Raw genomic sequence first — 57,500 nt, forward strand, 5'->3', positions numbered from 1 at the left:
GTGTGTGTGTGTGTGTGTGTGTGTGTGTGTGTGTGTGTGTGTGTATGTGTATTGTTTTTTCTGTGTGTGTGTGTGTGTGTGTGTGTGTATTTATGTGTGTGTGTGAGTGTGTGTGTGTGTGTGTGTCTGTATGTGAGTGTGTGTGTATGTCTGTGTGTATGTGTGTGTCTGTGTGTATGTGCAAATGTGTGTGTGTATGTCTGTGTGTGTTTGTGTGTATGTCTGTGTGTGTGTGTGTGTGTCTGTGTGTGTGTGTGTGTGTGTGTCTGTGTGTGTGTGTGTGTGTCTGTGTGTATGTGCAAATGTGTGTGTGTATGTCTGTGTGTGTATGTCTGTGTGTGTGTGTATGTGTGTGTGTGTGTGTATATGTATGTCTGTATGTGTGTGTGTGTGTGTGTGTGTGTGTGTGTGTGTGTGTGTGTGTGTGTGTGTGTGTGTGTGTGTGTGTGTATATGTATGTCTGTATGTGTGTGTGTGTGTGTGTGTGTCCTCACCAGATCATGTCAGTCTGGTTGAACCATTGTACAGTCCAGATGTTTGCTAATAAAAATTATGACCACTATGATTAAACTTTAAATATTTTTTTTTCTACCATGAATATTTGTTTTCATATTTTTTATGTAATTCTTGAACCTATTTGTCAGTAATTTCGTACGTATTCTTAATTTATTTAAACATTTTGTTTCATTAACACGTTTTTAATTAATGTTTTCATTCTGTGTGTTCAATAAAGCTGCAACAGCTTCTTAGTTTCTATTTTTACAGATTTCAGAGCGTGTCTGTGAACGTCTCAGCGTGACCAATGAGGGTCCACATCTCGCGGGACTACACCGCCCCTGCGCTCGTGTTGTCTATGGTGTTGACCTCATCTTCGCGCAGATCTCGCGATGATTGTTCACTGACGGGGTTGGAAATGGAGTCGGAGGGGGCGGGGTGCAGCAGGAGGGAGCAGAGATGTTTGGAGGCTTTTTTTTAATATAAAATTATTTATTTAAATAAAAATGGCCGCCGTGGAGAGCGGAGAGGAGAGACTGTAAGTGGGCTTTTTTACATTTTATCGTCCGTTAGAAGCCGCCGTTGCCGTCGCCTCCGACCGTTTACTGTCGTGTGTTTTATTTAAGTAAAAGTGCGTTGATTTTTACTCCGGCCTGTCTCGGCGGAGCGGGGTTAGCGGGAATACGTCACCAACTTACTGCTAAGTCTGTACTTTAGCTGCTGCTGTAGCCCGGAGCGGAGCAACGGTCGTCGGCTTTAGCTTTAGCCCGCTCTCCGAGCGACGCCGGGCCGCCCTGACTTCCACACAACTCCCCGGGAAGTCAGGCCGGGACCCGGCGGCTGGGTGTCCGACCGGCGGACTGTCCAACCGCCCGCCTCCGTCAGACAGCCAGGCAGGTAGCTAACAGGCTGCTAGCTTGTTAGCAAACACCACAGTGTTTTCATCAGGCTGAGTGTTTAGACTGCTGTTCAATAACCCGGGTTAACCCTCCCCCCGTTACACACACACTTATACACTTATATATATATATACACGCACACGCACGCACACACACACGCACACACACACACACACCGTTATATGCCCCCTGTCAGATAACTTAATCAGATTATTACCCTCATTAGCAAGTAGCTGCCTCAGTGCCACTGAGCCAGGCAGCAGTGTTTGTGTGTGTGGGTGTGTGTGTGCGTGTGCGCGCGCGCGTCTGCGTGCTGTTCTTGCTGCTTCACCTGCAGCTTTATCACACACACACACACACACATACATACATACTGGGGTTCCCAACCTGAGGGTGGAGACTCCAACAGGGTCAGAGTATGGATCTCAGGGTCAGCAGGTGAACCAGACCGAAAACATGAACAGAATAATGTGGGGTTTTTTTGCGCTTTTTTAAAATGAATATTAATGTAGAAATACCGATTAAATTAAATATGGTTTCAACTTCACTACGGGCCAGACGTGTAGAGTTTATAGACGTGCTTTTATTTAAAAGAAAAAGGCGCCATATCTGTCAAAAAGGGGCAAAAACATTGAAAAAGCGCCAAAAATGTTGAAAAAAACATTAACAAAACGCATCATAAACGTAAAAAAAAGCGCCTAAAGCGTTGAAAAATATGTTTCTTAGCTATCATAGAAAAAAAAAGTGCCAAAAACGTCGGAGAAAAGCAACGAAATTGTCTAAAAAAGTTCCTAAATATTAGAAAATGTCGACAGAAGCGCCACAAACGCCGAAAAAAGGGGCAAAACATTAATAAAAAGCGCCAAAAACGTTGAGCGTGTGTTCGTCCGTGTGTGTGTCTGCGTGCTGTTCCTGCTAATTCACCTCCACCTGCAGCTTTATATATCACACACACACACACACACATACATACTGGGGTTCCCAACTTGAGGGTGGAGACCCCAGCAGGGTCAGAGTATGGATCTCAGGGTCAGCAGGTGAACCAGACCGAAAACATAAGCAGAATAATGTGGGGTTTTTTGCGCTTTTTAAAATTAATTTTTACGATTTACAATTCTTCTCATTCTCGATTAATCTGCAGATTATTTTTCTGGATTATTTATTTATTAGTGGTGCAAGATAAGTGATCAACAGGAAGACGCGTACGAGACAAGACGAGGCACGAGACCAGAGAACAGAAAGGATAGGATGGAAATACCGATTAAATAAAAATATGTTTTCAATTTCACTCCGAAAAAGGCGGCATGTATGTCAAAAAGGGGCAAAAACATTAACAAAACGCGTCATAAACGTAAAAATTAAAAAGCGCCTAAAAGCGTCGAAAAATAAGTTCCTCAGCCATCGTAGAAAAAAGCGCCAAAAACGTCGGAGAAAAGCAACGAAATGTTAAATATTAGAAAATATCAACAGTGCCGAAAACGTTGAGCGTGCGTTCGTCCGTGTGCGTGTGTGTGTTTGTGTGTGTGTGTGTTTGTGTGTGCTTCACTGTGTGTGTGTGTGTGTCTTTGTGTGTGTGTCTCTGTGTGTGTGTTTGTGTGTGTGTCTCCATGTTTGTTTGTGTGTGTGTGTGTGTGTGTGTGTGTGTGTATGTGTGTGTGTCTTTGTGTGTGTGTCTTTGTGTGTGTGTCTCTGTGTGTGTGTGTGTGTTTGTGTGTGTCTTTGTGTGTGTGTGTGTGTGTCTCTGTGTGTGTGTGTGTGTCTCTGTGTCTGTCTGTGTGTGTGTCTCTGTGTGTGTATGTGTGTGTGTCTTTGTGTGTGTGTCTTTGTGTGTGTGTCTCTGTGTGTGTGTGTGTGTGTGTTTGTGTGTGTCTCTGTGTGTGTGTGTGTGTCTCTGTGTGTGTCTCTGTGTGTGTATGTGTGTGTGTCTTTGTGTGTGTGTCTTTGTGTGTGTGTCTCTGTGTGTGTGTGTGTGTTTGTGTGTGTCTCTGTGTGTGTGTGTGTGTCTCTGTGTCTGTCTGTGTGTGTGTCTCTGTGTGAGTGTGTCTGTGTGTGTGTGTCTCTGTGTTTGTGTCTGTGTGTCTGTCTGTGGTGTGCGTCTTTGTGTGTGTCTGTATGTGTGTCTTTGTGTGTGTGTGTGTGTGTGTGTGTCTCTGTGTGTGTGTGTGTGTGTGTGTCTCTGTGTGTGTGTCTGTGTTTCTCTGTGTGAGTGTATGTGTGTGTCTGTGTGTCTCTGTGTGAGTGTATGTGTGTGTCTCTGTGTGTGTCTGTCTGTGTTTGTGTTTATGTGTGTGTGTCTGTCTGTGTGTTTGTGTGTATGTGTGTGTGTCTGTCTGTGTGTTTGTGTGTATGTGTGTGTGTCTGTGTGTGTCTGTGTGTGTGTGTGTCTGTCTGTGTGTTTGTGTGTATGTGTGTGTCTCTGTGTGTGTCTGTCTGTGTGTTTGTGTGTATGTGTGTGTCTCTGTGTGTGTCTGTCTGTGTGTTTGTGTGTATGTGTGTGTCTCTGTGTGTGTGTGTCTGTCTGTGTGTTTGTGTGTATGTGTGTGTCTCTGTGTGTGTCTGTCTGTGTGTTTGTGTGTATGTGTGTGTCTCTGTGTGTGTGTGTCTGTCTGTGTGTCTCTGTGTGTGTGTGTCTGTCTGTGTGTTTGTGTGTATGTGTGTGTGTCTGTGTCTCTCTGTGTGAGTGTGTTTTTTTTGGGGGGGGGGGAATTTTCATTTCATGCACTGAACGAAGAATTGAGTAATTGTGAAAATAATCAGATTGATGGACGATGACAATAAGCAGAATTCAGAAGAAATATGAGATTAAAACATAAGGCCCGCGGGCCGAACTCGGCCCCTCAAAGATTTTGATCCGGCCATCGTATCAATTCAGGCTCCCAAAACATTTGGGCTCGCCAGTTTTTCTCACTTATTCCATCTTTCTGGTCGCTTTTTTTCTATGATGGCTAAGAAAGGTTTTTGGGGCTTTATGATAGAGCCGTGCAATTAATCAAAATGTAATCGTGATTATGATTTTCGGCTCCCTATGATCACAAAAACCGAATAATCGAGAAAAACAATTATTTAGCTCATTACGTTTTGCAAGAAAACTCTTATTTCCTCTCGTGTTCTGAATGAAAAGATAAAGTTTAAAATAGGAAAAGTATTACGGCAAATTTCACAGTTGTATGTGTTGATTCATTTAACTTTTTCCACAGTTTTTTTTAAGTTCAATCATTGCAACATCTTTCCAGAAGTCAGCGAGTAATCGTGTTTAAATTATCGTGATTTCAATATTGACCGAAATAATCGTGATTTTATATTTTTTTCCCATAATGGAGCGGCCCTACTTTATGAAGACCAAACTATTTGACTTTTTCTCTTAAATAAAAGCCAGTCAGTAAACGCCACATGTCTGGCCCTGGTTACACTGATCGTACTTACAGGAAAGCCTGTTGGATGTTTTAATCGACGTCAACAGAGTTCAGAGACTTGAAACTTTGCAGAGAGAAAAATCTATCAACCACAGCGCACGATGCGTCAGCTCCGTAGGTTTTTTTTTTAATCTTCGTGGGGTGATGTGGTTCAAACAACTTCCTGTGGGTGCGTTCGGGGACACTGCCAGCGTCTGTAACTCCACACTTCCTGCAGTCGCTTCACACTAATAGCATCAGCCTGCCTCACACAAACTAGTCTCTCCACAGCGCTGCGGAGTAAAAACGTCTGGCTACACCACAGATGCATTCTGGGATAGGAGGAAAAAAAAAAAAACTCTGGGGGGGGTGATGGCGCAGTGGATATGACACGTGCCTTTGGTGTGGGAGATCTGGGTTCGATTCCCACTGTGATACATCAACCAATGTGTCCCTGAGCAAGACACTTAACCCCTAGTTGCTCCAGAGGTGTGCGACCTCTGATATATATATAGCAATTGTCTGTCGCTTTGGATAAAAGCGTCAGCTAAATGACATGTAATGTAATGTAATGTAATGTAATGTAATGTCTCTGGGTTGTTCGAATTTCTTATTAGTGCCCATATTGTGAAAAAAAAAAATCACTTTTTCTCGTGATTTGGGGTGTTATTTTGCATTTCTGGTGCTTCCACACGCATACAAACTTTGAATAAATTCATCCATGGTGTTGTGAGTGAGATCTGGTTTCTGAATGTGTCCTGCCTTCAGTCTCCTGGTGAGCTGGTCAACATCTGCACGGCTTACTACGTCACTAGCCGAGACGAAGGGCCTAGGGGGCTAACCGTTAGCATGCTAGCTCGTTCTCAATGGCAAAACACTGCTACAGCACACACTAGTTCACCCTAATCTACAAAATAAATTGTATAGAACTACTTCCATGTAACCTGTTCTGCAGGTGTTCCACACAAAGTGTGAAGTGAGCCCTCGTTTAGAAGAAGTCTCCCAGCTAATCCTGCCTTGTACAGGCCGAAGTTGGAGAAACAGCTAGCTAGCTCATGTAGTCCTTACCTAGCTACTGAGCATGTAGTCCTTGCCTAGCTACTGAGCATGTAGTCTTACCTAGCTACTGAGCATGTAGTCTTACCTAGCTACTGAGCATGTAGTCCTTACCTAGCTACTGAGCATGTAGTCCTTACCTAGCTACTGAGCATGTAGTCCTTACTTAGCTACTGAGCATGTAGTCTTACCTAGCTACTGAGCATGTAGTCCTTACCTAGCTACTGAGCATGTAGTCTTACCTAGCTACTGAGCATGTAGTCCTTACCTAGCTACTGAGCATGTAGTCTTACCTAGCTACTGAGCATGTAGTCCTTACCTAGCTACTGAGCATGTAGTCCTTACCTAGCTACTGAGCATGTAGTCTTACCTAGCTACTGAGCATGTAGTCCTTACCTAGCTACTGAGCATGTAGTCTTACCTAGCTACTGAGCATGTAGTCCTTACCTAGCTACTGAGCATGTAGTCTTACCTAGCTACTGAGCATGTAGTCCTTACCTAGCTACTGAGCATGTAGTCCTTACCTAGCTACTGAGCATGTAGTCTTACCTAGCTACTGAGCACGTAGTCCTTACCTAGCTACTGAGCATGTAGTCCTTACCTAGCTACTGGGCATGTAGTCTTACCTAGCTACTGAGCATGTAGTCTTACCTAGCTACTGAGCACGTAGTCTTACCTAGCTACTGAGCATGTAGTCCTTACCTAGCTACTGAGCATGTAGTCTTACCTAGCTACTGAGCATGTGCGACTGCCAACAAAGATGTTACAGAAGTTGAGATGTCTCACTCTGTAGCTAAAACAGAGACCTGAACACAGGGTGAAAAGAGGAGCTGCAGCAATGTGCAGTACAACAAAAATATGGTGTTTTTTTTTTTTTTTTTATTAAAAAAATTCTGGTACAACCTTAAAATACAATTACGAACCTGAAAATGAGCAGAATATGGGCGCTTTAAACCAATCACAACGGTCATGGGCGGTGCTAAGCTCAAGACGCAGCGACACTGGGGGCTCTGCTAAATAGTCTCGGCAAGGAACTGGTTTTAGAGGAACGTTTGCACCCCGCAGAAGAAAAGTCCACATCCAATATTAAAGGGATACTTCACCGATTAGCATTAAGCTTTATATTAGAGGTACGATGCTGCATCGATAATCGGCCGGCTCATAATCGATTATTTCTGTTTATAATGTAATGTAGGCCTAACAACATTTCTGTTTACATATTCTGGTATGTTTTCAGGAAGTGCCATGTGCTCAGTGCTGTATAGGTTTATGTATCCAATTTATTTAGTATTAGAGCACTGCAGAATGTTTGGTTTTTGAAGCTTGAAAAGCTCTGAATTAAATATCCTACGTGGCTTTAATAGAAACATGGATTTGACGCATCGTGATGCATCGAGATATCGAATCGAATCGCTGACATGATAATCGTAATCGACTCGGGAGATCAGTGAAGATTCACACCTGTGCTTTCTATCCGTAGTATATTCTAATGACCGAGCTTGTGACCGTGATGTAATGGTTGACAGGCATGATGTCATCTGTTTCCCCCCCAGAGAGGAGGGAGAGGAGGGGGCCGTTGACCCCCAGCCCCCCCCCAGGGAGAGAGACCGGTCCCACAGTAAGACCAAGAAGGCTCGTCGGCGCCATGGCGACCGAGGGGTGGAGCCCACCGCCGCCGTGCTGCAGCCACAGGCGGGCGCCGAGCCCCCGACCCAGGTAAGGGGACACCGGGAATCCATCGCCGCCCCAGTGCATGCTGGGTAGATTTGTGTCCGACTCGTTTCCCGACTCGCTCCAAAATTCGCTCGCGAGATCGAGGCGGCCGCGAGTTCGAGAGCCGGGCGCCGCAGTCGCTCTCCACCGAATGCAAGACCCAGGCGGACCCAGGGGCATGCTGGGAAAGCGCCCGGCTCTCAGCCGATCTAACAGCTGATTGGTTCAGAATCGACTCAGCACTATGACGTTTTATATCAACTTTTAATTAGCATTTGTCTGATTTAAAGGCTTAATAGGGCTGTGCAATTAATCAAAATGTAATCGTGATTATGATTTTTGGCTCCCAATGATCATAAAAACAGAATAATCAACAAAAAAACAATTATTTAGCTCATTACGTTTTGCAAAGTAAACTCTTATTTTCTCTCGTGTTCTGAATGAAAAAATAAAGTTTAAATAGGAAAAGTATTACGGCAAATTTCACAGTTGAATGTGTTTTTTCACTGTTGATTTATTTAACTTTTTCCACTGTTTTTTTTTAAGTTCAATAACTGCAACATCTCTCCAGAAGTCAACGAGTATTCGTGTTAAATTATCGTGATTTCAATATTGACCGAAATAATCGGGATTATATTTATTTCCATAATCGAGCGGCCCTGGTACAGAACACGTTGTGTGGTTGATGGGGACGTTTAGACGCTGCGTGGCGTGGTGTGAGCGTGGCGTTCCAGCTGCGTGGCGTTTTCTACGTCTTTCCACGGCAGAAAGGTGTCTGACGCTGTTGCCACTGCTACTACTGCTACTACTACTGCTGCTACTACTACTGCTGCTGCTACTACTACTGCTGCTACTACTACTGCTGCTGCTACTACTGCTGCTGCTACTACTACTGCTACTACTACTGCTGCTGCTACTACTACTGCTGCTGCCACTACTACCGCCGCTGCTACTACCTACCGGTTACTACCACTACTACTGCTGCCGCTACTACCACTGCCGCTACTACCGCTGCTACCGCTGCCGCTGCTAACTACCACTGCCGCTGCTACTACTACCGCTACTACTACTGCCGCTGCTGCTGCTAACTACCACTGCTGCCGCTGCTGCTACTACTACTACCGCTGCTGCCACTACTACCGCTACTGCTACTACTACTACTACCGGCTACTGCTACTACTCACTACCGCTGCTGCTACTACTACTACTGCTGCTGCTACCACTACTACTGCTGCTGCTACTACTACTACTACCGCTGCTGCTACTGCTGCTGCTGCATTACTCACTACTACTACTACTACTGCTACTCACTACTGCTACTGCTACCACTACCACTGCTACCACTACTGCTACCGCTACTCACTACCGCTGCTGCTAACTGCTGCCGCTGCTGCTGCTACACTGCTGCTGCTACTACTACTACTACTGCTGCTGCTACTACTGCTGCTGCTGCTACTACTACTACTACTACTGCTGCTGCTGCTGCTGCTACTACTACTGCTGCTGCTGCTACTACTACTAGCTGCCGCTGCTGCTGCTACTACTACTACCACTACTACTACTGCTGCTGCTGCTGCTGCTGCTGCGTACTACTACGCTCGCTGCCGCTACACACTACTACTGCTGCTACTACTACCGCTGCTACTTACTACTACTACTACTACTACTACTGCTGCTGCCGCCTGCTGCACTACTACTACTGCTGCTGCTGCTACTACTACTACTGCTGCTACTACTACTGCTGCTGCTACTACTGCTGCTGCTACTACTACTACTGCTGCTACTACTACTACTACTGCTGCTGCTACTACTACTACTACTGCTGCTACTACTGCTGCTGCTACTACTACTACTGCTGCTGCTGCTGCTGCTAGCCTCGTCTGGACACATGGATGTTTCTCATAAACATAAACATAAATATATTCTGATCTGATTACAGCAAAGACAAGGTCGGCAGTATTGACGGCAAAATAGGCTCCAGAATATTTCCTTCTGTATCGACAGGTGACATATTAGAAATGTTTAAAGAAAAAAATTGAGCCTTGGTTGAATGAGACTGTATTCAGTTTTAGACGGCTATGTAGACAGGCTGAACGAAGATGGAGAAAGCATAGACTTCAAGTTTATTATGTAGCACTGAGAGATGCTTTATCTAAATTTCAAAATGCAGTCAAGAAGGCAAAATGTCAATATTTTTCACAAATAACTGAAAAATATAGACAAAAGCCAAAATTACTATTTTCAACTATAAATTCTGCTCTAAATCCACCTACCAAAGCGTATCCAGTACCCTCCCACCTCTAAATGCGCATGACTTTCTTAGATTTTTTTCTAACAAAATTGAAAATCAAAGGCCAGGTACTGATGAATGTCAGAATAATAATGATATTGAAACCACCGTTTATGCTATCTTCATTCTCCACAGGTTTTTATGAATTTGAGGATGTTTCTATTTCCTATCTACAAGAAATAATCACTCATCTCAGGCCTACAATTTGCTCTTTGGACATTATCCCACCTAAAAGTTTAATAGAACTCTTTGATACACTAGGACACAGTTTACTTACTATTGTAAATAAATCTATTAGCCTAGGGATCTTTCCAGCTGCTCTCAAAAATGCCTTAGTATTTCCATCAATCAAGAAACCAGATCTCGATCCTTCTGATCTGAATAACTATAGGCCTATCTCTAATTTGCCTTTTATCTCAAAAAATTTTAGAGAAAGTTGTATTAAATCAATTACACTCCTATTTAAGTGTACATTCTATATATGAGAAGTTTCAACGGCTGGGCACTCCACAGTACTGAATCTGCACTGTTGAAGGTTTTAATGACATCTATCTGACAACAGATGTTGGAGATTCCATGATTTTAATGCTATTAGATCTTAGCTCTGCTTTTGATATGGTGGACCATGATATTCTTTTGTCTAGACTCGAGCCTCGATGTTGGTCTAAAGGGAACCGCTTTTGAATTGGTTTAGTTCATACTTGACTGATCGAAAATTTTCTGTTAGTTTTGGCTCTACTACATCCTCTGCTGCTCATCTTCGGGGGTCCCTCAGGGCTCAATTCTGGCCCCTACGCTTTTCTCTTTATTTGCTCCCTTTGGGATCCATATTTAAAAAAATACATGTGTCGTTTTTCATTGCTATGCAGATGACATTCAGATTTATGTTCCCATTAAACGGGTAGGAAAAAACTCACCTGAGCATCTGTCGGCTTGTCTAGACGAAATAAAGAAGTGGATGTCTACAAATTTCTTAAAATTAAATGATAATAAAACGGAACTTATACTTTTTGGTCCTCCTAAAAGTAGCCTAAATCATATCCCTGAAGCGTTTACACTCTCTATACCTACAAATACTTGTGTGAAAAATCTTGGTGTTTCAATAGATAGTTCTTTGAAATTGGATAAACAAATTAACTCTGTTGTTAGTTCGTGTTTCTTTCATTTACGTATGCTGACTAAAGTTAAGCCGTTTTTATGTCCTCAAGCTTTTGAATGGGTGATACATGCATTTTTATCATCCCGACTGGACTACTGTAATGCTTTATATTACGGAATAAATTCTACAACTTTAACACGTCTTCAAACAGTCCAGAATGCGGCAGCGAGACTTTTAAAAGGCATTCGTAAATACGAACACATCACTCCAATTTTAGCTTCCCTTCACTGGTTGCCGGTTCGTTTTAGGGTCGATTTTAAAAATTCTTTTTATTTGTTTATAAATGTCTTAACAATCAAGCTCCCCTCTATTTATCGGAGCTCCTAGAGCAATACACTCCTTCCAGGGATCTTAGGTCAGGTACACAGAAACTTTTATCCATACCACGGTACAGGTTAAAACACAGAGGTTATCGTGCCTTTGCCATTGCTGGCCCGACACTATGGAATAGCTTGCCCTCTCATATTCGTTCTGCTTCTGACTTGTCAGTTTTCAAGTCACTCTTGAAAACATACTTTTATTCAATTGCTTTTAATAGTGTTTAATTTGTTTTTAATTTTTCTTATTTTGTCTGTCGTGTGATATTCTATTGCTCTGTAAAGCACATTGGTCAGCTTGTCTGTATAAATAGTGCTGTATAAGTAAATTTTGACTTGACTTGACTAGAAAATCTATAATTATTTATTATTATTATTTTAAATTACATATATATATCTGCATTTATATCAAAACCTCGAGACTTTCAACCATCAACATGTCATTTATTAATACGTATTTGTGTCTAAATGACATATAAACATCTTTTCCTGTTCTATGTTGTCTGGAAACGGTTCCAACACGCTGGCGTGTGGCGTGATAAATAGGCGTCGGTCCTATTTCTAGCATGCACGAGTTTTTCGACGTGCGTCAGGCAGGCAGCGTGCACGCTCTAACCTGTTGCCATGGGAGACGAAATAAAAACGGACACGCCACGCAGCTGACACGCTCGCGCCACGCAGCCGGTGTGCAGGAGGCCTTAGAAGTCAGAGAGACTAAAGTCGCCTACGCATCATCACGAGGAAAAGAAATACAGGAAAAGTCTGTAAAATGCAACGGAATAATTTCGTGAAAATACCTTTTTCTTTTTTCTTTGTAACAACAGGAGTCAAAGGTCAGCCTGAAGGGACCGAGTTATAAAACAATACCATCCCATGAAATATATATATATATATATATATATATATATATATATATATATATATATATATATATATATATATATATACAGTACAGCCAAAAGTTTGGACACCTTCTCATTCAATGTGTTTCTTTATTTTCATGACTATTTACATTGTAGATTCTCACTGAAGGCATCAAAACTATGAATGAACACATGTGGAATTATGTACTTAACAAAAAAGTGTGAAATAACTGAAAACATGTCTTATATTTTAGATTCCTCAAAGTAGCCACCCTTTGCTTTTTTTATTAATAAGGGAAATAATTCCACTAATTAACCCTGACAAAGCACACCTGTGAAGGTAAAACCATTTCAGGTGACTACCTCATGAAGCTCATTGAGAGAACACAAAGGGTTTGCAGAGTTATCAAAAAAAGCTAAGGGTGGCTACTTTGAAGAATCTAAAATATAAGACATGTTTTCAGTTATTTCACACTTTTTTGTTAAGTACATAATTCCATATGTGTTCATTCATAGTTTTGATGCCTTCAGTGAGAATCTACAATGTAAATAGTCATGAAAATAAAAAGGAAACACATTGAATGAGAAGGTGTGTCCAAACTTTTGGCCTGTACTGTATATGTATATGTGTGTGTATGTATGTATGTATGTATATATATGTGTGTGTGTGTATATATATATATATATATATATATATATATATATATATATATATACACAATATGATCTGATGAGATAAAGGTGTTTCAGGAGATGAAGCCGGTCTCGTGTCCCTTCCTTCCTGCAGGCGTCGGAGCTGGCGGTGGCGGGCCCCTCGGAGCCGGGCTCGGAGTCGGCCGCGGGCAGCGAGTCGGCAGGTTCTCCCAGGCAGCGGCGCTCCGTCATCCGGGACCGCGGCCCGCTGTACGATGACCCGTCGCTACCCGAGGGCTGGACCCGCAAACTCAAACAGAGGAAGTCCGGACGCTCGGCGGGGAAGTTTGACGTCTATTTGATCAAGTAAGTCAAACTCCGCTCACGGGGGGCTAAAGACCGGCTCAGTTTGGGACGAGACGTTTTCAGGGATGCAGTAGAGCAGGGGTCTTCAACGTTTTTTTAGCCAAGGACCCCTCAACTGAAAGAGAGATGGATTAGGGTCCCCCTACTACACATATTGTCTAAAATGAAGTAGCATATTAAACTGGGCCTACAATAACGTGTAGGGCGGCCTAACACCTTTATACATACCCTTTTTTTGCATAGAATACTAAGCGTTTACAGTAAAGTAGGCTAATAATTGTTGGCATTATTTTAAGTGGCACAGTGAATCCTTAGGATTAACTGTATCTGTGGATGGCTGCCTTAGTGACTACCTTACATAGAGGCCAGTAAGCAGTGGAGATTCATATTTGCTAATAATATGTTGGATTCATGTTAAGACTTTTTAATTTTTGAAAAAACTTATAAAAATTGACAATAATTTGGAGGCCCCCCTGCATTGACTCTGAGGACCCCCTAGGGGTCCCGGACCCCCTGTTGAAGATCCCTGCAGTAGAGCACATGTGTCTACATGTGGGCAACTGGCGGCGCCAGGATTTTGATTTGTAGGTGGGCCTCCAGAAAACTGGATGGGCCAATTAAAATAAGCCAAAAAACAAAAACGGCTTTCCCCTGCATACAGACAGCCAGACACTAACTGTTAGCCTAACTGTTAGCCTACTTGCCTTGCTGGTGTGAGGGGGGGGGGGGCTACGGGAGGACTTGATGGGGAGAGGGCGGCCGAGCAGGATGGTAACTCCTCACTTGTAAGCGCGTTACTTAAAATGGCGGGAGTTTCCTCCTCCTGCTCCTCTGGGGGGTTTCTTGCTGAATTTAAATGAAAACGAGCTGATATTAGCTGATATTAGCTGATATTAGCTAACAGCTACGGTCTGGGTCTGTCTCATCGAGCTAGCTTGAAAAGCTTGCGCGCAAACGTCCTTCATTTCATTGGATCACTTGCTGGTGACGATGCAGCCTGTGGGCGGGGCTTAACAGTCCACAGTGGGGTAGAAGTCGCTGATTGGCTGAGAAGCTTTCACTCAAAGCTTTCCTCGGGCTGCTTATTGGATGAACTGCTGGAATGAAAATCACTCGCTACTCACTATAGGCCTGGGTCAAAATGGCCCCCTGGCAGGTTTTGATCTGGCCCGCATATCAATTTAGGTTCACCATAAATGTCGGCCGGCCTAGTTGTGCACCAAAACAAAGAGACAGGAAACAGTTTTTCAAACGGCAACCACACTTAGAGCAGAATTTGGTAGATTTGCCCAAAAATTCCCCAGGCAGCAGAGAGTTTTCTAAATTAAAGCTGGGAAACAGGTTGGCTCTGAGTCGACTTTTAAAATGTAATCTTTGTTTTGCTTGATTTGCTAAATTCTCAGATTTCTAAGGAACTATTTGCTGCCTTTATTAGGGCTTTATGAGGACCAAACTGTAAGTGAGAAGACTATATGAGACATGGAATAATACAGTCAAAGATATTAGACTTTTTTGAAATAAAAGCATGAAAATAAACTCTACATGTCTGGCCCTTGATGCGATTCTCCTTTTCCAGTGTGGCCCTCTGGGAAGTTGAGTTTGACCCCCCTGTAGTAGATGATGGAGACCCGAACCGAGCCCGTCGGGACCCGGCGTTACCCGACGGGCCGGGCCGGGTTCAGACAGATATTTAGAAATGATGTTGTCACATCAGCGCGATAAGGCATTGAACATTTTAAATTTAAAACGGCTTATTATGTAGGTGCGCGCCTGTGTTAACGTGAGCTGATGCTCTCATCTGTTGACATTTCTGAAAGCCTTCCTACAGTTGTTTAATAAAAGCTTTCCACACAATGTACATGTGTCATTAGTGTGAGAAAAAAAACGACATTTTAACTGTGTCGGGCTCGGACAGAAATATCTTAATGTCTGTTGGACGCAGGCCGGGTTCGGACAGAAAAATGTGGCCCGATCCGCACTCTAGGATGCACCGAATCCAGGATTCGGCTTCAGATTGGGCTGTATATTTGGGCTTTTTGACAGTGGTTCTGGTTTCTGCTGAACCTTAGAGTTATTTCCCAGGGAACCGAACCCTCCGCTTGCACTCGGCGCGCTACGCTGGTCGCCGTAGTGACGGCGCCGTTGGTTACGGGAAGGTGTTTACGTAGGTGGAGCGTTCAACGCAGCAGGCTGTGAGGAAGTGGACATGGATCTGGTGAGCAGAACAAGTTGTTGTTTGGCAGAACTTTCAGTCAAAAGAAGACCATTCAAGTCCAGCTACATGTTCAATCTGTTCAACGCTGATTGGTCTGGTGGTGGCGAGGACCCTAAACTATACACAACATGGCCGCTGTTACAACATCTGGTCTGAAACATCTGAAAGAATACGAGTTGTGCACGAAGGAATCTCCAGACAGCAGCCAGAATGCAGCAACTTCAGGTACGGCAAAGGAAGGACAGTCGAGTTGTGTCTTGCAACGCGTCGGTCTGCAGCGTTCTGCCAGTTCGCACCAATGAGTCGAGACGTTGTATCATCTCCATAGCAACGACTCTTTGAACTACCGTTCTAACTTCCGACTTCCAGGCTTTTTGTAGCTGAATATAACTTATTTTGTCTAAATATAAATGTGGATAACGTTAGTTATCGGCAGTAGGGCTGGGCACCGAACGTCGATACTTTTATGGTATCGAAAAAAAGACTCCAATCCTATGAGTATCGAAAAATTATTTATCTTTCGGTGCCAAATTTCGGTTCCAAAAGCGTCACACACACACACACACACACACGGAGAGGTGTACTGCAGTAGTGTCTGCAGGGTCTTCAGTCTTGTTGAAGTCACAGAGAGTCACGGTTGGTTTCTAGTGGGTTACAGTTTTTTAAAACTTCACGCAGACAGCGTTTGCTGCGATATGATATTAATGGCGAGCTGAAAGCGGTCGCGGTGCTGTTGGCGTTACACTTCCTCTTACAAGCAGCCACAACGGTGGTTTCTCTGCCCTGATGCCTGACTGACAGGCTGAGCTTGCAAGGCAAGGCACTTTTATTAATGTTACTCTGAGTGAGCAGTTTTACTAGATTTTTTTAAATTTTGATAACTGTTTTGATTCACAATTAAGGTGGAAAATAAAAGCTTTGTGTTTTTAATGTATTTTTGTTGATGTTGAAATGGATTTTAAAACATACGGTATCGAAAAAAGTATCGTTAGGAATCGGTATCGAAATTGGCAGCGGATTCGAAAGATTCTGAACGATGCCCAGCCCTACTCGTAAGATGCTTGCTACAGTTACATTTCTAGTGATGAATCCACGAAAACAGCGGCTTCGTTCTAACGTCTCTCGGTAGAGCTCTAATCGGGCCTTAAAGGTATTGTGGAGGATTTTCTTTTTCCGGGTGGATCACCAAGACTATTGGTCCTCCTAGCTGTCAATCATTCTGGTGATATGTTTACGTAAGGCCGTCGTACGTGCTCGTCCCTAGGGTAGTTTTCGCTTTCTGCGCATGAATACTTTCAGGTGTATATGTGTGGTGAGCTACGGTTTCAGCCATTCATTGAAGCTCGCCGTTCTCACCGTGTTTTTTCAAAATGTCTGAGGGTCGCAAGAGAAAAAGTGTCTAGGAATTGTACGACAAGAAGAGAAAGGCCTCTGAAGAAAGAAACAAGACCGGAGTGTTTTTGGGAGAATGTTTCACACGCTGGCGTGCGCTAAAAGCACAGGTTGGGCTCTCCACTTGATGCCTCAGTCGCCAAGTTTCTACTCGACAGGTAAAGTTTGGCTATTTGGAGAAATCCATTTAAAATCACTGCTAGTGAAAGTTGATGTAAGCTCTGATTAGCGATGCTAGCCCTGGCACAAGTCACGCACCGCGCACACACGGTAAACATCTCCATTTTTGAAAAAGTGCAAATCTTCTTTCTGAAAGTAGCTTGTATGAGCCATGCCGACAGCAACTTGTAAACAGTGCGCTCTCGTGCACACGTTTAATAGGCGTTCCCTCTCGGGAGCAGGCAGAGTGTTGCACATGTGCATTTTTTCAAAAAGTGGAGAGGGCGGATCTTTTCTAAAATTCGGGATAATCCTCCACTATACCTTTAACAGTTCGGCCCGACAGAATTCAGCCTGAGACCGACAAGCCCGACATTATTCAAATGTGTTCACGCACACACAGCTCTTTTGTCAAGAATGAGTCATTTCTAAAAAAAAAAAAATATTTAAGATTATTTTTTGGGGCTTTTGCCCTTTCATTAGAAAGTGGATAGATATGAAAGTGGGGAGAGAGATGGGGGTCGAGACGCAGCAAAAGGGCAGCAGGGCGGACTCGAACCCTGGCCGCTGCAGGACTCAGCCAACATGGGGCGCACGCTCCTACTGGGTGAGCTAGAGGCCGCCCCCTTTATAAATATTTTAACATAGTTTATTCGTGACTAACGGAGGCTACAGGCCACTTGGAAGTTGGAACAAAGAAATAAAATAAGTCCTCCAGAGGCCAGCCTCCGTTTCACTTCCTCAGCATCCATTTACACGCTAATCAGAACGCATCACCTGACCTCTCGTTTACCGCGCAACTTGGAGCGCAAGCCCGAATGATAGAAATTAAGACCAGCAAAGATCTTCAGCTCTACCGCTGGACGCTCTCTCTTTTCAGTCTCTCTCTATCTCTGAGATGTCTAAAACTCTGCCGTTTCCACCAGCGGACAGTTTATTACATAGAAATGAAATGGATTATTGATCATTTTATTTCTATAGTGTGGAGCTGACTCGACCAGCTGACTTCTTATTTAACTTTTAGTTTTTGTTAAAGTGCCCATATTGTGAAAAAAGTCAGTTTTCTGGTGATTCGGGGTGTTATTTTGTGTCTGTGGTGCTTCCACGCGCATAAAAACTTTGAAAAAAACACCATCCATGGTGTTGTGAGTGAGATCTGGTTTCTGAATGTGTCCTGCCTTCAGTCTCCTGGTGAGCTGGTCAACATCTGCACGGCTTTCTACGTCACTAGCCGAAACGAGGGGACTAACCGTTAGCATGCTAGCTCATTCTCAATGGCAAAACACTTCTACAACACACACTAGTTCACCCTAATCTACAAAATAAATTGTAAAGAACTACTTCCATGTAACCTGTTCTGCAGGTATTCTACGCTAAGTGTGAAGTGCGCCCTCGTTTAGAAGAAGTCTCCCGGCTAATCCTGCCTTGTACAGGCCGAAGTTGGAGAAACAGCTAGCTAGCTCATGTAGTCCTTACCTAGCTGCTGAGCTACTAAGATGTTACAGAAGTTGAAATATCTCACTCTGTAGCTAAAACGGAGACCTGAACACAGGGTGAAAAGAGGAGCTGCAGCAATGTGCAGTACAACTAAAATATGGTGTTTTTTGAAAATGAAACCATGTAAACCTATTCTGATATAACCTCTAAATACAATTATGAACTGAGCATAATATGAGCACTTTAAATAAGGAAAAAGAGAATTGCAATACTCAATACTTCTAGAATCGCAATAAATGAAAAATACAAATCGAATCAACGCCCATTTTTCGGGACAAAAGCACATCGTCCCAGCCCTGAGAGATGCTGGCAGAAAATGGTGTAGTAAGAAAGAAAGAAGTGTGCAGCTCTATTATTTAGGCAAATACAAGAATTGGATCGGGACCCTGTATCGGTAAATTCTGTATTTTTTAAATCGGACCAGGGACATCCCTACCTAATGGTCTTTGGGCTCCTATCCTGCACCCGGCGCAGCACAAAGCCCGACGCAAGTATCTCTGCTAGTTTAAGACCGACCCAGTTGTCAGTTTCCCGTTCAGCGCCCACGTCGTTTAAATAGCAAATGCACCTGCACCCATCTGTGGCCCCATGGTCTTACAGGGAGGTGTGTTCAGGTGCATTCTGGGCCTGCTGGTCTTACAGGGAGGTGTGTTCAGGTGCATTCTGGGCGTGCTGGGCTTACAGGGAGGTGTGTTCAGGTGCATTCTGGGCGTGCTGGTCTTACAGGGAGGTGTGTTCAGGTGCATTCTGGGCGTGCTGGTCTTACAGGGAGGTGTGTTCAGGTGCATTCTGGGCGTGCTGGTCTTACAGGGAGGTGTGTTCAGGTGCATTCTGGGCGTGCTGGTCTTACATGGAGGTGTGTTCAGGTACATTCTGGGCGTGCTGGTCTTACAGGGAGGTAGTTCAGGTGTCTTACAGGGAGGTGTGTTCAGGTGCATTCTGGGTAGGCCTGGGCGAAAAATCGATTAAATGAATTAATTCGAATTTTTAGTTGCGGGCGATTTAAAAAAATAAGTAAATCGAGTTTTTGTGTAATGGCGCATTTTTGGCTCCCCGGAGCTTCCGTAGCGTTAGTTTCACATAGCAGTATGGCAAGCGACAACAACAACATCATAGCACACACGAAACAGCAACAGCAAGTGACAACATGGCTACCGGTGAGAGTGGGAAGTTTGTTCCCAAGAAAGGAATAAAATCATCTGTTGTAAGACACAAACAACATGGCAGCGACAGGGACTAACATTAATTATTATCTTAACCCGTCGTTTCATTACTTACTTATCCGTAATCTCCGCTGAAATGACCGGCAGCTCGCGGTGCTCTGTCCCCGGCTGACAGTCACCTATTCTGGGATACCTGAACCACCAGCTACCGCTGACCTGAAGGAGCACCATGCGGGGCACCAGAGGCGGTGTTGAGGAACTCTGTTGCAGCTCAACACATCTACTAAATGCTGCTGATACGACCGAGCTGTGACGGAGGTCTGTAGCGGCTTCAACAACTTGCAATCGCCGCTCTGTAGCACGGAGCTCCTCTTAGACGTTTGTTTTTATCGCTACGAAGGAGCTTATTGCTACAGGTACGCTACATTCAAGAGACCGCGGGATGTTAACGTACGTTACTCAGCAACAGGTTGAAATAGGGGCAAGGTTGCGCAATAACGTTAAAACGATTTGAACTTTTAGCGATAAAACGAGAAGTGAATTACCACCTGTATGTGTGAAAACAGCTTTATCTCACGCATCCGTTTTGTTGTTGTTGAATATATAGCCCCCTACCCCAAAAAAGAAATAAAAAAACTGGTAGGGAAAACACTCAAACCAATTTATATTTCCACAAAATTGGCATGAATAAACATAATGATATACATGCCCCACGTGTGTGTGTATGAGTCAAAACAAAATAAAACTTGTTTTGAACAATTTCTTTGTCATCTACAGATTGATTTTAAGTAGAGCGAGAAAAAAATCGGATTTAAATCTTAAATCGGATTTTTTTTTTTTTAAATCGGGGATTTTATTTTTAGGCCATATCGCCCAGCCCTAATTCTGGGCGTGCTGGTCTTACAGGGAGGTGTGTTCAGGTGCATTCTGGGCGTGCTGGTCTTACAGGGAGGTGTGTTCAGGTGCATTCTGGGCGTGCTGGTCTTACAGGGAGGTGTGTTCAGGTGCATTCTGGGCGTGCTGGTCTTACAGGGAGGTGTGTTCAGGTGCATTCTGCGGTGCTGGTCTTACAGGGAGGTGTGTTCAGGTGCATTCTGGGCGTGCTGGTCTTACAGGGAGGTGCGTTCAGGTGCATTCTGGCCGTGCTGGTCTTACAGGGAGGCCGCGTTCAGGTGCATTCTGGGCGTGCTGGTCTTACAGGGAGGTGCGTTCAGGTGCATTCTGGGCGTGCTGGTCTTACAGGGAGGTGTGTTCAGGTGCATTCTGGGCGTGCTGGTCTTACAGGGAGGTGTGTTCAGGTGCATTCTGGGTGTGCTGGTCTTACAGGGAGGTGCGTTCAGGTGCATTCTGGGCGTGCTGGTCTTACAGGGAGGTGCGTTCAGGTGCATTCTGGGCGTGCTGGTCTTACAGGTTGGTGCGTTCAGGTGCATTCTGGGCGTGCTGGTCTTACAGGGAGGTGTGTTCAGGTGCATTCTGGGCCTGCTGCTCTTACAGGGAGGTGCGTTCAGGTGCATTCTGGGCGTGCTGGTCTTACAGGGAGGTGTGTTCAGGTGCATTCTGGGCGTGCTGGTCTTACAGGGAGGTGCGTTCAGGTGCATTCTGGGCGTGCTGGTCTTACAGGTTGGTGTGTTCAGGTGCATTCTGGGCCTGCTGCTCTTACAGGGAGGTGCGTTCAGGTGCATTCTGGGCGTGCTGGTCTTACAGGGAGGTGTGTTCAGGTGCATTCTGGGCGTGCTGGTCTTACAGGTTGGTGCGTTCAGGTGCATTCTGGGCGTGCTGGTCTTACAGGGAGGTGTGTTCAGGTGCATTCTGGGCGTGCTGGTCTTACAGGGAGGTGCGTTCAGGTGCATTCTGGGCGTGCTGGTCTTACAGGTTGGTGTGTTCAGGTGCATTCTGGGCCTGCTGCTCTTACAGGGAGGTGCGTTCAGGTGCATTCTGGGCGTGCTGGTCTTACAGGGAGGTGTGTTCAGGTGCATTCTGGGCGTGCTGGTCTTACAGGGAGGTAGTTCAGGTGTCTTACAGGGAGGTGTGTTCAGGTGCATTCTGGGCGCGCTGGTTATTATTATTATTATTATTATTATTATTATTAATTGTTATTATTATTATCTGTTGCTGCTTCTGTCTTCTTGTTCAGCTCGGAGGGAAAGGCGTTCCGATCCAAGGTGGAGCTCATCGCCTACTTTCAGAAGGTCGGAGACACGACCACTGACCCCAACGACTTTGATTTCACGGTCACCGGACGCGGAAGCCCCTCCCGCCGCGAGAAGCGCCCCCCCAAGAAAACCAAGGTGGTGAAACCCTCGGGGCGAGGCCGGGGGCGGCCCAAAGGTACTCAGGCACCGACATTTACAATATCACCCTGAACTTATGTCATTGATCTCAACAGTTAGCAGAGTTCATAAGTGTTTCCTGTTCTCTCCGTTTTTGTCGTGTGTGTGTGTGTGTGTGTGTGTTTTGTTTGTTTGTTTGTTTGTTTGTTTGTGTGTGTGTGTGTGTGTGTGTGTGTGTGTGTGTGTGTGCGTACGTGTGCATCTGGGTGTGTGTATGTGCGTGCATGTGTGTGTGTGTGCGTGAATCTGCGTGTGTGTGTGTCTGTGCGTATGTATGCGTGTATGCATCTCTGTGTGTGTGTGTTTGTGTGCATATGTATGTATACATGTGTGTGCGTGTGTGTGCGTGCGTGCATCTCTGTGTGTGTGTGTATGCGTGTGTGCGTGCGTGCATCTCCGTGTGTGTGCGTGCGTGCATCTCTGTACGTGTGTGTGCTTGTGCATCTGCGTGTGTGTGTGCGTGTGCATCTGCGCGTGTGTATGTGCGTATGTATGCTTGTGTGTGTGTGTGTGTGTGCGTGAATCTGCGCTTGTGTGTGTGTGTGTGTGTGTGTGTGTGTGTGTGTGTGTGTGTGTAGGCAGTGGGAAGATGCGGCAGGCTACAGAGGGCGTGGCCATGAAACGTGTGGTTGAGAAAACTCCGGGCAAACTGCTGGTCAAGATGCCCTTTGGCAAGGCAGAGTCCTCCACCGGCGCAACCTCCACTGCCGCAAAGGTACCATCAGCCAGTCTTTAAGCCCTTTTCTGTCCTCCGAAGCTTCGATACTAATCAACAGTGAATATTTGGCGGTGGGCGGCCATGAACTAAAGCCATCTGGCGGGTTGTGTCGCTCAAACGGCCAATGTGCAGTACAACAAAAATATGTTTTTTGAAAATTAAACCATGTAAACCTATTCTGATACAACCTCTAAATACAATTATGAACCTGAAGATGAGCAGAATAATGAGCACTTTAAATTTTGACCCAGAAACACCAAAAAGTTGCATGGCCGCCCGGAAGACGACACAAGTGTTAAAAGCAAGGGGGTAAGCGAGCGTCTGGAATGCGTAGTTCCTATGGCGCCATTTAATGCTAACAAGAGATCACCTCCCGTTAGCATCCCATTGACTCCCATTCATTCTGACGTCACTCTGACAGAGAATAACTTTACATCCGAAGAGTTTAAAGACTCTATTTGTCCGTAGTTTATTTCTAAAGAAACACGACAATGTATAAAAGGCTCCATTACCTTGTAGCTCACGTTATGGCTCCGTAGCAGACGCTTTTATAACAATAGGCTAACGATTGGGTCATAACCACGAGACTTACTGTCACACAGTAGAGGAATTACCGTATAGTACAGGAGAAGCTCTCAGGCAGTTTGGACTTCCATTATCTGTTTAGGTTTAATGACTAATGTTAACTAGCATGTTAGTGATCAGTAATTAGCCTGTGCCTATGTTATCTCCTTACATATACCTACGCTCTCCGTCTCTGTAAGATTGGGAATGATTGAGATTTCTCTCGGCACAGCTACCAGAAGACTTCACACTTTCAGACAGGTTGCTCACGTCACATCTACGTTGTCTCCTTCAGTTGGAGGCTGCTCAGTAAAGCAAGAGATCACCGGAAAAGTGATTCTAATATCCTTCACTGGTCTCCGTCCAGAGACACGGGGTCTAATTGGTCCATTATATACTGTCTATGGTTAAAAGTAGGGTTGGACATCGTTTAGATTTTAACGATTCTGATTCCAATTCCGATTCTTTGAGCGGTGGAGTTGAAACGGGTTACATGGTCATTTCACAAATAAGAGGAAAGTTTTATTTTGATTCAGAGGTGGGTTGCATTTTGACAGTTGGGCTTTTTCAACATAAAATAAAGCCACGCTAGAGCGCCGCTTACGCCGCCTTCACACTGGCAGTTGAAATCGGCTCCGATACGGCTTCGAAACGACCGGAAGTCATTCATTTCCTGTGGAGATTCACAGACCCCATGCGAATGGGTCCGAACCGGGTCCGAACGAATGCGGTGCGAAGAAAATCGTGTCAGTTGGTCATCCGGATGCGTTCAAAAAATTGAACTCTTGCGAAAGGCTACGGACGGTTCCTATCCGACGGAAGTTAGCGTTGCTATGGTACTGATAAACAAACCTGCTAATGCTAATTGGTTAGCTAGCAACAGACACCGAACTATTGACATTATACCGCTATATCACATTTAACTATTGACATTATACCTCTATATATCACATTTAACTATTGACATTATACCGCTATATCACATTTAACTATTGACATTATACTGCTATATATCACATTTAACTATTGACATTATACCGCTATATATCACATTTAACTATTGACATTATACCGCTATATATCACATTTAACTATTGACATTATACCCTATATATCACATTTAACTATTGACATTATACCTCTATATATCACATTTAACTATTGACATTATACCTCTATATATCACATTTAACTATTGACATAATACCGCTATATCACATTTAACTATTGACATTATACTGCTATATATCACATTTAATATTGACATTATACCGCTATATATCACATTTAACTATTGACATTATACCTATATATCACATTTAACTATTGACATTATACCCTATATATCACATTTAACTATTGACATTATACCTCTATATATCACATTTAACTATTGACATTATACCTCTATATATCACATTTAACTATTGACATTATACCGCTATATATCACATTTAACTATTGACATTATACCTCTATATATCACATTTAACTATTGACATTATACCTCTATATATCACATTTAACTATTGACATTATACCGCTATATCACATTTAACTATTGACATTATACCGCTATATCACATTTAACTATTGACATTATACCTCTATATATCACATTTAACTATTGACATTATACCTCTATATATCACATTTAACTATTGACATTATACCGCTATATCACATTTAACTATTGACATTATACTGCTATATATCACATTTAACTATTGACATTATACCGCTATATATCACATTTAACTATTGACATTATACCGCTATATATCACATTTAACTATTGACATTATACCCTATATATCACATTTAACTATTGACATTATACCGCTATATATCACATTTAACTATTGACATTATACCGCTATATCACATTTAACTATTGACATTATACCGCTATATATCACATTTAACTATTGACATTATACCGCTATATCACATTTAACTATTGACAATATACCTCTATATATCACATTTAACTATTGACATTATACCTCTATATATCACATTTAACTATTGACAATATACCGCTATATATCACATTTAACTATTGACAATATACCTCTATATATCACATTTAACTATTGACATTATACCTCTATATATCACATTTAACTATTGACATTATACCTCTATATATCACATTTAACTATTGACATTATACCGCTATATATTACATTTAACTATTGACATTATAACTCTATATATCACATTTAACTATTGACATTATACCTATATATCACATTTAACTATCATTATACAAGACATTATACCATATATCACATTTAACTATTGACATTATACCGCTATATCACATTTAACTATTGACATTATACTGCTATATATCACATTTAACTATTGACAATATAACCGCTATATATCACATTTAACTATTGACATTATACCTCTATATATCACATTTAACTATTGACATTATACCTCTATATATCACATTTAACTATTGACATTATACCGCTATATATCACATTTAACTATTGACATTATACCGCTATATCACATTTAACTATTGACATTATACCGCTATATATCACATTTAACTATTGACATTATACCGCTATATATCACATTTAACTATTGACATTATACCGCTATATATCACATTTAACTATTGACATTATACCTCTATATATCACATTTAACTATTGACATTATACCGCTATATATCACATTTAACTATTGACATTATACCGCTATATATCACATTTAACTATTGACATTATACCTCTATATATCACATTTAACTATTGACATTATACCTCTATATATCACATTTAACTATTGACATTATACCGCTATATCACATTTAACTATTGACATTATACCGCTATATATCACATTAAACTATTGACATTATACCTCTATATATCACATTTAACTATTGACATTATACCGCTATATCACATTTAACTATTGACATTATACCGCTATATATCACATTAAACTATTGACATTATACCGCTATATCACATTTAACTATTGACATTATACCGTTATATATCACATTTAATCGCTATCGCAATGTCAACATCTTGGGCAACTTTTATCCACACAGCAGCCTTTCTATTTATATCTTTATAAGAGAGGTCAGAGAGAATCGTGAATTGAGACACTTATCACTCGTTCTAGTCTCTCTGCCATTTTTGCAAGTCGCTTCCGAAGCTTTTCAACGGTGCAGTACGACGTCCGCTGGGGGCGTGTTGCGTATTGCGGAGCTGATCTCAACTGCCAGTGTGAAGGCGGCGTTACTGTGCTCCGAGGCTGCAACACAACAAGCGCCTGGTCGCTACGGAAACCAAATGTTGCGCATGATAAATTTGTAACCCACGATCAGATTTGAAACCAAATAAACGACTCCGATGGAATCATGATTTTTGAACCGATTCCAAGTAGGAATCTGTTCTCGATTACCAATCCTAGTTAAAAGGCTGTAAAACATGCAGATGCTAATGCTGATGCTAATGCTGATGCTAATGCTAATGCTGATGCTAATGCTACCTGTTGATGTGACCCCTGCAGGTGGCGTCTCCTGTCCTGGTGCCCAAGTCCCGTCCCGGGAGAAAGAGGAAATCGGAACAGGAGCTTCCGGCCCCGCCTCAGACCACCCCCAAGAAACGGGGCAGGAAACCAGCCTCGGTCTCTGCGGCGTCATCACCGGTCGCCACGGCACCCACCTCCACGCCGTCGACCTCCGGCGGCTCGGCGGCGGCGGCGAGCTACGCCGCGGCGGCCATCTTAGCCGCCGAAGCCAAGCGGAGAGCGGCCAAGGAGTCGTCCGCCAAACTCGTTGTCCAGGAAACAGCCCTGCCGATCAAAAAACGCAAAACGAGAGAGACGGTGGAGGAGAGGGAGATCGTTCCCGCGCCGGCCGCTACCACGACAACCGAGACCGAGAGACGGGTAACCGTAGAGACGGAGGAGGCAACGGGCAAAGGGGAGGAAGCTCGGACCTCAGAGCCTCAGCCCGCGCCGTCTGAGAAGAGCCAGTCGCAAACGCAGAAGCAGCCGACAGCTTCCGCCGAAAGCCAACCGCGCGGACACAAGGCGCACAAAGGCAGGAAGCACAAGGAGAAATCGGGAATAGCGGCCGGAGACGGAAGAAGCCGAGGTCAGGACGTAGGGGAGGATGTGGGAGACAAGGGAGGAGAGGGGGGGAGAAGTAGCAGCAGCAGCAGCAGTAGCATCAGCCCGTCAAAAAGCCACAAAAGGAAGGAGCGGCCGCCTCACAAACACCATCATCATCATCACCACCACCGGCATCATCGCCACCAACATTCCTCTGCCTCACCGATGGACCTGCCTCCTCCTCCCCCTCCTCCTCCTCCTCCTCCTCCTCCTCCTCCTGCACCCCCCAGCCAGTCCAGACCAGACGTCAAGCCCCAGACTGTGCCTCAGCTCACCGCCCAACAACCACAGCACGCCCAGCAAGCTCCTCCCAAACCGCAGTCGCAGTCCGCCTCTGATCCTCGGCATCATTCCCTTCAACAACGCCCCCAGACCCAGACCCAGACCCATCCCCGTTCCCAGCAGCACCCCCAGTCTCCCACCCAGCCCCAAGCCAAGCCTCGGTACCCAGCGTCCCAGCCCTCTCCTACCAGGCACGTCTTGCCCCAGCCGCGGTCCCAACCACCCCAACAACCCCAAACCCACAGTCACGCCCAGGCCTCCCAGCAAAAACCCCAATCGCAGCCTGTTCACTCCCTAACCGCGCACCAAACCCAGCTTCAGGCTCAGCACGCTCCACCTCAGTCCCCATCGTCCATCCTGCACGTTCATCCGCCCCAAGCGAGGCACCCGCACCCGCAAACCCAGCCTCCCGCTGTGCTCCAACCTCAGACGCAGCCCAGGTACCCGTCTCAACACCAAGCCCCCCAGCTCAAACAACAGTCTCAACCCCAGCCGCGGCCTCACCTCCAGCTCCAACCGCAGCCCAGGACCGCAGCCCAAACTCCGCCTCAATCCCAATACAGAATCCCAGCGCAAACTCCGACTCAGCCGCAGTCCAGATCCCCCGCCCAAACGCAGCCTCAACCCCAATCCAGGAACGCAGCGCAAACTCCGACTCAATCGCAGCCCAGGAACTCGGCGCAAACTCCGACTCAGCCGCTGCTCTCCAGAGCCACGGTCCAACCGCACCTGCAGCCCCAGCCGCAGACGAGACACCCATCTCAGCAACACCAACTCCAGACTCAATACAGACCGCAACCCAGACAGTCCGTCTCCGTCTCTCAGCCGAGGCCGCCGCAGTCCCAAGCACAACCGCGCCCACACTTTCAGCGGGTCCAATCGCAGCCCAGACCCCCCCAGCCCCAGCTCCCTCAGCTCAGCAGGCCCCACGTCAACGTGCAGCACCTCTCGTCGCACCGATCGTCTCCCAGCCTGACCGCCAGGACCAACCCGGCCGGCAGCGCGCAGCCCAACCAGAGCGAACAGCCCCAAGATCTGAGCACCACGCGGCCGAGAAGCCGAGACGTCGGCGGCGGCAGTAGCGTTGGCGTCGAAGGCGTCCGGGCGGCAGAAGGGAGAGCGGAGCCGGCCCAAAGCAGAGAGGTTTTAAGCGGAGAAAGGGGGTCGAACAGCAACTCGAGGCCTCCTCCCGGCGCCGTGGCTTCCGAGTCGGGAGTCGGGGGGCTCGTTCCCGGGCCGAGGCTCCGGGCAGAACCGGACGCAGCGGGAGAAGGCCGGGAGCTCAGAGACATCGTACCGCAGTCTGCCGTCCCCTGTCCCAGCCGCGAGGAAACCGTAGAGTCACGGACTGCCGTCAGCGAAAGAGTCAGCTGATTGGTCGGTTGCAGACGAGCCGGCAGGTCGGTCGGTTAGACTTTTTGGCGGACGGAAGGACGGAGTCAGCCACCAGGTTGGGGGAGAAGAAGAAGAAGAAGAAGAAGAAGAAGAAGAGGAGGAGGAGCGTGACCGGGCTGTTCACGGAGGTTTTAATGAGTCGTTAGATGGATGGATCAGCGTCACACAGCGCTGGTTTTGGCGGCCGGGGGGGGACTGTTCGCAGCTTCACCTCCCGTCTGATTCTGTTTCTGGAGACTCGGTAAAGTTCGGGATTCTGAGAGCCAACGTGGCGCTGAGGGACAGCTGGAGAAGAAGAACGGGATAGTGTCATTTTTTTTTTTTTTTTTTTAGGAAAAACAAAATGGAAAAACCCCCGATTTTAAAAACAAAAACAAAGTGTGTGTGTATATATATAATCAAAAGGCAGCTGTTGTGTCCCGCTAGTTTCCGAGGGGAGGAGGGGTTGGGGGTGGGGGAGGAGGAATAGTTTGGAACTAAAAAAAACTCAACGCTTAACAACACATTACTCTGAACAAAACGTTGCTTCCGAAATATAACCTGTTTTATTTTTATTTTTTTTTCGCATTTTGACAGTTTGTTGGGTTTTTTTTTGTCTCTTGTTATACAGCTTTAAACTCTTGATATTATTGACTGAAGGCCCCTTACTCATCGCCGTGCTGCTGACTGACAGTCCCTTATTTAAAGTCCTGCTCCTGACTGACCTTCTCTCACGAAAGACTCCTCCTAAAGAGGAGGCGAAGCTCCCTCCCCCTTGGGACCTCATTTTGGAAAGAATATGTACGACAGTGAACGTGGGAGAGACCAATCTTCGTTTTATTTTAATCCCGTGTGAATTGAGTCACGAAATACACATATGATGTTCGTCAGTTTAAAACAGTGGTTCTCAACCTTTTTTGGCCCTATACATAATCTAATCCTTACCGCACCGCACCCCAATCAAATAAGATGTAGGCTAGTTGCCCTGAATATTAATGATTAGGCCCTGTTGTTGTTGTTGTTAAAGGGATACTCCACCGTTTGTTGAAATAGATCTTATCACGGTCTACCCTGTCTGTAGATAGGTGGGCCAACGCATTTTTTGTCTCAATGCAAGTAATTAGGTTGTTTTTTTTGTCTTTTGTTGGCTCACTTTTACCACAACATGCTAACCGGCAACATAGGATTCCATTCACTACGCTAAGCTAACTAGCGGTGGCGCTGCCGGTGTTGCACCGGACTAAAACGATGCATGCACAAAAAATGCGTTGGCCCACCTATCTACAGCTAGAGGAGACCCCACCTATCTACAACTAGGGGAGACCCCACCTATCTACAGCTAGAGGAGACCCCACCTATCTACAGCTAGAGGAGACCCCACCTATCTACAGCTAGAGGAGACCCCACCTATCTACAGCTAGAGGAGACCTCACCTATCTACAGCTAGAGGAGACCCCACCTATCTACAGCTAGAGGAGACCGTGATGAGCCCTATTTCAACAAACGGTGGCGTATCCCTTTAAGAAAAATCATATAATTGTATGAAAAATGTTCAACGGCTATGTTCATAAAAGAATTTATCATTAAAGATACATTATGTCATTGTTTGATGGAGACTTTAAAGTTCACAACAGGACTGATTCATAACGCTGCAGTTTTAAGATTTAAGATGAAACGTCCCGTTACCGTGAAGGCAGCACGGAGCTGACCGATACCTCGTCTAAACGTACATGGTTAGTTTGAAAAAGACATTTCCCTTCGTTTGTGCCCTTCGTTTACACGCAAACAGAGAATTCGCCTCTGAAAAAGATTCTTTCTAAAAACTGCGGCCAAAGTGGAGATTTTGGAAAACTTCGTTTGCACGTAAAGTGAGACAAACGGAGGTGATTCGTTGCTGTTTTTGCTATTTTCTGGATTCTGATTGGCTAACGCGGGCTTGAATTCCCGTTACACCGCCACCTACAGGTATCTGCTAGCTGCCTGTCCCCTGAACACACTGTAAAAAACATCTCCTCACTATCTGCTAGCTGTCTGTCCCCTGAACACACTGTAAAAAACATCTCCTCACTATCTGCTAGCTGCCTGTCCCCTGAACACACTGTAAAAAACATCTCCTCACTATCTGCTAGCTGTCTGTCCCCTGAACACACTGTAAAAAATATCTCCTCACTATCTGCTAGCTGCCTTTCCCCTGAACACACTGTAAAAAATATCTCCTCACTATCTGCTAGCTGCCTTTCCCCTGAACACACTGTAAAAAATATCTTCTCACTATCTGCTAGCTGCCTGTCCCCTGAACACACTGTAAAAAACATCTTCTCACTATCTGCTAGCTGCCTGTCCTCTGAACACACTGTAAAAAACATCTCCTCACTATCTGCTAGCTGTCTGTCCCCTGAACACACTGTAAAAAACATCTCCTCACTATCTGCTAGCTGCCTGTCCCCTGAACACACTGTAAAAATCGCGGTCTCTGTCCTGTTTGACAATACTTAGAACGTCAACAAGAACATCGCTTAGAGCACCTTTAAAGGCGTACTATGCAACTTTTCCAGCTTGGCTCCCCCTACAGGTCGTCTCATTGGAACGACATGGTATGCCTTTAAAATTTGGAACAGAGAATCAGATTCAAAACCAACTTTTTCAAAACAATTCCAATATTTCCAATAGTTTCTCGATGCCAAATCCTACTCCACGTTCACTACCATAGATATTTTTTACTAAAAAAAACCATGGCGATCCAATGGAAGGGGCGGGACTTTGCCTCTTTCTGGACTGACACTCCCTCACTGAAACTAGTCCAGGACTGACACTAGTCCTGGACTGACACTAGTCCAGGACTGAAAGCCTCAGAGGTGATGTGGGGCGGTGGTTTGCACCTTAAACTGGTTTCTTAGAAATCTCACAATTGTTTAGTTTTCTCATCCCCATTTTTCCGTTAAGCCCACCAATAAACCAAGAGGGCCTGTAATGTTTTCCATCCACTTCCACACAGACCCCCCTACAGGTAGCGAATCAGATGCATGAGTATTTATATTCATGACTTCAACTCAGACCTCATTCTGAACCGAGGTTTTTTCTATTTTTAGCCCATTTTTAATATCGTTTGAAGTATTTGAACAACTTGAGGAGCAGTTCAATTTCATCCAAAGTGTCAAATAATAACAGAAGTTATCTTAGGACACTTTACAGATGGTGCAGGTCTAGACTAGGGCTGCACGGTATGAGGGGAAAATATCTTGATAACGATATTACTTTGCGATAAATAAACAGATATTAAAGTTGCTTTCTAGTCTGGGTAACCCCAGCCCGATCTGCCGGCGGTTTGATTCCTCCCTGCAGCTCAGGCTGGGTAAACCTGTACGTTTATCTATCCTGCTTCCGTTACAAATCTGCGGGGAACCAATCACAGACTGGCTTATCCACCTGGCGCGCTATTGGCCGGTTTAACACGATGACGATAGAGAAGCGACCGAGCAGCTTCTTGTTTACATTCAACGTGGCGGCCACCGAAGAGTAGCAGCCCGGTCGATGGCGCTGTCGTTGCTAGGTCACCCAGATCGTTGCTCTGATTGGTTGAAGGACTATCCAATCACGTACAGAGGCATTTGAACTATGCCCGTTGATCACGCCTCTTGTGCCGTAGAAAATACAGAGCAGAAAACATAGAGCTTGGTCTGCCGATAGCCAGCCTAGCTGCTTTCTGTATTCTGCTAAAATACAACAAACTGCTTGTTGGATTTAAAACTAATGAAAGGAAATCATTTTCAACTTTCTTTTATTGAACAAATTGAACAATGAATTAAATATAAAAGGCAGTGCTGAAAAAAAGTGAAAATGCAGTTTTCTGCTGATGTTTTTCTCTCAACTAAGACGTGAAAAATCTTGGTCTTTCCGCAATGTGTCGCAGCCTTTTCGCGATGAGTTGATATCGTGATGATGATGGAAAATGATATATTGTGCAGCCCTATTTACAGAGACCCAACAATTCCCCACAAGAGACAGCGGCGAGGAAAAACGTCCTTTAAAGGTCCCATGACATGCTGCTTTTTGGATGCTTTTATATAGACCTTAGTGGTCCCCTAATACTGTATCTGAAGTCTCTTTTATATAGACCTTAGTGGTCCCCTAATACTGTATCTGAAGTCTCTTTTATATAGACCTTAGTGGTCCCCTAATACTGTATCAGAAGTCTCTTTTATATAGACCTTAGTGGTCCCCTAATACTGTATCAGAAGTCTCTTTTATATAGACCTTAGTGGTCCCCTAATACTGTATCAGAAGTCTCTTTTATATAGACCTTAGTGGTCCCCTAATACTGTATCAGAAGTCTCTTTTATATAGACCTTAGTGGTCCCCTAATACTGTATCTGAAGTCTCTTTCCCGAAATTCAGCCTTGGTGCAGAATTACAGCCACTAGAGCCAGTCCCACAATGAGCTTTCCTTAGGATGTGCCATTTCTGTGTCTGTAGCTATTGAGGAGGAGAGAGGGGGCAAGGTGGAGGGGGTGGCCTTGACCAACTGCCACTTTGCTTGTTTGAAAGCCATGATGTCTCTCTCTCATGGGTGGGCCAAATTCTCTGGGTGGGCAAAGCAGAGAAAGGGGAGGTAACCTTGCTCCTTATGACCTCATAAGGAGAAGATTCCTGATTGGTCCATCTGAGCTTTCATTTTCTCAAAGGCAGAGCAGGATACCCAGGGCTCGGTTTACACCTATCACCATTTCTAGCCACTGGGGGACCATAGGCAGGCTGGGGGAACTCATATTAATGTTAAAAAAAACCTCAAAGTGAAATTTTCATGCCATGGGACCTTTAAACGAGCAGAAACCTCTAACAGACCCTGGCTCTCAACGACAGCGGAGTCAGCGGTTTGATAAGAAAACGTTGAGCGCTCCTCATTCGGTTTTTCAAGTATTTCAGACGGGACGAGCTGTTCTTCCAGGCCAGAGTCTAGAGTTCTTCCATACTCGTCTTCATCCAATCTGTTTGTTTTGGTATTGTGATTGTTTCCAAAGGAAGCGCTTTTAATACGAAACCAAACCCACTTCTTTTTTTTTTTACAGTAGCTTTATTTTTTAGTTTGTAGTCTTCATGAAAGAGTGGGGAAATGGACTCATTATTTTTTTTATTATTATTATTATTATTATTATTATTGTGTCTTTGTGTTGAATGTCTGGAACAGTTTGCACTCCTCTAGTTTGTACAATCAACCGCCTGCATGTCGCTCGGAGACCCTGCAGGCCTCGAACCGGAGCCGCACGTACGCAGAGCTCGAGGGGAGGGGTTGGAGTGGGGGTGGGGTTTTACTGTCGGCCATGTTGGTGACGTGAGGGAAGACGTTCTGCAGAAGTTAAACCCCTGAGGGTGGTCTGGGTTCAGCTTCATGTGGAGTCGCAACAAAACCAACTCAAATTCAGTGAGCAAGAAATCCAACTTTGAGTCTGTGAGTTCACATCTGAGAGCACGAAGGAGAAGTTCTTCTCAGGCTACGTTTTGACTTTAAAAAAACTACTTTTTGCTACGTTTCCCCCTCTCATTCCCCCTGTTCTGGCATTTCCCCCGTCTCATTCCCCCTGCTCTGGTGTTTCCCCCTCTCATTCCTCCTGCTCTGGTGTTTCCCCCCTCTCATTCCCCCTGCTCTGGTGGTTCCCCCTCTCATTCCCCCTGCTCTGGTGTTTCCCCCCTCTCATTCCCCCCTGCTCTGGTGGTTCCCCCCCTCATTCCCCCCTGCTCTGGTGTCCCCCCCTCTCATTCCCCCTGCTCTGGTGGTTCCCCCTCTCATTCCCCCTGCTCTGGCATTTCCCCCTCTCATTCCCCCTGCTCTGGTGGTTCCCCCTCTCATTCCCCCTGCTCTGGCATTTCCCCTCTCATTCCCCCTGCTCTGGTGGTTCCCCCTCTCATTCCCCCTGCTCTGGCATTTCCCCCTCTCATTCCCCCTGCTCTCGTTTCCCCCCTCTCCAACCTCCCTACGTGGATTTTCGCCTTTTCATACTACTCGCTACGGCGTCAATTCACACGCAATCGCCAGGTTAATGTAAGTCAATGGAGGCCAAAAGGCTTCGATAAACACGCTAAAAAGCGAATATGCGTCTTGATAACACGCCAATAATGGCGTACGAATTGGCGCGTCATACATAATGCCACTTCACGAGATCAGTCTGCGCAGAATGTGTCCCTGTGAACGTCTCCTGAGCTCTCAGATCTGAACGTACGGACGCTGTCTGAATGTCGATGCTCTCTCGGTTGATTTGGCGTCGATAACTAGGGTTGGGCATCGTTCGCACGTTCACGATTATTCGTTTTGATTCCGATTCTTTGAGGGGTGGAGTTGAAACGGCTCACCTGTTTGTTTCCACAGACGAGAGGTGGTTTTACAGTTCTTCCCGGGCTGTTTCAACGTAAATTAGAGCCAAAGGTCGGAGCCCCCCTGCTTACTGTGCTCCGTGGCTGCAACACAACAAGCGCCTTGAAGTACGGCAACTGCTACGGAAACCACATTTTCCAGAAGTTTCCAATAAAGAAACGATGCGTAATCTTTCCAGGTTGGAAACCGGTTCTCGATGCCCAATCCTATCGATAAACGTAGAAGTTTTGCACCTTGGTGTTCACTTTCTTTCTGTGGCGAAGGCTCGCGCACTTTAACTTTAACAATGACGTTGGGAAGAAATTGAGCTTTTCACCCGTTAAACGGAAAACAATGACAATACCTTGAATGTCTTCATCCTGGATCCAATAAATGTGCCTCGATCTTTAAAGTCCTTGCCCTCTGACCTGGGCTGAATCTCACTTCTCTTAAATTGCATCCATGTTTCCTCCACTTGCTTCCCTTCCTCGTGTCTTAGTCCGTCCCACCAAGGACGCACGGGAGAGACTCGAGGAAATCATGCGAGGAAACGAGGGAATGTGTTTGTAGAGGGATGAGACGTCCTTTCCTCTGAATCGTCAGGTGAATTCATCAGCTGTTTGGGCGGAGTTATCAACGGGTTTCAGCTGCACAGCTTCCAGGATGGCTGCTCTCTGTATCCTCGCTCATAGCTCCTCAGAGATCCCTCCTCCATCCTCACTCATAGCTCCTCAGAGATCCCTCCTCCATCCTCACTCATAGCTCCCTCAGAGATCCCTCCTCCATCCTCTCTCATAGCTCCTCAGAGATCCCTCCTCCATCCTCACTCATAGCTCCTCAGAGATCCCTCCTCCTTCCTCGCTCATAGCTCCTCAGAGATCCCTCCTTCTTCCTCACTCATAGCTCCTCAGAGATCCCTCCTCCATCCTCTCTCATAGCTCCTCAGAGATCCCTCCTCCATCCTCTCTCATAGCTCCTCAGAGATCCTTCCTCCATCCTCTCTCATAGCTCCTCAGAGATCCCTCCTCCATCCTCTCTCATAGCTCCTCAGAGATCCCTCCTTCTTCCTCACTCATAGCTCCTCAGAGATCCCTCCTCCATCCTCTCTCATAGCTCCTCAGAGATCCCTCCTCCATCCTCTCTCATAGCTCCTCAGAGATCCCTCCTCCATCCTCTGGGAAAGGAATAAGACCTTTGAGGCGGCCTTTCACGAAGGAGGGACAGAACCACTTCCGGTTTTAGCGAGGAGATATCAAAGAAGAGAACTTAGTCTACATTTACATCGCTACGTTTTGGTTTAAAAATGAATATATTTTGCTACGTTTCCTCCCTCTCATTCCCCCCTGCTCTGGCGTTTTCCCCCCTCTCATTCCCCCTGCTCTGGCGTTTCCGAGCCTCTTAACCGGAGACGTTTGGAAACGCTTCTGACCCGTTTTGGTTTGGAGTCTGCGGGGTTGTGTTGCAGTATCAACGGCCGCCAAACGGAGACCTTCGGCAACGCCGATGCCGATGCTTCGCTGCCAGAACGACTTCCAGTTCGAGCCGAGAAGCGAGGAGATATCAAATGAGGGAAGTGAGATTCAGCCCGGGATGCTCCGGTCGGTCACTTCGTTGCATCATCGTGACCTCACACAGGCGATGTCGTTTTGAGTCCACCTGAGGCTGAAGCGGCCTCGCCACCTCTGCGTACTTGGCGCTCTTCCTGCCGCCCGGTCCACCTGTCAGCATGCAGTCTCTCAACGCTGCAGAAATCAAACGTCCCTCCGTGAACGGACTCGCTCAGCAGGACTCGCCCCCCCCTCCGGCACACAAACGACAGTAACCAGCCACCATATTGCATGTTCCAGAGTTTAGTGCCTATAATATTGTGCGTCTTGCCAGGAGCCACCATGTCAGCCAAGCCATGTTGTGTTTCTAGACTTTAGTAGTGATGTGTGTGGTGACTTCATAGTTGCTAATATTGAGGATGAATATTCTGCTTTTACTCTGGTTGGAATTCAGTGGAAACTCCAATACACTGTCACTGTAGACAAAACTAGTTTTTACTGTTTTCTTATTTTTTTCTTTCTAACTAAAAGCGTTTGTTGTCCCCTGATCTGTGGTCGTCTAAATGATTCTCACACACAAACCGGTGGGGGGGTGGGTGGGGCAGGGCCCTGAAAGTTTTCTCAAAAACACTGAATCTTTTAGGCTGACTTGACTATCTTTTAGAGGCTGTTGCGGGCTCAGTTTTAAAGCTAGAGTGAAGCAAGGCAAGGCAAGTGGGGCTGCACGATATGAGGAAAATATGCAATAACGTTGTTGAATATCACAATAACGATATTACTTGAAACAGATGAACCGATATTAAAGTGTACTCAAGTCTCTGAGTGTCTTTCGCGATGTGTTCATTGCGCCAGTTGATATCGATATATTGTGCAGCCCTAAAGGCAAGGCAGCTTTATTTGTACAGCACGTTTCAGCAACAAGGCAATTTAAAGTGCTTCACATAAATTAAGATGAAACTTTGTGTGTTGACACAAAGTTTTCTTGCATTGTCTGTTCTCACAATAAACAGATAATAAAATCACAAAAAAAACATCTGACACGCACACACAGACATACACAGACACACGCACACAGACAAAGATACAGACACACGCACAAACACAGATGCACACAGACACAAACATATACACGCACACACACAAACACACATAGACACAGACACAAAGATACAGACACACACGCACAGACACACAAACAGACGCACACAGATACACATACACGCACACACACAGACACATACACAGACGCACACACACAGACACAAACATACACACGCACACATACACGCACACACAAACACGCATAGACACAGACACAAAGATACAGACACGCACGCACACACGCACAAACAGATGCACACAGACACACACACGCACACAGACACATCCCTTTTGTATTCTGAATTTAGCTGTCTCTGCAGTTTAACTTGTTATTACAAAGATATGAAGCAGTACGCTTGCCAGTGTGACCACACACACACACACACACACACACACACACACACACACACACACACACACACACACACACACACACATATGCACCCATTCTGCTCACTGTTGGTCTTTTTACATCCTCCTCATTGGTTCCTCAATCAACCAACGCCTTTAAAACACACAGACATTAGGTGCAGTCTTTGACTGCTTATCAGCAGGTTTGCTTTGGGCTTATCTGGTTGACATTGTTAAACTACTTTACCCAGAATGCTACGAAAGATAGGGGCACAATGGAGGCTGGGGGTGCCCTCTGGGTTAATGAGAGAGGGCTTTCACATCGTAAGAGCAAACATGCCACAAGCTAATGTGTGTGTGTGTGTGTGTGTGTGTGTGTGTGAAGGGTCAAGATGTCAGAACAAGGTGTGGCAGTTTTTTGGTATTTCTTCAGTTTTTTCAGGTGGGGGCTGGTGGATGTGATGCAAAGACTGTGTGTGTGTGTGTGTGTGTGTGTGTGTGTGTGTGTGTGTGTGTGTGTGTGTGTGTGTGTGTGTGTGTGTGTGTGTGTGTGTGTGTGTGTGTGTGTTGAGGGCGGTTCCAACCAGAGAAAGCCCTCAATTTAGATATAGCCTGAGTATGCGTCACTGAAGTGAATGAATGGCTGTCAGCTGCAGCAGGATGCAGCATATGTGTATAGTTTGTATGTTGTTGTGTTGTGTGTGTGTGTTGATGTGTGTGTGTGTGTGTGTGTGTGTGTCTGTGTGTCTGTGTGTTGATATTCAGGTGCCTCAGAGTGGGAGTAAGGAGATCAGCGGTCTTCTCTCTCACCTCATCCATTGTACATATGAGCCTCTGCGAGCTCACCACTGGTATCCATCTTACTATCTGTGTGTGTGTGTGTGTGTGTGTGTGTGTGTGTGTGTGTGTGTGTGTGTGTGTGTGTGTGTGTGTGTGTGTGTGTGTGTGTGTGTGTGTGTGTGTGTGAGACATTGTATATGTCCGTATAGCCTATTTGACTCATTGGTAGTTGTGCAACGTATTCTGTGGCAACAGATGGTAGGCTTACATAAATCATGGATTCTTGGCAGTGTGGAAGTCATGTCCATGTTCTCCTACATTACAACACCAACAAACCTGTTCTTTCTATTTCCCCAAATTTTTTGACTCGTTTTACTTTCCCATTTCACAGAATAAATAATATATATATATATATTAATAATATTTATTTATTATTTACAACTGATAATTATCTATTGATTTATTTTACTGTTTCAACCACATTTCACAGGTTTTATTTGGACGCTATTTTTATTTTTTCTACGCTTTGTGTCTGTAATTTAATTGATTTACATTGAAAAAAATATTATTTTATATGTATTTTCACAAAAAATCTTTTTTAAATCCTTTTGTAAATTAACAAATTATTATTTTAATTTTTTAAATGTGAATGAAACAGGGAAATGAGAGAACAAAGGAGTTTTTAAAGCTAATAATCTAAAATTCAATAACTTCAATATTAGCAAATGTACGAATATTATGTCAAAAAGTCTGTGTAGTTCTGAAGATATTATAGGCTACATATATTTAGAAACAGATGTTTGTTTTCATTTACCTATGCTGTGCTGTAAGTTATAAAGAAAGGAAATAGAGCACAAAGAGAAGGAAAGAAGAGAAGGAAAAAGAAGCTAAACGCTGTTGAGGAGAAACCGATAGAGAGGAGCAGGGGGATGGAAGAAGAGCAGGAGATGAGGAGTGTTTTATAGCAGAGAGACGGTTTAGTATGGAGGATCTGTGTTTATAGCCAATACGCTGGCTCGGGGGTCATCTAGGGTCCAACGCCCTCCGTAACTCCTAATCCACAAGATTTTAACACGAAACTGCAGAAAAACCACCATGATTTCCTCTCTCCCTAATTCAGGAAACACACACACACACACGCACACACACACACACACACACACACACACACACACACACACACACACACACACACACACACACACACACACACACACACACATACCCGTTTTTGTTATCCGGTGGGGACTCATGACATAGCTTAATGTACATGGGAACCCTTTCTAAACTACCACTTCTAAATGAGCTAGAGACATGGTTTCAACTCCAAAAATTCTTTTTTTGATTCTGGGATCCTGAAAATCACTTAAAATGTTAGGATTTCACAAATAAAGGTCAAACCTGACATTCACCAACTCTATGGGGACACATGGCAAATTCTTTTAATATTTACAATATTTATACCCCCATTCCATTGAAATACTCCTCCTTCTATTATATAATTTTTTTTTCAGCTATAAAGACCACATATTTACTTTTATCACTCGTTGTTGTATAGTACAGGTGAAATAATTAAAGAGCCACCAGGTGACGCCTCCATGGTTTTGTTTTTTATGTTTTGATGCTCCTCTTGCCTGTCTTAAGTTTGTTTTGGCCATTTAATGGTTTTTTAATTAACTGTTTTCTGATTCTGCAAGGGTGGACAAGCTGGTTTAAAGAGAGTAGCTCTGCTCGCAAACAGACCTGTTATGCCCTATCCTCCACTCAAACACCAGACTACTGACATCACAATAAAACCGCTGGATCATATTTATACCCTATATACCCTCATTGATAAACATATAAAAGAATATACATGCTTTTTATTTACTTTCAAAAAGCTTTAGTGTATATTTGACACAAGATTGTTCTACAAAGCTACTGAAAGTAATGTAAAGGGCATTTTAATGACTTTTTAATGAACGCAGGACTTTGTATGCTGTACAAAAATGTAAAACAAAATGCCAATTAGAATTTGGCTAAAACTCATTTGAGTTGTGTGTTTGAACCAAGTGCACTCCATACCAGCGCAGGTGGGGGTCCGTCCACTTACAAAACAAGAATTGAATCAATAAGATAACACACTATTGACACCTTGCATGCAGAGTTCTGTAAGCTTCTCCTACATGTCAAGAGGAAAACTAAATATAATGCAAAGAGGCAGAATTAGGCCAGTTTATCAGAACTTAAAACCAAAAATAAGCAATTAAATTTTGGACACATCTAAACATAGTGACCCCCTCTCATATTATCAAGTGCCAAGAGATGAACAAAAATGGACACCCGCTTACCCAACTGAGTTCACAAACCTGTTCCACCAAAGCATCAGCAACATAACAAACAACTCAACTAGATTACACTGACATAAACAAAACTACATCATCTATTTTCCAATAGATGATGTAGTTTTGTTTAAAAACTACATGTTTTGTTGCTCTAAATCAACAGGACACCATAGCAGATTATTTGAGCATGGTTACGGATCGGCACAGTACAGACTGAGTGCGCACAGCCTTGCCATTGAAAAACAGGTGACAAAGGAAAACCTGGCGCTCCTGTAGAGCAAAGGCTGTCCACTGATTGCACCCTTAGTGAGCCTAAAACAGAGCCAAACTTCCTCACTTAACATGTCAAATATATAAACATTTGGAAACTATATTTCCAATGAATATATATAAGAACCAAAAATGTTTTCTATAGCTCTCAGATTAAATTATATTACCAGTCCTACTGGGAGAGGACACTAAGAGCTGTGAGCAGGCAGCAGTCTGTGTTGCTTCCATAAACTGAGGGACAGTGAGTGACAGCAGTTGCCTGCACCTTGTAAATTTGTTTTGTTAATTTTTCTTCGTTTCCTGTCGGTATTGTTCCAACCAACCTTTGACTTGTAGTACTTTATATATTCTGGTTCATTCAGGAAATGCCACAGAAGCAATGGTGTTTACATTGCAGATTAACTTTATTATCACAACTCATCCATATACAAATTAATTTGTCCTGGCTCTTTGCTATGATCATTCCTTCTCCTTCACCTTATTGTCTTACTTCCTACAAACCTGTCTGTCTCTGCTGACCTCGATTTCTCTCTACAAACCTGTCTCTCTCCCTGTACGTATTTCTCTCTTTACCTCTGTTTCTTATTTTAAAAAATGTTCAGGAACACTTTCTTCTTCTACTCACCCATCTATCTCTCCCTACATAGCTCTCTCTCTAATATACATACCTGTCTCACTCTCTAATCTACATACCTGTCTCTCCTCCTTTCTACATACCTGTCTCTCTCTACATACCTGTCTCTCTCTACCTACATACCTGTCTCTCTCATTTCCTACATACCTGTCTCTCTCCCTGCAAACCTGTCTCTCTCTACAAACCTTTCACTCTCTACAACCTGTGTCTCTCTCTACCTCCATTTCTCCAACCACCCATGACCGACTACCACAATGTTCTTTAGGATAAAATGTAAATGACATCACTCAATGAAATAATAGTCAGAGCATGTTGACATATTAAATTTGAAAACAAAAGAGCTTTAACAATCTTAATAAAATGTCGTTGCATGCTCAGATATGAGCTGAATTCAAGTAAGCGCTGTACCTAGTTGTGGGATTGTAGAAGTACTTAGATGGCAAAAAAGAATTATGTTCAGTGATTACAATTTAGATTTCCATTGGTTATTTTCTAGACGCTTTAAAGTATCAATGCGTTCTTCACATAGAACTTAACTGCCTGCCAGCTCTTTTCCCCTAAGCACCTCTGAGGATCCCTTTGATAGATGCTTCACACTGGGCTTTACCAGGAACCCTGCCAGAGTTGATGTTGTCCATGAGATTGCTCTCCACAGCCTGGACCTCCTCGGTGCTCCACTTCTTTCTCGCCATTGTTGATGAACCTTAGACAAAGAAGTAAGGCCAATCAATATAAAATTGCTTGCAGAGTTTAAAGATTAAAAATCTAAAATGATGGGTGTCTGGACAGTAGTAACTAGGTGGTTTCTATTGTCGTAATAATAATAATAATAATAATAATAAGTCATTTAGACTGAAAAAAACTGTCAAAGTGTGGTTGTTACAAGGGGACTAGATGGCAACTAGATGGTTGCTAGATGTTACCTCATAACCACCTAGGGCTGCACAATAGAGACACAGCACATCGCCCATACTCCCACCAGAGAGGAAAAACATCTTTCTGCTCTCCATCGACTTGTATTGGATGAAGGTGCCTCATCTTCAATTTTGTCTGCTGGCAAAACCGCAAACATTCCTAAAAGCTGCCGTGGGGTGATATTTACTACCAACAATGTATAGAACCCAGAACCTAAGTTTTCATAAGTTGTGGAACCAAAAAACTGAGCTTTTATGATGACTAAAGTGGATATAGAGGTGAGGAATCAGCAGAGAGAATGGTTAGACTGTGGGATTCTGACACTAAGCTAACAATATGCCCAATGTTACGCTTTGCAGCAAGCATTTTATTAACAAGTCAAATATCCAAATGTCAGTTTTAGACTATCTACAGTCTGTAAGGTAAGCTAACACAGGTAATGTTGGACATAACTTTAGTTTAGTGTCAGGATTCCGGCCTTCCCATTCTTCCTGCTGATTACTCATGTTTCTGTTGTCTCCTGGTGGGGCGGACTTAAATACTTCCCGCCTCTATATGGAGAGAAAAAAAAATAAAAGCTTTTCTTTTGTCACAATATACATTTTTACTTAAAAAGTAAAAATTCATGATGATGTAATATTTTGTTGGGGTCTTTTTCCTATATCTGAAAAACATGATTTGTAGGCCAGGGCATCTCTGTTTCTTCAATCTACATATTGCACTTGGCCATATTGTGATTTTGATAATATTTTTGATTAATTTTTCAGCCCCATAAGTCCCTAACAACTACTTTAGCAAAACCCAAGTAGCGCTCTACCAACCACCTGGTTGGTATTGCACTTCCTTTTTAGCCTTGATCTGGCGCAAGTAAGTACCGGTTTCATTTACTTACTACAAAATCAGCTTTATATCACATAGGACTACTTTAAATAACATGAGACATTTGTACATAGCTGACCAGATCCCTTTAGTTAAGCTCACATGCAAATTCACAATTACCTTTGTCTTTGTAAATCATTGTCCAAAACCAATTTTTACGTTAATCTTGATTGCTATACCTATGTGAGTACTGACGAAAAATAAAAAAGTGAACCTCGGTGCTAGCTACACGGAGCTGCTGCAGCTAATGCCCAGAGCTCCCACTCAGCTAAAACAGCAGTTTTGGTGGCATAAGATAAAGAGTGCCTTTGTGCCTTTTAACAGACACAAAATGCAATTAAAATGTCTGTACAACATGAACAGGGCCCCTTACATGACAACTAGATGCATTTGTGTTCAGCCCGCTTCTGTAATAATCATCACAAAGCAGTTCCCTGTGTATTTGTAGCATTTATATCCATTTTGTGTGTGATCCATCTAGCGTTGGTGAGTAGCAGTCTTGTCTGTGCTGATTGTGTGGCTTCTTAGCGTCAAGAAGGCCTCGTCCGGCGCCCCAGCTCCTTCCTGCCTGCCCTCCTGGCTTACCGTGGGTCGACAACAATCCAGTGAGCTCGCTGGTCTGGTGGAGGTCTTCCAGAAGACCATTCAAGCCTTTGTTGATAAAATTTATATTTTATTTCCCCTCAAAAATAGGTAATTGAGCACTGTAGTGGTTATGACCATATTAGTGACTATGTTACTACATGGAAACGGGCCAAATGATGCCTGTTTCTTGTACAGTAATAGCGCTATTGAAGGCTAGCTCTAGCTCCATAGTTACATTACTCCAAGCTTCTTCCTTTGTGAACGCCTCCGCCTTCACTCTTCACACACGACGCCCTCCAACCTGCACACTGTTTACCTTTTTCCTGCTACAACTTAATTCAAACGGGACTTCAGCGCTCTGTAACACTATTTTACTGTACAAGGCAAACATAATTTGGTCCGCTTCCATGTAGTTACATAGTCACTAATATGGTCATAATCACTACAGCATACATATTACAGTACTACTACTACATTTTTGAGGTGGGAAAAAAAATATTTGGCAGCGAAGGCTTAAATGGTCTTCTTGAGGACATCCACCGCACCAGCGGGCTGCTGGATTGTTGTCGGTCGCCGTAAGCCAGGAGGGCGGGCAGGAAGCAGAAGTAGGACGCCGCCGGGCCTGCTAGCCCGGCTAAGGAAACCACAACAATCAACACTGGCAAGACTCCAACTCACCAACGCACACAAAAATGGATATATATATGCTACAAATACACACAGAACTGCTGCCTGATGATTATTACCAAAGCTCGCTGAACACACTCACTCATCCCAGACGGCAGCTAGCAGCTAACAGGGTAGGTGAATTTAAACAATGGCTAAGTTGCTAAATGCATCTTGTTGTCATGTAAGGGCCCTGTTCATGTTGTACAGATGTTTTAATTGCATTTTGTGGTCTGTTAAGAGGCACAAAGGCCCTCTTTATCTTATGCCCCCAAAACTGCCGCTTTAGCTGAGTGAGAGCTCTGGGTGTTAGCTGTATTATCGCTTTGCTAGCAACGAATCGGCTAATTTTTTGCTATCGACGGTACTAACATACAGTAGGTATAGCAAGATTATTGTAAAAATTGCCAGGAGTTCTCCCTTAATACTATTGATTACAGAAAAATGCCATATCATTAAATACCAAATTTAAGTACCGGAGTTAGGCCAAATCCCATCAGTGGTAGTGACGCCAAATTTGTATATTTTCTAAAAATGGCTAAGAAAAGTATTGGTCTAGAGTTTAAGATGTTTTGGCTGTGATTAAGCTAGAGTTTTAAACAAGCACAAATTTACAATAGCTGCGACCACTTAGTGCTGTGGAACCGGTACCAGGTCCGTCGGACTTAACAGGTTAAAACCATACAATTTCCCCCACTACTGTTATTGTCAGACCAAGTTGTGCATTGGATTGTATGTGAACTTACAAATACACTTTCTGCTCTCTTGAGTTCAGGAACACTTATGTCCTCCTTTTCAGGGACGGAACTTAGTTCAAGGATCACTGTAGAGTCAGAAGAGCTCTGGTCCATTTCCTGGGGATTAAATACAAAGCAAACAATTATTGTTGTTAGTTAAAATAAATGTATGCCATTTACTTATTGATAATTGTTCTGTTAAAACTAATTTATTTTAGAATTCCTCTCCCACTACATTCCATATTAGTATTACTATGCACCACATCTAACGTACCTAGTATAACCTGCTAAACTGACTGACTCTACTCTACCTTTTGGTGACCTTTTAAAAGCTGTAATCTTTGACACTGATGATGATGATGATGGATAAAGCCTAACAAGCATTTTTTTTCCAGATTAACCTAATGATGAAAATGTGACATATTATAGTGGGATTCATGTAGGCTTATTATTATTTGAGATTATGTACAACACTGTGATTTTATAAAACAAAATCTACAATACAATGACTTACACAAAGCAAAACCTTACTTGGAAAAAATATGAAACCTACAACTCAGGCTAAATACTGGATCATCCTGCAATGGCCCACTTAAGCCAGTCATGATGCCATGTTGTTCAATAAAAACATGATGCAGAGAGAGGAAGAGATTGCTAGGTGTGTTTGCTTGAAAAGTAGGAAGTTTACATTGGCATGACAGAAAGGTAGGCTGTTTGATTTGTGTTGCAGGCTAGTTGACTTACGGCGCGGAGCTTCGCTAAGCAGCGCCATAATGAACCGATAACATGTATGAGGGCCTATGGCAAGAATGCTGTGACTGAATAAATACAGTTGCTAAGCATAATAAAACATAATGCTAATGTTACTAGCTACAGCTCTTCTTATGGTGCTGTCCGAGGTTTCTTCCTAAGAGGGAGTTTATCCTCGCCACTGTCGAACTGCTTGCTCTTGGGGGAATTTTTGGGGCTTTGTAAATTATAGAGTGTGGTCTAGATCTACTCTATCTGTAAAGTGTCTCGAGATAACTCTTGTTATGATTTGATACTATAAATAAAATTGAATTGAATTATGATGCTGCTGAACTTTTCTCATAAACTTGTAGCTGATGATCACATTATTATTGAGGGTGCAGTTATAGGCAGTCATTACAGGTAGCTGTTGGTCTGTTTACATTTTCCACTTTAAAAAATACATACACAGGGAAAACAACATTGTAAACAAATAGCTAATGTTTCTGCCTTTCCGCAATAATTTATGACTATGAAGGTAAATATGGTGCAAAACGTGAGAGAAAATGTTCCACCTATTGAAAAATATTCACATTAAAGACTTTCACAAATGTGTAGATTGATTTTTACAGATATAACGATAGTTGTAAACTTGTAATGCAACATTTACCCATCATTGTTTAATATAAATAATAATAATATATAAAAATCAGTAAACGCTTGCATTACAAATTTGCTACTGTCATTGTATCTATGGTAAAATAAATCTACACATTTGTGAATTAGTGTTATTACATTCAGATCAAGGTTGTGAGAATGTTTTCTATGAGTGAAAATCTCAATTTCCAAGTTCAGATTTTGTTATGTCCTCTGGAAGTTGGTCCAAAGATCGACACCATAGTGGTTAAAAGCTGCTTCCCCCTGTTTTGTTCTGACAGTAGGTTTCCAGTAGTAGTGCTAATGTTTTAATCTAAGGTGTCTTGGTTGAGAATGTTGTTGGAATATGTCATGCAGGTAGTTTGGTCCCATCCCCTTTAGTTACTTAAAAACTAACAGAAGTGCCTTTAGAATCCATTCTGTATTAAATTGGGAGCCAGTGTAAGGACTTTAAGACTGGCGTAATATGATCTGTTCTTTTGTTTTAGTAAGGATCCTGGCTGCACTATTCTGTACCATTTGGAGTGGTTTTAAAGTCTTTTTAGGGAGTCCAGCACATTGCAATAATCAATCCCACTAGAAATGAAAGCATGTATGATTTTTTTCAAGATCCTCCTTTGAAATATATTCTTTTAGTTTATTGATATTTTTAAGATGAAGGTATAATGATTTTATGACTGTTTTAATGTGACTGCTAAAATTTAGATCATTATCTATAAGGACACCAAGGTTGTTTTTTTACCACTTTCTTTGCTATTAAGCCCTTCCTTTCAAGCAAGGTAGAAAGTTTGCATCTTTCCTCCTTTCCCAAAACTACCACCTCAGTTTTATTTTTGTTAAGCTGGAGGAAGTTCTGTGACATCCAAGTATCTATTTCTTCAAGGCACTGTCAGAGAGTGTTAATGGGGATATAGTCATTAGTAAAGATATGACAGGAGATAAATATGTTTACAACAGAACTTAAATAGATCAAATTGAAACGCTATAGAGACATCAGGGTAATCTCATTTGGTAAACTATAAGATGGCAGCCATAGAATGTTGAGGATGTTTCATACATTGCATTGTTTGATGTGTGACAGTGCATGACAGGGTTTTCCCTGAGATTTCAGAGCGCTTAGGTGCAATGACGTCACACATTCATTTGCATATTGGTGATGTCATTAAACAGTTATTTTTGCAAAAGCTTAGCCGAGTTGTTGTTGGTTGCAGCTAGGGAAGGATCATTAGAAGCAAAACTTGGAGGAGCTTGTCACTAAAATGAGAATAGCTTGTCCACCTTAAAGGTCAGCCCACGGTTGGTGAGTGAACCTTAGCTAAAGTTGTCGCTAGCTCTGTGCCGGGCTGGCTAACCGTTTCACTTTAAACCAGCAGGTAGCAAGCAGGAGACGGGAACTTGGCTTTGGTCTTGAGGAGTTGTAGCAATTACCAACAGATATACTGTACACAGACTAAAATTCTACATTCACATCTATTATGCAAATGATTATTAACTTTATACTCACAGTCCCTCTCTTTTTCCACCACACACTATCTAATGTGTCGGTTGTACTCCAATGCGCGGTGCAACATGCATGGTGTGTGTGTGTGGTTGTAACACTGTTTGTGTCCATCATACAGCACGTGTCCAGAAGACAACAAGCAGGAGCCCCTCCTGTTCATCGGCTTCTATACAGTCTATGTTTGCAGTCCAGATGATGTCCAAATTGTTTTTATGTTTATATGCTTTGGCGCTGCCCCTAAGCTCTATAATGGCAGAGATAACCCTGCATGAGACTCAGAAAGTTGGATTTATCAACAAAACTGCAGGTGGAATACTCGTGCAAATCGAGCCTTTGCCATGCAACACATCAACTTTCTGAGTCTCATGCACCAAACCAACACTGATTTCCATGACAATATTTCCAAACAAACATTCTATAGCAGATATTTAATGTGTACCAGCAAAATGACCAAAAAGAGATCATTAAGTGCAAATTCATATTACGAGTTGTCCTAATCATCACTTTACTGACCTGAAGAATTTAAAGGGCTGTCACGGTGACCATGAATGGTTGTCAAATCTTCTTCCTGCAAGTCATATCATATATCATATTAGTCACACATTTTAGCTGCATTTCTCCAGTTTATTAACAGTAGATTAGGCAGTACGTGTCACATGCACCATCAGAGAGGTAGTATAACACTGTATGTCCATATTTTCAATAAATTAATAGCTACAAAAATTTATATTTCCATTGTGTCTGACAAAATAATGAAAACTTTGAGTCTAAAGGGGCTTTCAACATTATACATCTTTCTTAAGCCATACTAATGCTCAATGTGTAATAAATAAATATGCAGATTACAATACAAGCTTATAAACCAATTAACACTACAAAACTGTCAAATATTAGTCCAGAAAACATGATAGGATGGTTTTTTTATGGGAAAATCTTTAAGTACAACATATTTATCTCTGGAGAAAATAGTTCCCCAGCCCCCTCCTTCTGTAGTCACCACTCCCTCTCACTCAACACCCCCCACCTCCACACACACAGCACTATCTGATTCTGACTGCAAGACACATGTTGCAGTACACTTCATTTCAGCTCAGTATCAGTGCATTTAACATTACTGCAGCCATCTCTTGATTTATACTTTTGTTTAAACCCCCCAACACACACACACACACACGTATGGTAAAAGTTGCAAAATGGCAAAAGGTCACGCGACATGCACATTACAAAATGGCTGACCTGGTCCTGAGAACCACACCTGCTACTGTCCTAAACTAAGGTTTCCATTTGACACGACGACGGCACAATTTACTGTAAACTAAGATGGTGTTGGTTTATAAACTGTAATGTTAGCTGCCAGTAAACTAGCTAGCATTAACTTATTTGGCTGACAAGATATAAGTTAGCCTTCTAACATTTTATTTTCAAATGTATCTATAAGAGTTGCTTTACATGTGAAAACAGTACAAATCTATTTTAAACAGAATTGTAAACGGTTTAAATGGAAGTAAAATCAATTTTAGACTCACCATCTCTCCCTGATCCATGACTCCAGCCTGCTCTCGTCCATGCAGTGAAGATCTGACGCAGAGTTCACAGCTTACGTGAGGGGAGGGGCTGGACACCATGGGGACTCGTCATACACACTGGCCACATGGCCAGAGTGGGGGATGGGCGTGTCGGATGGGGACTTGAACATGACATACGGTGTAACAGTGTTTTTCTTTAACCGCGGCCAGTAGCTCAATTTGAGAAAACGATCGAAACCAAACGTAACCCTGAAACCTTTCAGCATATAAGCAGACTAATGCTTTTGGCTTAACTTGAAATAAAAATAATTATTTTTAATTTTTAATTTATTATTAGTTAGTTTTTTCCTCAAAATTAAGCCAATGACAAGTGTACATACTAATGGATACATTTTTCCTCATTAGGAAAAAATTAATAATAATTATAATAAATATTTTTATCTTACATGTTCATAACATTCATCAAAATATCTGTATAGATCAGGGTGGCGAACCTGTGGGTCTTGTGAGCGTCATGCGCTCTGTGCCTTCTCCTTTGAGGCTCTTACTGTGTGGCTGTGTTATTGGTGGATTTTTTTTTTTTAAACTTTTTGAAACATTTCAGATTGGTTAAAAAAGCACTTGAATGCATCTGACAATTATTTTAAAATAAAAAATAACGCAGCAGAGTTTTTTATGGACAGATTCTGCAGCCTGAGGAAAACAAAGCAGCCCCAGATCACCTTCCTCAATATTAACCCTTTCACTGCTGAGTCAGATTGTTTGAAAGCCCCTCTAGTGACAAATGAGTGAAAGAGGGGCCACAACCGAAGTACAATCAGACCTAAAAAGGATTGTGGGTAACAAAGACTGTCAGGTTTCCCACTGAGTCCATCTAAGTAAAAAAAAAAACTATGAAAAACTGTTATGTATTATGAGCTTCATTAGATATGGAAGTCATGGTTGTTGCTGTAATGTGGACCTGCATGTGTTGTGTGGCTTTTGCTGCTGGTGCGGTTTTATTGTGGCTCTTTATTCTGAACTGGTTGGCCACCCCTGGTATAGATGCTTGTGCATGTCAGCGCTCTTATCCGTTCAGTTGATATTTGAGTTCACACCACGCCAAACTCACCTAATGTAAGGGGAGGGCCTGGACACGCAGGCAAACACACCTCATGTTTGCCACATGGTAAAGGCATGGCCAGAGTGGGGGTGGGGTGGTCAGGATGGGGACTTGAACATGACAGATTGTGTGTAACAGTGTTTCTCTTTAAATGTGGTAACATTAGCTCAATTTAAGACTATAATTTAAACCATACGCTACAAACACTGAAAGTTTTAGCATATAAGCAGACAAATATTTGGCATTATTTGAAATTAATTTCTTCATTATTATTGGGTTTTTTTATACTAAATTAATAAATTTTTCTCCCCATCAATACAAAATTAATTAATAATAAATATACATATTTTTATCTTACATGTTCATAACATTCATCAAAATATATTTCATATATTGTAGTTCTCTGATTCTCAACTTTGTTCTAACGCAGCTCCCTCTCTTCAATCTCTCTCTAACTCGCTCCACCACAAACCCTGGTTGCAGCGCTCGTTGAGCCACTGTCTAAAACTGCCATTTCCACCAGCTGAGAGTTTGTAACAGAAATAAATGCATTATGGATCATTTTATTTCTATAGTTTGTAAGCTCACTAACCAGCTGACTTCTGTTGAAACAGAAGACGCCTCTAACGCTTTTAAAACCAGCCTCTTGAGACTTGACCAGCTGAGTCGCAGCAACACCATTAGCCGGTTTGTGTCCAGCTGAGATGAGCCAGTTTAGACTGCTGAAACTGCAATGTTCTAAAACAGTTGTGTCTCCCGCCAATCTTTGGTCTAAACTCTTCTATAATATATTAGAAACTTCCAATTTGATAAAGTCAGTGTTTATCAGACCACAAATGAGACAATTATTAGAACAACACAGAAACTGCCTCTCACTTGTTACTCAAAATTGTCATGAAAATGACTCAAAAAAATAAAAATACCATAAATATGTCAAAATACACTGAAAGGGGCCTTTAAGATGTCCTGTTTGATTTAGAATTTGAGTGAAAAAATGTAATTGTGCTGAGAGCAAGCTGAGCACCCGGCAATTCTGAGAGGTGCATGATGCCAGGGTAGCGAGTGCCTAGTTGGGCGCACTGCTCTCAATGGATTGGCTCCGCCGCAGAGCGCATTTTGCCGGCTTTTATGTGTAAGCAGCTTTAAGCAGTCTGAACCATAGAAATTATATGGTTTGGAGTATTGTTATTAATACATGAGCTTAAAGTTTTCAGAATTGTATTCATAGTTCTCTTTAGGCCTTACAGCTTTTTAAAGTTAATTACAAAAGTAACAATGTATTCATCATTGTTAGCTTATACTATATTATCTATATGTAAATGAAATGTAGGGATAAGATGCAGATCTGAAGCAACATCAGAAGTATCCATGGTGGGGAAAAAAGGAGAATGGATGGCAAGCAATAAAGCTGAACTGCACCAAACCTTCAAATGAGCTTGAATATCAGGTATGGTAGTCCAGCAATGAGATGGCATAACTAAACTATCAAAACCATAATATAAAAGGTTGCTCAAATCAAGCAAACTGATTTGTTCTGGTTCATAACAGTGATATAATAACAACCACATACAAAAGCTATAATTAGAATTCCTTTGAACAACAAGTATCACTCCAAGTTTGAGATACAACATTACACAAACTGATAGCTGGTGCAACAAACAGCTGTTCATCTGCACACACACTGCCATGAAACAGAGTTGGTTGGCGAGCATCTATATACTGTATATATTTAGAATTTTTTCACGTGTATTTTGCCATCAGACAGCCCTTTACTAAAAGGAATTGAAGTTGTTGTCTATGCCTCTTAAAAGCCTTCTTCATTGATAAACACAGCAATTTTAATCTAGCAGAAAACAGGAGTTGCTCTTCTACCACTGCCGCCAGTAGTTAGTTGCTTGTCTAGTTCCTGTCTCGGATTGTTAAGTTAGTTTTGTTATTGTGTGCCTTTTCATTAGCTTTATGTAAAAGAAATAGTCTGTGCAAAAAGTCTGTGCTAGGCTAACATTATCTGCCCTGCTATATGTTGTGCCTTTATCACAACATACTATGGCCTGTTGTAAGCTATTACTTAAGTATCAAAATATCTTAATCATCTCTTAAATAACTATAAATATAATTATAATGAATACATATTTAATACATTAGTCTTTATTGAACATGTATAGCATAAAATAATCTGAGGTTTGGTTTTAAAAATAACTGAATTGATGCCCAAACTGTCTGTTCCTGGGCCTCTGTTTCAGAGGTCACAACCAGGTCAGTTGAGACATACGGTGGGGAGGAGGATCGTGCAACTGCACCTGCACTAGCTACTGCTGCATTCAAGGGAATATGGAAATTGCAATTTTACTGACCCTGGACTGGTCATGTTTTTACTTCAAAAATGCATGACTGCTGATTTTTGCATGGTTTAAGACACTTTGCTCTTGTTGAGTAATTCAAGGCATCCCTCTGACCTGGATGACTGAAAACACACTTTAAATACCATGGATTTGACTTTCTGGTTTTGGTGAAATTTACTCCTCAACATGAAGACATCCATAGTTCTGTAATCCAGGGCAAATCTCTGAACACACAGTTAGAACGGTTTGTCGAGCTTACTAAAACCTAAACAACAGCCCAAGTTATGAAGGATACAGATGCAGCAATCTTTTCATGATTAATCCATGTGAAATATATTACATTTTATCAAACTAGGGTTATTGAGTAAAAAAAGGAAAGGCTAGGGGTAAGTAATGATCTTATCAAACAGAATATACAGATTTCTTTCGGTGACACTTCGTTCGGTTACATTATTAGCTAATTATTGATCTGATGATGATGATGTTGTGTATATTGATGATGATGTATGTATGATGATGATGATGATGATGATGATATTATGTTGATGATGATGGTGGTATGTTAATCTCTGCTGTTATTGGTGATGATGATATGATGATTTTGATGATGATTGTATGTAATTGATGATGATGATGATGATGATGATGATGTTAATGATGATGATGATGATGGTATGTGGTGATGATGGTATATTGGAATTGGTATGTTATTGGTGTAGTAATCTGTCTGTCTGATGATGATGATGATGATGAGGGTGATGGGTATGTCTGTGTTGATAGTTATTGATGATGGTATTGATGATGATAGTGCTGTGAGTGATGGTATTATTATTGTGGTATGTGTCTGTGGTAGTGTGTGATGATGGTGTGGTGGTGATGATGTGTGTTTATTGGATATTGATGTGTCTGTCTCTGTCTGTGGTGTGGTATGATATTTGTTATGTGTGTCTGTCTGTCTGTGTTATTGTTAGGGGTTTTGTGTGTGTGTGTGTGTGTGTGTGTGTCTGTGTGTGTGTCTGTATGTGTGTCTGTGTGTGTGTGTGTGTGTGTATTTCTGTGTGTGTGTCTGTCTCTGTCTGTGTGTGTGTGTGTGTGTGTGTGTGTGGTGTGTGTGTGGGGTGGTGTTGTTTGGGTGTGTGTGTGTGTGTGTGTGTCTGTGTGTGTTTATGTGTGTCTTTGTCTGTGTGTGTGTTGTGTGTATGTTTGTGTGTGTGTGTGTCAGTGTGTGTGTGTGTGTGTGTGTGGTGTGTGTCTGTGTGTGTGTCTGTGTGTGTTTATGTGTCTCTGTCTGTGTGTGTGTGTGTGTGTCTGTGTGTGTGTGTGTGTGTGTGTGTGTGTGTGACCTCTGAAGGTGTTGTCATGGCAGCGTAGTGAGCAGATGAAGTCTCTGAGCAGAGAGACGAGGACCACGCTGAACCATCGGTCCGGCTGCTGCAGGAACAGAGTCAGAGCTGCAGAGAAGGAGGGGGGGGCGGAGCCAAGGGGCTCCACTTCCTGTTCAGAGAGACACACACACACACACACACACACACACACACACAGACACACACACACACAGAGATACAGACAGACAGACAAACAAAGGCGACTGGTCATTAGTTGCGTTATTTTTTATGAATTCAAGATTAGACTCTCTGTCTCTCTCTCGCGTGATGGTCTGACCTGAGTGGCGCCCGTGGCGTGCCCGATGGCGTCCAGCAGCGGCGCCTCCAGCAGCGTGTAGACCCTCTGAGCCGTCAGCAGGTGCTGGGTAGCCCCTAACCGCCCAAGGAGCAAGCAGAAAAAGGAAAAAAAAAGAAAGAAAGGGCCCCCGCAAGTTAGACCTCCACAAAATACTCATCTTCTAATAAAAAACTTTCTTTTATTAACCAATAATACATACTACTTCTCTATCTCTCATACTTTTAAAACACACCTTCCACTTTTATACACACACCTTTTTTTTCCACCCCCTACACACATCTTCAACCCACTCTTACCTTCCACACTTATTTTTCACTTACCTCCACTCACACACACCCCCCTTTTTATATTTATCTTTACTTACTACCAGGCCCAGCACAAAGACAGGGAAGAACAGAAGAAGAAGCTGGAGGGGCCACACGACCACCCCCCAAAAACATAAACAAAAAAACCACAAAAACAAAACAATTTACCTCAAAAAAAAAAAAAAAAAAAAAAAAAAATAAAAAAAAAAAAAAAAATAAAAAAAAAAAAAAAAATTCTAAAAAAAAAACACAAATTTTATTAAAATTAAAACACAAAAAAAAAAAAAATAATTATAAAAATTAAATTAAAATTAAAAACACACAACAAAACAATGTTAACACACAGCTTCTCCAGCTAACACACACACACACAACACACAACACAACACAATGTTAACACACACACACACACACAATGTTAACACACACACAGCTTCTCCAGCTGACGCACACACACACACACAACACAATGTTAACACACACACAGCTTCTCCAGCTGACGCACACACACAACACACAACACAACACAATGTTAACACACACAGCTTCTCCAGCTGACGCACACAGACACACAACACAATGTTAACACACACAGCTTCTCCAGCTGACGCACACACACACACACAACACAATGTTAACACACACACAGCTTCTCAGCTGGCCGCACGACACCGCAACACAACACAATGTTAACACACACAGCTTCTCCAGCTGACACACACACAGCACACAACACAACACAATGTGTAACACAACGCTACTCAGCAGCTGACGCCCCCGACACACAACACAATGTTAACACACACAGCTTCTCCAGCTGACGCACACAGACACACACAACACAACACAATGTTAACACACACAGCTTCTCCAGCTGACGCACACAGACACACACAACACAACACAATGTTAACACACAGCTTCTCCAGCTGACGCACACAACACAACACAATGTTAACACACACACAGCTTCTCCAGCTAACACACACAGACACACACAACACAACACACAACACAACACAATGTTAACACACACACACACACACACACACACACACACACACACACACACCCACACACACACACACACACACACAAGTTAAAAAGTGACCCAAAGGCTCACCGCGTCCCGCCTGGAGAAGTGCTCCATGCTGGTCAGGTTCTTGGTCACCGTGGAGACGAGACGCTCGTTGGCCAGACCTACGAAGTCGGGATCAGAGCGCTTCTCCATCACCTCGTCCAGCTCTGTGTGAGAAACACACCACACCACACATCACACACACACACACATCACACACACACACATCCACCAACACAACTACAAACTTCTTCTTCTTACTCCATGTAAATAATCAGGACTTTTAGTGTGTATAGAGCCAGCATATCTCCACCAGACTCCATGTAAATAATCAGGACTTTTAGGTGTATAGAGCCAGCATATCTCCACCAGACTCCATGTAAATAATCAGGACTTTTAGCGTGTATAGA

The 57,500-nt window shown here is 43.1% G+C and overlaps 2 protein-coding genes and 1 long non-coding RNA gene across 3 annotated transcripts in view; 1 reads left to right on the plus strand and 2 right to left on the minus strand.

Moving 5' to 3' along the window:
• Positions 1-944: 944 nt before the first annotated feature.
• Positions 945-30,112, plus strand: mecp2 (methyl CpG binding protein 2). The gene is made up of 6 exons (XM_039801731.1): positions 945-1,033; positions 7,396-7,558; positions 12,972-13,183; positions 21,744-21,937; positions 22,518-22,654; positions 26,771-30,112. The coding sequence occupies exons 1-6, from the start codon at positions 1,002-1,004 to the stop codon at positions 29,030-29,032; spliced, it is 3,000 nt and encodes a 999-aa protein (XP_039657665.1). The 5' UTR covers positions 945-1,001; the 3' UTR covers positions 29,033-30,112.
• Positions 30,113-42,970: 12,858 nt separating this feature from the next.
• Positions 42,971-50,677, minus strand: LOC120558304. Its single transcript, XR_005639086.1, has 4 exons — positions 50,581-50,677; positions 49,568-49,622; positions 46,177-46,284; positions 42,971-43,088 (listed from the first exon to the last, which is right to left on the minus strand). It is a non-coding gene; the product is annotated as an uncharacterized LOC120558304 (long non-coding RNA).
• A 6,273-nt stretch (positions 50,678-56,950) lies between these two features.
• The window catches only part of LOC120559058 (HEAT repeat-containing protein 1-like), a 7,641-nt gene continuing 7,091 nt past the window's right edge, over positions 56,951-57,500 (minus strand). Inside the window, exons 8-9 of the mRNA XM_039800480.1 lie at positions 57,136-57,257; positions 56,951-56,990 (exon numbers count right to left, since the gene is read on the minus strand). Of these exons, the coding sequence (XP_039656414.1) occupies positions 56,967-56,990; positions 57,136-57,257 (146 nt within the window). The 3' untranslated portion in view covers positions 56,951-56,966. The remainder of the gene's footprint in view (positions 56,991-57,135; positions 57,258-57,500) is intronic.

This window comes from Perca fluviatilis, chromosome 5, assembly GCF_010015445.1.
Source record: "Perca fluviatilis chromosome 5, GENO_Pfluv_1.0, whole genome shotgun sequence".
NCBI lineage: Eukaryota > Metazoa > Chordata > Actinopteri > Perciformes > Percidae > Perca > Perca fluviatilis.

Coding starts and splice junctions, on each gene's coding strand:
- mecp2 (XM_039801731.1), top strand. CDS start 1,002: ATGGCCGCCGTGGAGAGCGGAGAGGAGAGACT. Junction 1,034..7,395: donor GAGAGCGGAGAGGAGAGACT/GTAAGTGGGCTT, acceptor TTTCCCCCCCAG/AGAGGAGGGAGAGGAGGGGG. Junction 7,559..12,971: donor GCGCCGAGCCCCCGACCCAG/GTAAGGGGACAC, acceptor TCCTTCCTGCAG/GCGTCGGAGCTGGCGGTGGC.